The sequence below is a fragment of the Lygodium microphyllum genome, chromosome 30 (assembly GCF_053477565.2).
Source record: "Lygodium microphyllum isolate KBCC chromosome 30, Lygodium_microphyllum_v1.1.10, whole genome shotgun sequence".
Classification (NCBI taxonomy): Eukaryota; Viridiplantae; Streptophyta; class Polypodiopsida; order Schizaeales; family Lygodiaceae; genus Lygodium; species Lygodium microphyllum.
In genome coordinates, this window is record NC_141164.1 from 78,299,418 (window position 1) to 78,364,557 (window position 65,140).

General features: G+C 42.6%; 1 protein-coding gene across 2 annotated transcripts; it reads right to left on the reverse strand.

The window, feature by feature from the left end:
* Positions 1 to 31,577: 31,577 nt before the first annotated feature.
* Positions 31,578 to 50,475, reverse strand: LOC148010016 (pentatricopeptide repeat-containing protein At1g06140, mitochondrial-like). Of its 2 annotated transcripts, none has more exons than XM_087672436.1 (2): positions 49,809 to 50,475; positions 31,578 to 33,610 (listed from the first exon to the last, which is right to left on the reverse strand). In XM_087672436.1, the coding sequence occupies exons 1-2, from the start codon at positions 49,935 to 49,937 to the stop codon at positions 31,670 to 31,672; spliced, it is 2,070 nt and encodes a 689-aa protein (XP_087528562.1). In that variant the 5' UTR covers positions 49,938 to 50,475; the 3' UTR covers positions 31,578 to 31,669. The 2 variants fall into 2 exon arrangements, with proteins under 2 accessions (XP_087528562.1, XP_087528563.1); XM_087672437.1 differs by having other exon boundaries at positions 31,578 to 33,508; positions 49,809 to 50,474.
* Positions 50,476 to 65,140: the final 14,665 nt, after the last annotated feature.

Consider the following 65,140-nt stretch of genomic DNA (forward strand, 5'->3'; position numbering starts at 1 on the left):
TCTCTCCCACAATCTTGACATGGTATCAAAGCCTTGTTCGTGGTAAGGAGCTCAAGAAAGCAAGCCAAGCTCGCGGTGTTCTGGTAAGAGGAGCAGTGTTGCTTTCATTTTCTGTTTTGGGAGCAAATCTCTGCAGGTAGCACAGCCAAAAATTGCAAGAGTGCATTGTCTCAGGTTGAGACGCCCTTCGCGGTGAAGAAAGAGGGCAGTATATCCTGCGGGAGTAGGCTTTAGCCCTTGGAGACCCTGTTTTTTTGATTTGAGGCCATTTCGGGGCTGTTTTGGAGGCGGAAGTTTTCTGCACGCGCTCAGGAAAAGGCCCAGTTTTATGCTGTGCAGCCACTGTTCTACAGGTCGGTGAAAAGTTATTGTAGAAATTGCATCGTATACCTGTGCGCAGAGACATTGGGAGTTATAGAATCATCCCCGTTGCCTGTTGATGCAAAATCGTCACTAGGAAATGACTGTGTGGTCAAATACCACTTTCGTCAGTTTTGCAGATTAGCCCTTGTGAGGCTGAAGTTGTGTTCTTTGCAGTGATAGAATTTTTTGCAGTGTTCTGTAATGGCGTCTGATTCTCTTTCACAAATTGTCACTGAAAAGCTTGACAAGAACAACTTCCAAGCATGGAAGTTTAGAATGACGAATTTCCTTATGGGAAAAGGATATTGGGAATTTGTTGGAAATGAAGAAGAAAATGCAGGCATTCAAAGCATGGCATGAGAGAGCCAGGAAAGTTATGTACTAGCTATCTATCAGTATTTCACACTCTATGATTGTACATATTCAGGATGCAAGTACGCCAAAGGAGGCATGGGATACTTTGTCAAAAATGTATAGCACAAATACGCAAGCCAGGAAAATGCAGCTCAAGCAAGAGTTGCATAATGTGCAAAGAGAAAATATGAGCATCAATGACTACCACATGAAGGTGAAGAAGATTGCAGATGCACTTGCTTCCATTGGGTCGCCAGTGGAAGATGATGATTTAGTTTCTGTGACCTTGAATGGTCTAGGAAAGGGTTATGCACAGTTCCGAACATCCATTTCCGTCCGTGAAAGATTTCTTGATTTTGAGGAGTTGATTGCTCTTCTAATTTCTGAGGAACAGAGAAATAGTGGTGCATCTTCTTCAGGAGGAACTTCAAAAGAAGCTGTCTTCTACTCAAATGCTAGAAGAGGTAGAGGCAGAGGTAGAGGAGGCCGATTTGGAGGCCGTGGTAGAAATCAGAATATGCAGCAAACTCAAGAAAACCAGTCCTATGGAGGAGGACATGGTAACTCTAGAGGCAGGGGGAGCCAAAGAGGTCGTGGTGGATGGCAAAGAGGCCAAAATGCAAACAGCAATGTTGAATGCTACTACTCTGGTAAAATGGGTCATATGGCTAAAGACTGCTATAAAAAGCAGAATGACATCATGAATGGAAAATTGCAACAAGGGAAGTATGCATCTTCTAGGAGACAGGGTGATGACAGAAATGAGCATTTGTTTATGGTGCAGCACATGAAATATTCTGTGACAAGTGCAGAAGAAAGCAATGATGTATGGTATGTTGACTCAGGTGCATCAAACCACATGACAGGTCATGCAGAATGGATGGAGGATGCAAGGAAAATGGAAAAACCAGGATTTGTGGAGACTGGTGATGATACTGCACATCCTATTGTGCAGATTGGAAAAATTCATTTGTCTATACAGGATGGGAAAAAGAAATACCTGTCCGATATATTTCATGTCCCGAATATCACCAAGAATCTGGTTTCTGTTGGTCAAATGGTTGAGCAGGGCTTGCAGGTCAGATTTAATCCTCATGGATGCTTTGTTGAGGATATGAAAAATAAAGGTCGCTTGATAGCAAAAGGAAAGAAGAAGGGCAGAATGTTTACATTGGATGCAGACATGCCTGAATTGAATACAGCAATGTTTGCACATGGGACCAGTGTAGTTGCAGATATTGATATCTGGCATAAACACATTGGTCATGTTAATGTATAGCGACTTAAATCAATACAGGCCCAAAATATTGTTGCAGGATTTCCTAAATTCAAGGTTGCAGAAATGCATAAGGTATGTGAAGCCTGCCAATTTGGAAAACAGGCAAGGAAATCATTTCCTAGACATGTTCAAGAGAGTAAGAAGCCATTGGAATTAATCCACTCTGATGTGTGGACTACTAAAGCTGCATCTCTTGGAGGCTGTCATTATTTTGTTACTTTTATTGATGACTATAGCAGAAAAGTTTGGGTGTATTTTATGAAAAAGAAAAGTGAAGTTTTTGGGCATTTCAAAACTCTTAAAGCTATGGTTGAAAAAGAAACAGGCCTGCAAATAAAATGCCTAAGGTCAGATGGAAGGGGAGAGTACCTCTCAAATGAGTTTGCAAGGTTCTTGCAGGAGCATGGCATAAAGCAGCAATATTCATGCAGTCATAACCCACAGCAAAATGGAATTGCAGAAAGAAAAAACAGGCATATTGGAGAGGTATCTCGTGCCATGCTCAATGAAAAAGACCTTCCAGATTTTTATTGGGCTGAAGCAGTTGCTACAGCAGTCTACATAATGAACAAGACTCCCACTGCAGCAATACATGGCATGACTCTAGAGGAGAGGTATACTGGTAGGAAACCAGATATTTCTCATTTGAAAATTTTTGGTTGCATTGCCTATGTACATGTGCCAGATGAGTTGAGATCCAAGTTGGATCCAAAAGCTGAGAAGTGCATCTTTATTGGTTACTCTTTGTAGCAGGAAAGGGTATAGATGCTATAACCCTTCTACTCGTAAGTTTACAGTGAGTAGAGATGTTGTTTTTGATGAGATGAGTAGCTGGTATAAACCAGTACATGTGATTGATAATGTAGATGCACAAAATGGTAATGCTGCACAGAATTCACAGCAGCAGTCACAAGATATTAGTGGACTTGGAGCGTCCTCTAGCAGTGGTATTCTTCACCATGGACAGGCAGATTGAGATCAGGAGAATCTTCTCAAAGCAATGCAAATAGTGGTATGCAGGTATCACGAAAAGGAAAAGAGAAGGTTGATCAGCCCATGTTTGATGTGAATGCAGGTCATTCTTATGTGGATGGTGAATCCAATGGCTCAGAACAGATCATTGATGATGAGTTGGGTATTCCTTCTATTGTTACACCTGGAGTAAGGAAGACCAGGGATGTTTTGAGAGCACCTGGGAGTGAGCCTATTTTGCGCAAGTCTACGAGAGCTAGGTATCCTGTGGATAGGCTGAAATATGATGGATTTACAGCCATTCACTATGCATATATGGTCAAAGTGATACAGGAACCAGAACCCACTTCTTTTGAGCAAGCCATGGGAAAAGAAAAATGGGAGAAAGCCATGGATGAAGAAATGGATGCCTTGGAAGCAAATGCTACATGGGAATTGGTACCTTTGCCTAAAGGTAAGAATGCAATTGGCTGTAAGTGGGTTTATAAGGTGAAGCACAATGCAGATGGTTCTGTGAACAGATACAAGGCAAGATTAGTAGTCAAGGGGTATGCACAAACATATGGCATTGACTATGAAGAAACATTCAGTCCGGTTGCAAGGATGGAAACCGTAAGAGCAGTCATTTCTATGGCTGCATCAAAGGGATGGTCTTTACATCAGATGGATGTAAAGAATGCCTTCTTGCATGGTGATTTGCAAGAAGAGATCTATATGGAGCAGCCACCAGGTTATGTGCATGCTATTCATCCTGAGTTTGTTTGCAGGTTGAAGAAAGCCTTGTATGGCTTGAAGCAAGCACCTAGAGCATGGTCTGACAAGATAGGACAGTATCTTGTCACTATTGGCTTTCAGATTTCCAAGGCAGATTTCTCACTTTATGTGAGAAAAACAGAGAAAGATATTATGCTACTTGTCATTTATGTTGATGATTTGATTATGACAGGTGACAGTGATGAAGATATCCTTCATGTGAAAATGCTATTGAAGCAGAAGTTTGAGATGAAGGATTTGGGAGAGCTGCATTATTTCTTGGGCATTGAGGTGATTAGATCACCAAGTGGGATACAGCTCTTGCAGAGGCAGTATGGATTGGACATGCTGTTCAAATATGGGATGACAGGCTGTAAGCCTATTTCAGTTCCTTTGGAGCAAAATGTGAAGCTGAGCGCAGATGCAGGTGAGCTTTTGGAAGACCCTACTATGTACAGACGCATAGTAGAAAGTTTGATTTATATGACTATTACCAGGTCAGATTTGAGCTATGTTGTTGGATTGGTAAGTCAGTTTATGCAGGCTCCAAGGAAACCGCATTTAGATGCGGCTAGACGCATACTCAGGTATGTGAAGTCCACATTGCAGTATGGACTATTTTATGAGACTGGGGTTCAGATACAGTTGCATGGATACACTGATGCTGATTGGGCTGGTAGTATTTCTGATAGACCATCTACCAGTGGATATGTGTTCTCTTTTTGGAGTGTTGCAGTCACTTGGAGCAGCAAGAAATAGCCTACAGTTGCCTTATCGAGCACATAGGCTGAGTACAGGGGTGCAGCAATGGCTGCATGTGAGGTAGCTTGGTTGCATAAGCTACTTTATGATATGCATCAGCCTACAGATGGGCCAGTTGTCATTTATTGTGACAACATGAGCAGTATACACTTGGCAAATAACCCAGTCTATCATGCTAGAACAAAGCACATTGAGGTGCATTATCACTATGTGCGGGAGAGGGTTTTACTAGGTCTTATTGATCTAGTTTATGTCAGCACAGAGGATCAGGTAGCTGACATATTTACGAAGGCATTGGGCGCAGAGAAGCTGCGCAAGTTCAGAGACCTGCTTGGTGTGCAGGAATTGGGATTGAGCTCGAGGGGGAGTGTTAAGATATCGAGCTCCACTCGTGATATGCGAGGGTGACCGTTGTGCATTTATGTCACCGACTTGTCAGTTGTAGATGCGGTTGGTACACTGCCCATGAATAATAGCTACATGACAGCTATCCTTATCTACTCTAGTTCGTGGCTCAGTTAGTATTCCACCTTAGTTAGTTGAGTTTGGTTTGAGACCCATATATAGGGTTCTTCTATTTCTTTGTATGTGAGTTCTTTTGGCTTACACAACTAAGAAGAGAAAAATAGTTTTCAGCCTCCACCTTTGTGTGTATTCCCCCATTGTGCAAGCAAGAAAGCTACAAGTGAGACTCCTTCCTTCTCTCCCACAATCTTGACACCAAATACACACTTTCTAGGGTTAAGAGCAATGCAAATTTGTCTGCAATGCTCAAATCATTTCCTAAGAATAATCAATCGTTGCTCCCTTGTGGTGGCTACCCCCAGATCATCAATAAAGATGTTTAACTCCTCTGGGGAGATATCACCAAAGGTCTTATCAATTTTTCGTTGCCAAGATCGAGGTGCATTGCATAGACCAAAGGCCATCACATGATATGAAAAGGTACCAAAGATAGTAATAAATGTTGTTTTCAATTTGTCTTCCTCCGCAATGGCCATCTGGTTATATCCAGCAAAGCAATCCATAAATGAATAGATTTTCCCACCTGCTAACTGGTCTAAAATCTGATCAATAAAAGGCAATGTGTAGTAGTCCTTAACTTTTTGTTTATTAAGCTTTCTAAAGTCTACGTAAAGTTGAATCTAATTATTTTTCTTCTTTCTAATAACAATAGGCAAACACCATTCAGTGTGTTGAATAGGGAAGATTAAACCAGCTTTTTGCAATTTTTGTAACTCTTCAAATAGCCCGTCCCTCAATTTGAAAGGCATACACCTGACTTTCTGACACACAAGATGGCTATCTTCCTTTAGAGAGATGGTATGAACAGCCAAAGACTAGGAGGAATGCCTCTTACCTCGTCATAACTCCAAGCAAAAAATATCGTGGAATTCTTGAATTAAGGATACATAGTCCCTTCTTTCTTCCAAACTAAGCATGGACCCTAATTTAATTGGCCATGAATCATTCAACGTACCAAGGTCGAGCTCGATTACATCTACATCCCTTATCCTCTCCTGAGCCTCTATTGACTCATTCAAGGTCACTTGGTGTTGTATGCTGAAATAACTAGATTTTTTTGTTGATTTTTATTGTTTTTGAGGCCTGAATGGTTGATTTTTTATGGATTTTGAGTGATGATTGGTTGTTTTGGAAGTGTTTGAGAGTGTTTTGGATGATATTGATTATGTTTTGGAAGCTTATGATGATTTTCAGTAGAAATATGAGGCTCTGTGATGTTTTGTTAGGTTCTGTTGAGGTTTTGATTGGTTCTGATACCTTCTGTTTAGCGTTTGTTTTGTTCTAATTTTCTTCTGTATGAAGCATGGATTGATGATTGATGAAGGTTGAGGCCTTTTGAAAGCTTATTGAAAAGCTTTTTATAGTTTGGAATGGTCTTAGTATGAGTTATGAGGTTCTGATGTTTTCTGTTAACCTTCTGTAGAGTCTCTATTCCTGCTCTGTTTCTGTTTTGTAAATCCTCCGTAGATCTTCTGTAAATAAGTGTTCTGTGATATGAGGGTATACTTTGGAAAAATTTTCTAACTTTTGGAAAGAATGAATCTAAGTTCAAAATAGATTTTTAAAAAATGGAAGAAGGAGTTGTTGAAGTCTGAAGAGAAGATTAAAGTGAAGTGACAATGATGAGCTATGAAGAGTCACTATAGTGGCTCTGGTGACCTTTCATACCTCCCATACCTCTTGGGAGGTGCATCCACGACCAAGAGAGGATTATTGAGAGTCATTATTGATTATTTTAGTGAGGAGATGATGTACTATTGATGGAGAGAGAAAGAGAGAGTCAGAGATAGCCAATTCTATTAAAAGCAATGTATCCTTCTATGAGAGATTGAGAGAGAGAACTATGAAGACAATGAAGATGAATCATATGTGATTATTTCCATTCAAAAGTGGTGTCTTTCTGTTGTTTTTCTTATTCTATTGATGGATTCTATGAAGATATTGAAGATTACGGTTGATTCTATCAAATCTATGGGAGATATCTACTATGATGTTGCGTGAAGAGTTGTTCTTTTCCTTATGGTGGTTCTCTAAAGAATGAAATAAAAGCTTGTTGATATTATAAGATAGATTTTCTTGTAGTAGAAACCCCTTTTCCTTGGTTTTTCTCTTGGGGCTCTATGTTTTTGGTGCATATCTGGGGAAACTTGTCATCAACAAGCATCAAAAGAGGCTGAAAATGAAGGAAATGGCATTGCCAAGAAGAGGAGAATTCAATGGATGCTTGCAAAGTTCTTTCTTCCACTGAAGAGTTGGAGATTCTTATTGCCAAAGACACTTTCTACAAGAATTTCATCCCACAATGGCGGAAGCATATTACCATCATGATGCAAGCTCTATGTGGTGGACTATTTCCTCTTCCTATTGAAGCAACAGAGACGTGCATCTTGATGGCAAATTGTTTGGGAACAAACTGAGGAGCAGAAACAGAGGGAATGGCCATCTATGGAAGATTTGGCATTAATTGAGAAGATTCTAGACATCATTAAGTGGAAGATTTTGAAGAAGCTTCAAGAGTTTTGGTCAGTGGAGGTTCACGAAAACAAGAAAGAAAAGAGTTGGAATTTGTTTGTAGATTCTCAACAGTAAGATATGTGGGATGCTTGGTGTTCTAACAATCTTCTGTTTGTCCAACTGGAAACCCACTGGAAGTTGGTAGACAGAGTGTTATTTATAACATATACAATTGAAATCATCATAAGCTGGTATTATTATGATGATGGCACAACAACGATCCTCAGAAGAATGAGTTTTGATACTTTCAGAATGGAATATCTCCCCCTCTATAGTGGTTTGAAAGTTGAATTCAGAGACGTTGAAAAGAAAAAAGTATAAGAAATGTTGGCAAGAGAGTCCTCCAAAGACTAAAGCCTTCTGTTATCCTTCTGTGGAGCACTAACAACTTAGTGGAGCCAACTCCCTCATGAATTATGCCATAAGGAGACAAGCGTTAGAATGAGTCCAGCGGTACATGAGAAGAGAGAAGGCAAAAATCAAGGCTGAGAATGAGCTTGTAGCAAAAGCCTCCTTTGAAGCCTTAAAAGAACTCTTCATAGAAGTCCCCATGGCGACTCAAGGTCCCCTTCCTAGTCAGATTCATCTTGGAAATATTGATGATGACAGGCTAGCAAATGTAGTCCCATTGCCAATTTTTAAGGGAGAGTACAATGAAGACCTTGATTTTCATGTAGCAGAGTTTATGGTAGCATGTGTGGCTAATAATGCCAGAACCCCCAAGCATTGGTTAGCAATCTTCCTCGCCACTTTCAAGGGTGTGGCGTTTCAGTGGTATGACAGACAAGCATCATGAACTTTTGGCACATGGGATGACCTAAAGTTGGCCTTCCTCACTAAATTTAGGCAAGAAGGTTTTGAAGAGTGGACGTAAGAAAATTTTATGAACCTAAGTCAATCCTCTGGAGAAAGAGTAGAAGCTTATTTCTCGCAAATGGAATCCATCCTGAAGAGATGGACCAATCATCATTTGGATGAAGGCATCCAAAAAGGAGTGTTCCTCAAAGGCCTACAACCAAAAGTTTGCAAGTTCGTGGAATTGAGATGACCACTCAATTTGCAAGCTGCAGTGGCAGGTGCAAGACTATATGACGAAGTTGAAGCAAGATTGTCAATGACCTCAGGAAGAGGAGTCTTACCTTCTCCCATACCAGGAATGGTATACCCATCAAATGCAATCCCAGGGACAATTTCCTACCCCTATCCCGAGATGCAAACAATGCTGCAGTACAATGCACCTAATCCATAGTGGCCGCAAATGATAATGCCTCAAATGATGGTTCAACCACAATAGTAGTGGTCTCAAAAAGTTCCTCCAATGGCAACTCAACAACAGTGGAATCCTACCCACTAGAATCAACAACCCTAAGTCTCAACATGACCTCTGAATCAGAATTAGAATAGAGGACCTCCTAGATCAACCCAACCAGTGTATACAACAATAACAAAAGCTTCCCAAAACCTTACTAAAAGTACTTCAGGAGGTGAAAATCTGAAGGACTACCTATCCAACTCAGTCGCAAGTATTACAAAAGAGCTTATGGATGTGATTATAGAATAGCTACAAACACTGAAGGTAAATACCGCCAATATATCCACTCTTGTGGGAGGTGGGAGAGATGTGATGCACTCAAATACATGGTGTGGAAAATGCCATCAAGTGGGACATTTAGCCACTGAATGTACCCAAAAACCAACCATTTCTAGAGCCTTTTGTTGATAGTGTTTGAGGAAGAACCATACAGAGGATATCTGCTCTCTGAAAGAGATGCACGAACGAAGAAAGAAAGATGAAGACACAAGATTCAACTTGTTGAAATCCAAAATGACAACGCAGCACATTGGACCAAAGCCTAGGGAGTTTGGTCCTAGTTTCAGTCCAAGGAGGTTTCCCTCTCAAAGTTGCAGAGGATGATAGTCTGGTGGTGGTCAGAGATCAAAGGTGAAATGTTAGAAATATGGGGAAAAGGGTCATATCTCACCGAATTGTCCAAACCCTGGAAGATCTATGGATTACAAGCCCTTATGCAGTCGATGCAAAGGAGAAGGCCACACTGCAAAAGATTGTCTAAGTCCAGCCCCTGTGAAATCTACTTTTGATACCCAACAGAAGACCCAAGAACCCGCTTCCAATTTGGTGGAATTGAAAGTGGCCGCAATAATGTGAGTAAAGAAAGGAGAACCCGTAGTTCCAAAAGAGAACGTTCCTTCTGCCAAGACTGTGAAGTTCAACCTTCCTCGGGATAAGAAGAACAATGCAATCCAGAATAAGGAAGTGCAGGGCCATAGAGAGCTATAGAGACAGTTGCAAAGATAGGACTAGAGGTCTAGGAACTACAGGATACAAAAGTACCTCCTCATGAGGAAGAAGCGCAGATGTTGGTGCTCCTGGAAGAAAAGGGGAAGATAAAAGTGGGTGTGGCCCCATTTCCCAGTTGATTGGAAAAGCATGTGGATCCTATCAAAGAGTATGATCTGGTCAAAGACCTAGACACCTTTAAATCAAACCTAGCATTCCAACAGTTGCTAATGATGTCTCCCAGTTGATGCAAAAGATTCAAAAGCATCTTGACAAGAAGACGCAACCTAAGGATTGCTCCCCCAATAACAACAAAGTCCAACAGAGCCTCAAAACCCATGAAGGAAGTAGATCTGGCTAATGCCTTCATGGATTCTAGAATCCCAGGATTGACATATGGATAGAAGGATGCTTTATTGTAGATGCATTGATTGATGGAGGCTCATCAGTAAACATAATGTCAGATGTGACAATGAAGGATCTAGGCTTGCAAGGAATGCAACCTACACAATGGTTTATCAAATCGGCAGACCAAAGTAGAATCAAACCGTTGGGCATCATTCCATATGTAGAAACAACCCTTGCAGGAAGAGACTATTAGCTGACATATTTGGTGGTCAAACCAGATTCCTATGGGACCTCATACCCTCTGTTTTTGGGAAGACCTTGACTTTTTGAAGCAAGAGCAAGGACGGACCGGTTCAAAGGAACCCTAACCCTAGGCAAAGGACCCAATAAAGTGGTGTTGAAATTGTATGGATCGCAAAAAGGTAATGGATCCATATCCATCGAAGTCATAACACACTCCACCAATGAAGTAACATATGGTACATCAGAAGACGAAGAGGTTCTCCAGCAAATATTTCCCAAGAAAACAAAGGCACAATCCCTAACAATGGGCATCGTAAGCCAACTACCAAGGGAAGCAAAGTCTTTGTCCATGGGAGAATACCTCCTGCCTAAACATGAATTGACTTCTGAAATTACCTCTGACAATGAAATAGAAGCATGGATGTACTGTTCTCCCTGTTACATGGCAGCACAAAGACAGAGACAGAAGCAGAAGTAGAAGTAGAAGCAGAGGACATAACATAGAGCTTCTTCTCTTAAAAAACACCCACAAATGTAGAAATAGAACCTGAAGAGGAAGAAAGTGATAATGCAGACAAAGATTATGAAAGCGAGCTAGAAGGATCTATCCTACTTATAGAAGGCAGAGATGAGAAAGATGTTCCTGAAGCCTCAGAAGCAGAAGATCCCTTTTTGTTTGATGGAATGATTGTGGTACCCTTTGGACTGATCCATGAATCATGTCATACGCAAAGCCTTTATAAGAAATGTATTAAGAAAAATAAGCCTTCCTTTGGCATTGGCTCTTGTCATCCAAAGCTACCCTTTCTTAAAGAAGATGATGACAATGCACCTTGCAAACAACCCCCAGTCCTACAGTTTAAACAGAACACAAGAAGTTTATGTTATGTGACATTCTTATATGCATCTTCAGAAGACGAATTCTTGAGTCAAGAAGTAACTCATCCCCAACCCAAACTCAAAACCTCAATGATACCCTTTCAGCCTCCCAGCAGCTAAGCCTCCATTAAAAGACAACAATAGTTCCAATGCATCATCGAAAGATGAGACCACTCCCTTGAAGGAGTCGAATCTCTACCCAAAAGCAATCCATGGGAGATTTATCCATGAAGTGGAAGGTGAAAGGCACTAAACTCAAAGACAAAGAAAGATCATTTCCCTATCCCATTCACAGACCAACTGCTCGACACAGTGGCAGGCCATGAGTTGTATTCCCTCTTGGATGGATTCAATGGATACAACCAAGTCCAAATCACAGAAGAGGACCAATCCAAAGTAACCTTCACAACAAAATGGGAAACCTATGCTTACAAAATGATGTTGTTTGGGCTCTATAATGCTCCTGCTGCCTTCCAACAAGTGATGACGACTGCTTTCCAAAACCATCTACATGATTTCATTGAGGTTTATCTCTATGACTTCTAATGACTTCTATGTCTATAGCCTGATCGGTGAGCATTTGGGGACACCTCGAGCAATGTTTTGACAGATGCCAAGAGTATGGGATTTCTCTCAACCCCGACAAATGTGTCTTTGGCATCTCATCAAGAGTTCTTCTTGGCTACATTGTCTCTGCACAAGGGATAGCAACAGATTGTGCTAAGATTGAGAAGATTGCCGCCTTGACAGCCCCAATGAACCTTAAGCAATTAAGGGAATTTATTGGCCATGTGGACTACTACAAAAGATTTATTGCACATTTTGCAACCAAGGCAGCCCCTCTACACAAGCTCCTAAGGAAAGATGTGGATTTTCTTTAGATTGATGGCTGCGAAGAAGTCTTTAATACCCTAAAACAGTGCCTCATCAGAGCACCCATCCTACAGCCTTGTGATTGGACAAAGGATTTCCATGTGAACATAGATGCATCGGTCAAAGGGCTAGGCACTGTCTTATGCCAGAAGGGTTCTTCCAAGTTGGATCAACCAATACATTATGCAAGCCGAAACATCACTGATAGAGAACGGAACTATACAATGACAGAGCTTGAGTGCTTGGCAATGGGGTTTGCATTGGAGAAGTTCCGACATTATCTAATGTCGACGCATTTCAAATTCTACATGGACCATGAAGCCATGTCCTTCCTGATTAACAAAGAAGATGTCAAAGGACGAATAATGACATGGTTTCTCGTGTTCTAGGAGTTCGATTTTGAAGTGGTCACTAATCCTAGCCATTCCCATATCCTAGCCGATCATCTATCTCACACATGGATCCTTTAAACTACAGAAGAGGAACAGGATGATTCGGAACTCCCTGATGCTTCCTTATTTTTGGTTGAGACTGTAAACCCTGGTATGTAGACATAGCCAACCTCCTAGCAACTCAACAATACCCCCCTGGCCTCTCTAGCAGAGAGAAAAATAAGCTTCTATTGGAATCAGTCCCCTACACCTTGCTAGGCGGTGCACTATACAAGAAGGACAAAGATGAAGAGTTATGAAGATGTGTTGCAGGAGACGAGATCAGGATTATTCTTAAGGCTTGTCATGATGAGCCATGTGGAGGACACTTTACAGGAGCAGTGACAGCTAGAAAGGCCTTACTTGTAGGATATTGGTGGCCAACCCTCTATAAGGATGCTTATGATTACTGCAAATGGTGTGATGCTTGTTAGTGAATGGGAAAGCCTACCAAATCCAGTGCCATGCCCTTGCAACCCATTCTTCCCCTAAAGCCATTCGAGAAGTGGGGGATTGATTTCATGGGTCCATTGATCCACCCACCAAACGGAAGCAGAATAGATACACCCTGGTATGTATGAATTATGTCAATGAGTGTTGCGAAGCTAAATCTCTGAAGCGGGACAATGGGAATTGCGTAGCATTGTTCCTCTACAAGAATATCATCACCCGCTTTGGCAATCCCCTAGAGCTCATAAGTGATCGAGGTACGCACTTCCTTAACAAGATTATGGAAGAGTTGACAAAACTGTATAAGATTCGCCATCGTAAGTCCACCCCCTATTACCCCAGAGCCAAAGGCCAAGTTGAAGTCACCAATCGCATCCTCTACTCGATCCTGACAAGGACGATTGCCGCACATCGCCGTGATTGGGATGATCGACTTACAGAGGCCCTCTGGGCATATAAAACCTCCCATAAGGCAGCAGGTACAGGACAAACTCCTTTCCAGTTGTGGTGTATGGAACAGAAGTAGTCTTTCCTGTTGAACTCGAGCTACCCTCTCTATGCGTGGCCATCAACGAATGCTTGGGAGATGACGAGTCCCTACAACACCGTCTTTTGCACTTGGAGTGTCTTGATGAGATCCACAAGATGGCCCTACAGTGCATGGAAACCACTCAAGCGCGACGCAAGGCCTATCATGACAGTTTCATCAAGCACAAGGAGTTCAAGGTGGGTGATCTTTTCCTAGCCTATGATTTGCGATTTGGGAAGTTTCCTGGCAAGCTTCAACAACCCTGGATGGGTCCTTATAAGGTACTTTCTGTCAATCCTAATGGCTCTATCCAAGTGCAAGTTGTCGATGCCTCTGATGATCCCTTTTTCTATCAATGGCTATCGCCTAAAGAAGTACTTCCCTCCTTGGGATCTTGACAATCATAGTTGACAGTCCCTCCCCCTCTAGGATGTCACTTTTGTTCCTGATATTATTTCTGATAGCCATTCTATTCTTGCTAATGATGTGTCCTGATCCCTCTGTCCCCTCAACTCCACCTCCCACCCCTATTCTCCTCTCTTCCATTTTCAACTAACAATTTGGGTGAGGATAGTTCTAAAACTTGGCAGTTCAACCATTTCATTTATTTTGAAAAAAAAAAACAAATATAGGTATGGGAGAAAAGGACTTAGTCCCTATCATGCCGACTTATTCTTCGAGAAAATGTGAAAACACCCTCGAGAGTAGGAAAAAAAAACAAACAAAATAAACAAGAAAATGAAAAAAAATAAACAAACAAAGCAAAAAAACCCACACAAACAAATTGCTATGGGAGAAAAGGAAGCAATTCCCTGTCATAGCAATCCTCGTTCCAAGAAAAGGTGGTAAACACCCTTGGGCGGGAAGTTGGATGTGGAAAAGGTGGTAACACCCCGTAGTTCAGGATAGCTGACTCACTAGCAAAACTTCTTGAAATATAATTTCAAGATACCTCCCTTGGTGCACTGTCCCTGTAACTTCATCAATCCGTCTGACCCTCTCTAGCAGACGCTCTTTCATACAAATCATCGAAGTACCAGACGTGTTGGCTGCCTCCCTGGGTATGCCTTATCTTCAACACCTTGATGACAATAAGAGACGAAGAGATCTTCATTGACAAACAATTTAGTGATGTGAGCTTTCATCCTAACCAAATGGGGATGTGCATATGGTCTGCCCTCTGTATCTATCAATGAGTGTGAGATAGAGGGTGGGGTGAGTGACCAATCCTTTCCTTTCAATTCAAATGCGTGGTGAGTGATGTGTGAATGGAGTGTTGCACACATGGGATGGGCCTCTCAATACACAAAGCATGATATGTTCCTGTGCATTGCACTATAAGGCTCCATGGCCTTCCTTCTTGCACCATATGCCAACACAGGGTGGGATGCACAGTTGCACCATCAAATGCACACAAGGCATACACCCTCTGCACAATTGACTGTGAGGCTAACATCAATGGGTGTAAGGAATGGGGGGTTGCCCTCCTGTATTCATCATCAACAGAGCGTGAGATAGAGGGGGAGCAGAGTGTGACTGGTATGTCCTCAAAACAATCATTGAGAGGTGAGGATTGAGGGATGTTACGACAATTGGAGTCAAATACGTTTTCATTTTCCTATGCACCCATGGGATGGGTCTCTGCCGTGACCACAGGACATGTCATCCTCTTTTGTACACTGTACAACAAGGCCCCCTTGCCTTCCTGCTTGCACCTATGCTAGACAGGATTGGATGCACTAATGTGCCATCAATTGTGCACCCTGGCATACTCCCTCTGCACCATCCTCCTTGTCAATTCCTAAACCGGGTGTGAGATCTGGGTTTCTATAAATATTACCTCGAGTTGTGTAAGTTATGGGGCAAGTGATTGTTCCTCCCTTTCCATTTGAGTGACTATGCGATGAGTGCAACCTTCTTCATCATCATCGGATTTCTTGCACCTTCATCAACAAATCTACCTCCCTGGGTGTTGTTGTGTGGTCCCTACCGCGCTGGCCATATGCTGTGAAGAAATCTAGGTACCTCTTGCAGCCGACTGCAACACAGGACGCCACGTCAATCGTCAACTGCAACTCTCGACAAAACGGGCCAAGTTTTTCTAACCCTACACATTCTGTTTGCACGTGATGGTCAATATTTTAAGTGTGGAAACGTTAAAGTACAATGCGGTGGCAAGTCTCATATTCATGCGGCGTCATTTACCCCTACCCAATAAGGTTTTAAGTGTGGGGATGTGTCCCTACGCGTCTGCCGAGTATACATCTTGTATTTGTGATTCATAGAATGTGCATCTATCACATATCTTCCTTTTACCTTCATGGGTCCCTTGCCCACCCACCAACCCTCATCTCTTTTCTTAGAGGCATTTCGCATGGTTCTTTCTTTTTAAGCGGTGTTTTGGTCGTTTTCCATGTGAACAACCCCTACATTCACCAAAACTCAAATTCAACCTTATAGTCATGTTTATCCCTTTAAACTGTACCTTTTTTCTTTTTACCGTCCCCTGTTCCATGTAATGGATTGAAAGTTATTAATTTTTTAAGAAATTCTCGCCAATTGGATGTTTTTCCATGTGAACGCTCCTTTATTTTTTGGAATGCTAATCTGACATGACAGTCATGTTCTACACCTACACATGACATATTTTCTTTTTACACCTTGTCATTCCGCCATCCGGTTTGTCCATTATTAATTTTTGCAGGTTTTTGTGTCTTTTTCGTGCATATTTTCGCCCGCCCTATTCTCCTCGGAATTCAATTCTGACTAGATAGCCTTGTCCAGCCATCCTTTTTGCACATTTTTCCTTTTTCTTCCGCCCTGTTTTGACCTCTGGATTTTTTGTTATTAATTTTTATTGGTGTTTTTTAGCTCGATTTTCTTGTTTTTTCCATGTGCACGCCCCCTAATCCCCCCCAGAACCACATTAAAATGTGACAATCCTGTGAAACGCTCTTGTCCAGACATTCTTCCTTTATACTGCCCTTCGTTCCGATGCCCGGATCTTCTTATATTAATTTTCGCGTCTCATTTCGGTGGTGCTTTTTCGGTTTTTTCCCTATGAACGGGTCTTATCTTCATCAGAACTATGTCTTAACATGATAGACCTATCCGGCATGACTTTTCACACATTTTTCCTTTTTCCTACGTTTCATTTCAACGAATGGATTTTTCAATATTAATTTTCATATGCGTTTTCGGGTCCAATTTTTGTGTTTTTTCTAAGTGAATGCCCTGACTTGGTCTTGAATACCCCATTGCACTTTTCCATTGTCTTCCCCTCAACTTCCGACACAGTTTTCCTTTTTACATCATTTCGTTCCAGCACACGACTTGGCTTTTATGACTTTTTCTGTCTATTTGTGCATGTTGTGCCTCTCGCGTCACACATGCTGGTCCGTTTTTTTTATTTTAATCCTGACGTCGCGTCCGTCGCATCATCCTGCACTCGTGCAGACATCTCGCCCCCATTGCTTCCCGCCACTGCAAATTTTTTTACCTCACCCTGCGCTTATGCGCGGACCGAGGGGGGGCTTCCTCATTTTTCCTTTTTTTTAATTCTTATTATTATTCTTCATCTTCTAAATTATTTATCTTACTTTTTTTTAACCCAATCCCCCCCCCTCTCATTATTCCCTCTCTCTCTCTCTCTTTCTTTTTCTCTCTCTCTCTCCCTCTCTTTCTCTCTCCCCAACTCCATCTCCCCCCATCTCCTCCTCCCCTCCTCCTCCTCCTCCACCACTCCTTCCTCCCACCTTCTCTTTCCCACTCCCCATCTGATCCTCCCCTCCTCCTCCTTCTTCTCCCTTCCTCTGACCCTTCTCCTTCATCCTCCCTCCATCCTCCTCCCCCACTCCCTCTCCCGTTCGCCTCCCTCTGCACGGCCCTCCACCCCTCCACCACGTCCACTGGCCCCACCGTCATTCTCCTCGCTCGCCCCCCGGCCTCCACACGCCATCATCGTTGTCGTCCCCTCGTTGCCGCGTCGAGTTGCCACCTGCTCCGCCGTTGCCCAAGGTGCCTCCGCGCTGCCTGCAAAAGTTCCTTCCCACTCCCATTATCCCCTTTCCTGTCGCCCATTGCCCTCCCTTGTGCCCTTTCCACCCCCTTGCCCACCCACCCTATCCCCCACCACCCCCCTTCCCTACCCCCCCTCCCACCATCCCCCGCCCGCCCATTCCCCCTACCCCTCTACCCTCCACCCTACCCGCCCATTCCCCCTACCCCACCCCCACCCCCCATTCCTACTACCCCCCCCAAATTTTCCCTAACCCCACCTCCAATAACTTCACCCTACACCCCCCCACTAAACCTAATTCCCCCCCCCCCAACCCACTTACCCTACCCTAACCCCATTCCCTCACTAACCACCCCCCATTACCCTCACCCACCCCATTTACATTAACCCCCCAACTAACTCCCAATTAACCTAAATCCCCCTCAACCCTATTCCCACTAAACCCCCCGTCCCTCAACCCTTAAACCCCCCCAACTCACTCAACCACATCACCCCCCAGTTGGATTAACCCCAACCCCCCACTAAGCATGTTCGTGTGTTTGCGTGCGCGTGGTCCATGCAGGTGACCGTTTTGGCATTCACGTGTGTGGTTTCATTCGTGGGTGTCCGTGTGGGTTTTCGAGTGGGTGTTCACATGCGAGGACACACGTCGGCCTCGTTCGTGGGTATGCGCAGCTACTGTTCACACGTAGTTAGATACCCAATTTTTCATTAAAAATTCGTCAAAAATCCTTTAAAACACATAAAATCGAAAAAATTTAATAAAAATTTCTAAAAATACATTAAAATTTACAAAAAATAGCTACTTTTTCCTTTGACTAACTAGACACTTTTTGAATTATTTTTTAAAGCTAAAATTCCATAAATAAATTACAAAAAATTCAAACACTTTAAAATTCATTTAAAATCCATTAAAAATTGGTAAAATTTTGTTTTAAAATAAATAAAATTCAAAAAAATCAAAAAATTCCATCCATTTTTTTTTTTTGAATTTTTTTTTCAAAGCTGAACATGCTTTACAAAATGTTCAAACTCTTATTTTTGGGTAAAATTCTTTTAAAAAAACACATATGAAATACCAAACATAAATGGTAAAATGTTGGAAAAATCTAGTATTGTCTTACCAAAAATCTAACCAAACACCACATGTTTCTTGATTACTTTTTTAATGAGGTGTTGGTTTGGGTTTTTCTGAGCTTACCATATTCAAATCTTTTTCAGTTGTTGGCTTTTCTCTTTTGAGACTCATTTGCATTGTGGGATTGATACGTGCGCATTCAGTATCCTTGCATACACACACATACTCATGCATCTCTTTTGTTTGTGAGTTGTGTTGTGTGTTCTCTATCTGAATGGCACCCTATATGCCTCCTCATGTTCAGTACGTCCCATTGATCAGGGGATTATTCTTCTCTACTAACTTTTCAGCCTATTGCGAAAGCTGGCCTTGCATCTTTTGTGGCTGCTCCTCTCCCTCTGATTCTTCCAGATGATCCGATCCTTTGTCATGAGTTTCTCGCGTCATACAGTAAGAAATCGGGCTTGGTTCGTGGTACTTCCATGGTCCTGACACCTAGAGGGTTAGGGAAGGCTTTGTCCCTTCCCTACAAACGGGAACCCTTTGTCACAGTCAGATAGTTATTCGCAAATGAAGAGATCCTCAAGATGTTACAGAAGCAAACTAAAGAGATCCTTGATGTCAAGAAGGTGATTAACACTTCAGGAGTGTCTTTCTCAATGATCACTGATCCTCTCTAGAAGCTAGTCTGTCAATTTCTCCAGGACAAGTTCATGCATGCCAAGACACCATCTCACTACTTGTCCAAGGAGCTCTTCATAGCTTCCATGATGGTTTTAAGAGGGGTTTCCATTGACTGGAGCACTTACCTTCTTACAAAGGTGGACCAGCATTTTGTCAAGGTGACTAGAGGGAATGTTACCAATGTAACCTTTGGTTCTTATTTATATGCTTTTCTGACACATTCAGGCCTTAAGAAGGGTGTTTTACCTCCTCCTCTATCTAATATAGTCCCTCCCCCTCCACCTTCAAAAGATTCAGAACCCATTGACATAGAGGATACTGACTCCCCTTCTCCACTGGTCATTCAGCGAAAGCGCTTGAAGTGTGTAGCAAAGACAATTCCACCAGTCATTCCTTCAGTGTCAGTTCCTGCTACCTCTGGAAGTGATCTCCATGCCTACCTCACATGCAACAACTTATTCAGGGCACATCGAGAGGGTTCTTTGGATATATCTGCTCCTTTGGTGAACTGCTTAGTGACAGGGGATGCCATTCATTTCCTTTTGCAAAGACATCCAGGGTTCTATTGAACTCTCAGTGACAGCTTGTGCTCAACAGTTATATTCTTCACTCTGAAAAAGGATGTCTCTTCTAAGAAAAGTCTTTATCAAAGGCAATAAAGCATACCATTCACATCCAAAAGTTCCAAAATGTGAGACAGATGGTTTCTTACTAGAATAGGCCTCATGAGGAGTTTTTCCCTTTAAGAGCCTTTTTGTAACTCCAATTAAGAATATAGCCTGCAGTAGTAACAGCTTTTCCCCAAAACTGGTTAGGCAAAATCCCTTGCCCTTAAGCATGCATCTTGTCATTCTCACAATGATGTGATTTTAGCATTCAACAATGCCATTCTACTAAGGTGTATGAGATGTCATTAATTGACACTTAATCCCTTTGCTCTTGCAAAAGACTTCAAACTCCTTTGAGTTAAACTCACCACCACCATCTATTCTAAACTTCTTCACACTTTGCTATGTTTTATTCTCAACAAGTTTTAGCCATTCTTTAAACTTACCAAAGGCTTGAGCCTTATCACGAAGGAAGTACATCCACATCTTCCTACTATAGTCGTCGATGATCAACACAAAATAAGAAAATCCTCCCAAGGCTTGTATAGGCATTTTACCACATAAGTCAACATGCACCAACTCTAAAGGAGTCTTCACTCTATTCTTACTTTCTTATGGAAATACATTTCTTTGTTGCTTGCCCATCATACAAGCTTCACATGGTTTCTTTATTTCAGTTTACTGCAAATAGGTGAGCAACCATACCTTGCTCATACATCTCCTTTAACATTGCAAAACCAATGTGACCAAATCTTTCATGCCAAAGTTTACTTGTACCCACACCAGCAATGGCTATAAGAGCAATTATCTCATATAGGTTGTTTCTTCTTTCTTCTTTTTCAAAAACTTTGCCAACACTGTCGATGATTTCTACACCTAAGATCAGTTATTATAGAAGCAATTAATAGCAGATTTTTCTTAATCTTTAGAATATACAACACATTTGAAAGATTTTTTAGTTCATTTACAACAACAAAGAAAATAGTACATATGCCCTCACTAGGGCATTTTGCATCATTCCCAACCGTCATAGTGATGGATTCTTACAAAGGCTTCATAGACTATATAAGGTAGAGAATACATTGCTACTACCTTCTTAAGCTTTAAGTCACAACTCGTCCTCCATCAATAGTGCACAAAATTCCTCAAATATCAAAGCATGGAATCTCACCTAAATATTTAGGCGACTACTAGTCCATCAAACTTTGGTGAACAAATTCAAAGACACCTTCGAGCTAGCTCATCACTAGTCTTTTGTATCCCAGTATGCCAGCCATTTGGTCACACAGGTTCTTAATCCAAGTGATAAATGCTTTAGCTATCTCTCCTTTATATTAGTTGATTCTCCAAGTTCTAAATCCTTGTTTGATTTTGAGTTTCATACTGATTCCTCAATACATTCCAAGCCTTTGATACCTTGGTTGTATGCTAAATCAAGGTCAAAACATTGTGAGAACAACTTGTAACTAAGGCACACAATGCATTTGCATTCCTTCGTTTCCAAGCTCATAATGAAAGGTGAGAAGGATCGAAGCTTGCACGCGAACTATGGTGGGAGAGCAAGAGCAAGAAATAGAGAGACAAGAAATGGGAACTCCAACAGTCACAATATGTGACCAGGCCTTCCTTTATTTACTAGTCACTAAAATGAATGTAAAGAATAAAGTGACGTGACGGGCGCCCGCCACCTGCAGTGTGCAGTGGCGGGTACTGTCAGTGTAGTAATACACGGGGTGGCATGGCGGAGGCGCCTTTACCCCAACAACCTCCCACTTAAAGGCGAATCTGCCCCAGTGAGAGAGAAAAGAAAAGAAAAAGACAGTATAATTGTACATAGGTACAAGGGATGAGGAAAGGCAACATCTCATCCAACGCCCATCAATCTCCTGAGGAAGGCAAAGCACTCAGTAGTGAGGCTTTTTGTGAGCAGATCTGCAGGATTCTCGTCAGTGGAGATCTTGACAAAGTCAACAGACTTGTCCTCCACGACACCACTTATGAAGTGATACCTCACCTCAATGTGTTTCGTCTTCGCATGGAAGACCGAATTCTTAGCCAACTGAATGGCACTCATAGAATCCGAATGCAGTGTAGGTATAGCATCAATCCCAAGGTCAGCAACTAGACGGCCTAGCCATATGGCCTCCTTGCAAGCCTCAGTGGCTGCAACATACTCGGCCTCAGTGGTAGACAAATCCGTACACTTCTGAACCCTGGACATCCAAGAGACAGCACCTCCAGCATAGGTGAATACATAGCCAGAAGTGGACTTCCTACTATCTGCATGTCCTGCATAATCGGAGTCAGTGTACCCCACGACCCCTGTATCCTGGCTGCCATAGCAAATACACATATCTGTTGTGCCCTTCAGGTACCTCATGATACCCTTCACGGCATCCCAATGTTTCCTGCCAGGTGTATCCATATAGCGTGCCGCAACACCAACTGCAAAGGCAATATCTGGACGAGTGGCTATCATGGCATACATCAAACTGCCCACGGCTGAAGCATAAGGGATCTGGGCCATCTCGGCCCTCTGCTCATCTGTCTGTGGACAATCGGCCTATGATACCTTCACATAAGAAGGCAATGGACAGCCAATAGGCTTTATGTCCTGCATGCGGAAGCGCTCAAGGACTTTATGAATATACTCCCTCTGTGACAAGTAGAGGAGTCCCTGATGCCTGTCGCATCTAATGCGCATACCAAGTATGTGAGAGGCATGTCCCAAATCCTTCATCTCAAAGCTCTTCTTCAGCTGAGATTTAAGAGCATCTAGCTCATCGTGAGCTTTCCCTGCTATCAGCATATCATCCACATAGAGTACCAAAATAAGCAATGAACCATCACAGGCTTTCTTCGTGTAAAGACATGGATCCATAGCACTCCTGTTGTAGCCCCGTGTGACTGCATAAAGGCATCAAACTTATGATACCATTCCCTAGGTGCCTGCTTCAAGCCATAAAGACTTTTCTTCAACTTGCACACTAGGTGCTCCCTGCCAGGTTCTGCAAAGCCCTTAGGCTGCTCCATATAGATCTCATCATGCAAGTCCCCATGTAAGAAAGCCGTCTTGACATCCATCTGATATAGATCTAAGTCAAGCTGAGCAACCAAAGCCAAGACCAAGCGCAGGGTGGTCATCTTAACCACAGGAGAAAAGATCTCATCAAAGTCTACACCATGCTCCTACTTAAAACCCTTTGCTACCAGTCTAGCCTTGTATGCCGGCTTGGGGTGTCCAGGGGTACTTTTCAGCTTGTACACCCACTTGCATGGCAAAGCCTTCTTGCCCTTAGGCAAGGCAACCAAATCCCAAGTCTCGTTTTTATGCAAGGAGTCAATCTCAGACTGCATAGCCCTCTCCCAGGAGTGACTGTCACCCCTGCGCATAGCCTCATCATAAGTGAAAGGCTCTCCTGCATCTGTAACCAAAACATAATGCATAGAGGGCTGAAATCTATCAGGTGGATGTCTGTCTCTAGCAGATCGTCTCACTGCAAGCTCTGTTGCCTGCCCAGTTGCCTATCCAACACCCTGACCATGAGCATCTACTGCAGCTGTAAGCTGCCCAACTGGCTGTGCAGGAGCTCTAGGCTCCTCCTGAAAGATCACTCTGCAGATCTCAACCACCTTCTCAAACTGCATGTGCATCTTGTCTTCATGGAAGACTACATCATGGCTGCGTACTATTTTCCGCGCCTGCAGATCCCATAGGCGATAGCCCATCTCTCCTGAATCACCATAACCAAGAAAGATGCATTTAATGCTCTTTGGATCCAACTTACTCCTCTTGTCCATGGGCACATGGCAGAATGCCTCACATCCAAAGACATGGAGATGCGCATAAGAGGGTGGCTTACCAGCCCAAACTTCCTCTGCAACCTGGAAATCCAATCCACTAGAAGGCGATCGGTTTATGACATGCACTGCCGTACTAACTGCCTCAGCCCAAAAGCTCTGTGGTAGGCTTGCATGGCTAAGCATAAAGCGGACACGCTCCTGAATAGTCATGTTCATGCGCTCAGCCAAACCATTCCGGGCGGGGGTATAAGGGGCGGTCAACTGACGCTTAATACCCCTGTCATCACAAAACTACTCAAAAGCACGTGAGACATATTCTCCCCCATTGTCAGTCCTAAGGCATTTCAGCCTATACCCAGTCTGGTTCTCAACAAGAGCAAGCCAACGTTGAAAGACTGCCAAGACATCGGACTTTTGCTTTATGGGATAAGCCCACACTTTCCTAGAAAAATCATCAATGAAGGTAACAAAGTACTTCGCGCCACCCATAGACATACATGGCATGGGCCTACAAACATCTGAATGCACCAAAGCCAAGGGCTCATTCATGCATGGCCTACCCGATTTCTTATGCGTAGACCTATTCTGCTTACCATAAAGACAATGATCACACAAATCAAAACGTGCATATTCCAAAGGCGGAAGATACTGCAAACCAGACAACATTTTCATTCCCTTCAAAGACATATGCCCCAAACGGGCATACCAATGTGATACATGTGGGATAGAACCCACTGCCAAAACATGGTCTATAGAAGACCCAGATACAACAAGAGGATAGAGGCTGCCAGCCTTGGCGCCTCTAGCAAGCACAAGTCTGCCTCTGGTAATCTTCCAGGCAAAATCCCCAAAACAGACATGAAACCCTGCATCATCCAACTGTCCTGCAGACATAAGACTGCGCGTAAGCACAGGTACATGACGTACATCCTTGAGCAAAAAGGACTGCCAGTGGAAAACTACAACTGAATATCTCCAAAGCCCACAATATCAAGAGACCTATCATCTCCAAGTCTGACTGATCCAGATATAGTACGGTAAGAGTGAAACCACTCACGGTAAGGCGTCACATGAATCCAATAACCAGCACTGTGCATACATACTAGGTATCTCAGTCAAGTGTGAGGCATCAGAAGAACTAGCTGCAAGTATGAACTCATCACCACCATCGAAATCCGCGGTCTGCGTGACATTAATTTCCTCAATCTTGACGCTGGACTTCGCAGGTACTATGCTGCGATCAGAGGACTTCTCCTGCACTTTATCTTTCCCCTTATCCTTGCGCTTCTCATTGCGCAACTCATGACACTGTGGTCTGATATGGCCCTTTTTCCCACAATGATGACAAGTGACATTAGCGTTGCACCCACACGACTTACTACGCGACTTTCCACGAGATTTAGACCGACCCTTTTGCGAGTCACGGCCACAGCCATGACCACGATCATTCCTGTCATTCCTGCCTCTAACTGTCAAAGCATGTGAAACACGAGAGGCATCCAAGTTTTTGCGATTAACCTCTTCCTACAAAAGAGCACTCTCAACATCATTCAGTTTCAGAGTAGCACTAGAGGCACATAGGGCAGTGCGGAATACATCCCATGACTCATTTAGAGTCCCAAGCAAGAAAAGAGGAGTTGCTTCCTCTCCAAAGGTGATATCCTGCGAAGTCAGGTTCTTCAGTATAGCATGGAACTGGCTCAAGTGAGCAGACATAGTCGCATTATCCTTCATGCGCAGATCCATAAGCTGCTTCAACCAGTACATCTGACTCGCCGGACTTTTCTTATCATAAAGATTCTTGATCTTATTCCATAGATCCCATGCACTCTGTGCTTCCTCAAATACATTATAATGTACTTGTTCAGTGAGAGACAATACAATCGTGGACTTGCATAGCTCATCAAGTTCAAGCCAGTCGTCATTGTCCATAGTTTCAAGCTGCTCCCCGCTCAACCAAAGTGGCTTAATCTGAGATTTCTGCACCAAGACCTGCCAAATTTGACTCTTTCAATAAGAGTAATTGGTACCATCCAACTTTGTGATGTTAAATATAGCATTATCAGTCGAAGAGAACGCCATAATGCAGGCTGGAAATGCACAAACAATCTAAAATTGTTTGTTGTTTTACTGCAGAAAATGCCCAAAATCCACTGAAATGAGCTCCAAATGGCGAGAAAAGTGTGCCAAAAGATGCTGCCCACTTAGTACTAGGTGCGGTACACCAAATCAGGATATTTTAGCATAAAAAATACTGCTCAGTCCACCAATAAATGCTTGCTGTAATAAATTTCAGAACTGCAATAATGAGAGCAAACTGTCCCAAAACGGGATCTAATGTCAACTAAACAATGCTAGGTCCAAAGCCGGCATAAAGAGAACAAAGCAAAGCCAAATGACAGTGAAAATACATGAGCATAACACCGAGAGATGTCAAATAGCATCTGCCAGTAAGAGGCACACCCCCAGACAATCTAGGCAAAATGTACTTGCAACTGTCAAAACCTGACACAAATAGGTGTCTGCTCAAAAGAAAGCGGATCCAAAACTGAGACTCAGCTCATAAGCATCCTGTGAACCAAGACATATACTCAATGCAACATCCAATTGTCGGAATATAATCCCAAAGTCTCAATACATCTGTAACTGCTCAATGACATAGACTGCTCCAATAGCATGTAATCCCTGCTCAAGGTCAAGTAAGCATGCAAGATGCTCCCACTGGCACAAAAGGCGTACAAACGAGCTCAAGGGCTCAAGCAACCCAAGACAAAGTACCAGTGACAAGTGACCAAGTCAATATGTCATACGCATCCCAAGAGCATGACATACATGAAGCAACTGATGGAAGCAACCAACAAGCAATACATAATTCCAAAATAAGATCTTTGTCAACTCAATGACATCCGATAGCAACCAAGTAAATGATCAAACTGAGTCAGAAATGCTCAAATACATCCACGGCAAAGCTCCCAATGTCGGTAAAGTATAGACGAACCAAGCGACATCTATCACGAACCAAAGCATGTAATGTATGAAGCCTAACTGTCAAGCATAGACATGAGGCATAAGCGGTCCAAGAGCATGCCAAGTCGGTCCAAATGCCAGTGAATACCAACCAAGACGGAGCTTATGCGTAGCTCAAATACATTCCATAGATTCAAACATGAGCTCAAAGTCGTCCCCAAATGTCAGATACATGATGGCAAATCCCAAAGCATACATCCAGTACCAATAGGTAAGTGACAAAGCATCCAAAGTATCTTCAGCCCACTGTTATTACAGCCAAGTTTGATTGTCAAAACTGAGAAATTTCAGCCAATATTTCAGGCCAAAATCATGGCATAATCATGTGCATACATTCCCAAGGCACTAGGCATCATGTAGGCCGCATACGGGCATCAAACAAGGTAACCGGAGTAGAGTATAAGCATCAAATGCCAATGCCAAGTGTGGCTGCCCTGTTTCCAGCACTGTATAACAGTAAAAATCTGAGCAAACAAGGGCTCAATCCAGCTCCAAAAGCCTATCCAAACAATGGCACATCATCCCCAACCATATAGGCATTTACCGAGCACAAAAGGGGCATCATCGGACCATCACCACTGATCTCAGGCATGAGAAGCAGGGGGTTGCCCTGTATTACAGCATGTAGACATGTGATTTTTAGCCTATCTGAAAATGTGGAGCTCAAAGCTCAAAGGTTAAGTGCCATAGATCAATACCAAAGGACATAGAGCAAGGCCAAGGTGGTTATTGAGTGCCCAATGAGCTCCAGGAGGAAGTGGGAGCTGGAGGAAGAGGAATGCCACGTGTGTAAAGTGTTGCCACAGCAGGGCACAGCCTGCGTGATCTCTGAGCAGGCCTGGACTGCCACGTGTGCTGGGGAAGACAAATGGGGAGGGTAGGTAGGCACTAGTAGTGCTCCAAGAAGCCTTGAGTGGGCTCAAACCACATGGAGCACAAGGGGGAACTGCTGACGGGCTGCCCGGGGAAGCTTCAAATGATGGCTGACCCTCTTCTTCCACTTGTTTAAAACTGAGAACTGAAGTAAAACCCTTCAAACTCTGATACAATACCACAAGGGCAAGGCCCTGAAGAAGCCCAACAATGCCGGGAGGGAGCTCGGGAAGCCGGGGAGTGTCGGAAGCTCGGGAGATCGGCTATGGCTGCCGAGATGGAGACCCAATGCATGAAGGGAGTCAATGCGAAGGTAGAGAAGCACCGAGTCGAGCTCAAGCAAGAGGAAGCCAAGCTCTGATACCACTTGAAAGGTGAGAAGGATCGAAGCTTGCACGCGAGCTATGGCGGGAGAGCAAGAGCAAGAAAGAGAGAGACAAGAAATGGGAACTCCAACAGTCACAATGTGTGACCGGGCCTTCCTTTATTTACTAGTCACTAAAATGAATGTAAAGAATAAAGTGACGTGACGGGCGCCCGCCACCTACAGTGTGCAGTGGCGGGTACTGTCAGTGTAGTAATACACGGGGCGGCACGGCGGAGGCGCCTTTACCCCAACACATAAAATATCTACATTTGGAGGAATCATAACACTCGAATTCGATGAATTGGGAATGGATTATGGTTCTAAGTCAGTCCCCAACACCATTTCTAAAAGCTCATAAGAATCAAGGATGGTTGTAATTTTAAACTTCCACAAAGTATAGTTTATACCATCTAACTTGCCTTCACTAAAGATTGATAGACAAATCCTTAGTTTTTGATTTGTCCGTATAGCACCACCACCACCTGATGTGCCAGCACATCTACTTGATGCAGCAAACAACATTTCTCCTCTTCATTGTTAAAGCCATTGCTTCTCGTATACTCGTCACTCCTTAGAGCCCCCTAGGCTTTGATAATATGTACAAGTTACATGATACAACGAACATAATCTGAACAAGGAGTAGAGAATACACCTCAAATATAAGAAGAACAAAAAATGTTTTAATTTCAAATAAATTGATACAAAGATGGCTCTATCGACTTGTGTGCTTCCACTGTGAAGCTTAGATAGTGATCCAAACAAATGATAGGTGAAGAGCTTAAGGTTAGCTAGAAGAACTCTGACTGGTGAAAGATAGATTGATGATGGCTTTAGAGAGGCCTTCCTTTTATAGCCGAAGAAGGTAATTTAGTCAACCTATCTGACCATATTATGAACATGTCCTAGTCGGCCAGAAAATATTATAGAGAATATTCTATTTACCATCATGCCCTCGATGCATTGTGCCTCGAGTTGCTACCAACATAACTACTCTATCTAACCCAAAGGCTAGATCCACAAATGTGATCTTTTTGCCATCTAATCACATAGACCTCATCTAACATACAAGTTTGAACCCATCCAATGTCCATGCTTACACATGGCTTCTCCTCATAATGGGAGCTTTACAACTTAGAGAACCATGGATCATTGGTGGCACCTTACGAGGATGGGACATTGACCATATCTAATATTAATATCGTATCATAGGGGTATATTGCCAATAGGCACCTACACAAGGGATGATGGTCTTAAATGGTTTTCACTTGTGTGTATTGTTAAGGGGATAATGGGCTTAGATGGTTTTCCCTTCATGTCAAGATACATTCTCAAGGGGATTATGATCTTAATAGTTCTTTCTTGAGTGAAAAGTTAATGGAGACACTTATCTTTTCCATATAGCTACATTTTCTAGCATATATATGGGTGATTTCTACTTCTAAGTGATCCTATGACATTTGTGGTAACTAATTGTGGGATTCATGAAGAAGTTTTATGTACACTCCTTTAGTTAGTATACATGTGGAATATCCCTAGTTTCTTTACTATATATTGTTCTGATGGATCTTCTGAACGATGTGTAATATATGTATGTGTGGATTTCTAACGGAGCTTTGTTGACAATTTCATTATTCCTAAATGTACCTCAAAGCAAGATATGTCTACTAGTATATCATATACATAGTTCTTAGATTCAACAAGCATTTATGTACAATTCATGAATTTTTTGTTAAAGCTAATAAGTTTGCATACTTGTTAATTTGATACTCATCGAGTATTCTTTTTTTAATTACAGTATCTATATTTTCTAACATATAACTAATTTTCTATAAATAGAGATAAATTCATCTTTTTACATATAAGTCAAGTCAACCCTTTGAATTTAGGACAAAAAACCCAAAGCGAATGGTGTCATTTGCTTTTATATCCCTTAAGACATGTTGTGATGTCACAATTATTTAGATTACCTTAATAAAGAGATTTTATTAATTAGATGAGTTTAAAAACTATAAGTTTACATTTCAGTTTTAAAATTATGCTTATATTTTAAAGGCTAAGTATATTCTATTTGAGTATTTATTCTTAAATTACAAAAAATTGAAGAATTTTCAAGTAAAAATAATCTCTAAATGACTATATAGTAAGCCTATTGTTGTAAAAGTATGTATTTATAGAAATTATAATATATATGAATGATAGTATATTATTGAAAATATTAATTTATTTATAAATTGTAATTTTTAAAACTCTTAGTTGTAATTTTAATTAAATCATTAATTCTTTCGTACTATTAATTTGTATGATTTAATCCCTTTATATACATTATATTAGAGCACTAGATTTAAGATTTTTTTTAAAAAAAACTTAAATGTGACCTATTTTTTGGAAGCTTTTCTAGACTTCTTTTATCAAAGCAACAAGATTGTATTCAAAACTCAAAAACATGGCAAAAAGATAGCTTTATTGTTTGTTCCTCATCCAACATTAGACCTCAACTTCCAAGGTGGCTTTGAGGATCTTGATACATTCCAAACACATAAAATTCTCTACAACTATTGCAATGAGCCACAAAAAACCCTTTGTGCACAACTCTGTATTTTAATTGACATTTGTATCTAAATGCCAATAGCTATATTTCTCAATATTCCATAATGGAGGATAGCAAGCCATTACTTTTGTCATGGAGGTTGGATCATATCATATGTTCTCTTATTCTTCTTGAATTTGTTAACTTTATTTAAATTCTTTTACATTTAATAAAGCTCTCTATATATAAGATTTGAGATGTTAGATTTGCCACATGATCTATTTTGCAACAACCTACTACCACCTTGATCATCTGGAGGCTACCCACATCTATGTTTGGTTCCGCTGCATATGTCATCATCCATCCAATGCTACATTTGCTTCAAGTTGGAGCCACCCACCCTGCTTGTCTCTATTAGTAGAACAAGCTGTGTTTTACTAATTCAGCACTCCCTCATCATCGTCGCCTAGCTGTTGGTTTACTCTTGGGGGCTATAGATCACATCTCCCTGACTACAATGTCAACAGGTCATTTTTATGTTTTCCATGCATTTTTTTCATCAGCCTTTGCTTCAGCTGGTGGTTACAGCACTCCAGATCTATCCCCAGTGGATGACACACTCCAACACCACTCTCAGCCCACTTCGATCAGAGTCGTCGACTGTTGGACCACTTCGCCTTTGAGCATTATTTGCATGCATTCGTTCATTTATTCATTCATAATTCAGCACTTCTTGTCCATTCAGTTAATCTTCATTCTTTCGATTTTTCAGTTATGGTCATACACTATATTTTCATTTGCGAACCCTTGCGTATCTCCAGAAGTCTTGCGCCTATTCTTGTGATAGGTCTATCGCTCATGGCTCTATTATCCACCAACCAAAGCTTCAACTTTGAAGTTAGCCAAAGCAACCTCCTGTGCCTGGCACAGGTAATCTACTACCAACTTTATGGCTGGTATAGTTGAAGTGGGCATAAATACAAGCGCAAACATGAGCAAAGAGAAATAACAGCAGCAAAATAAAATAAATAATTCTGTTTATACAGGACAAGTACATTGGTAACAGCAAACAAGCTCAGAATGCTATGATGAAGATCACAATAATACATTCAGTGTGGCACGTGCCCAAGAACATTCATGCTTAATCTAAGAGAGGCCAACAGCTCTACTATTTCCTCGTTTCGCTTCATACCCACAACAAAGCCGTGCACAGTTTTATTCACTTCTATACTTGTGCTGGCCGGCTTTTTGTTGGCCCCTGCATATGCTCTCATCTCTTCTATATTGTCTGCATCTATCCAGTGGCCAACAGCTGTGTACAAATCAATCATAAGCAAGTAAGCAGCAGCATCCAATTCAGCTAACTCCACCAGTTGCTGAAAGCATCTTTGACCCAGTTCCACCTTCCCATGCATTTTACATGCACTCAGTAGAGCCATCAGAACTTCTTTTGATGGAGCACATTGTATAGCTGCTAGAAATTTATCTGCCTCATGAACATGTCCAGATCTTGCAAAAAGATCAACCATACAAGCTACATGATCAGCAGTAGGCTCAATGCCATACTCTTCTTTCATCATCTTGAAGTACGCCTGGCCCTTGAGAACCAAGCTGGCATTGCTGCATGCAGCAAGAAGACATGTGAATGTAATGGAATCTGGCCTCAACCTCTGATTTAGCATATCCTCAAAACACTGGAGAGCCATGCTACATTGCTGATTATCACCGTATGCCTTAATCATTGTGTTCCATAAGACTACATCTCTGGCAGTCAGCTTGTCAAACACTTCCTTTCCTTCTGAAATGGAGGCACATTTACCATACATATCTACCAGCCCACTACCGATGTACATGTCTCCTTCTAAACCTGCATGCCGAATCACAGCATGTATTTCTCTACCTATTTCTAGGGCTCCTGTGGCAGCACAAGCCTTTAAACACAATAAAAGTGTGACTGCATCTGCAGATATACCTTCCAGCTGCATTTTATTAAAACTATGCAACACTTCTTCATGAAGCCCATGTTCTGCATAGCCTGCAATGAGAGCATTCCATGCAACTGCATTTCGGAATGGTAACTTTTCAAGAACTCGGCTTGCTTCTGCAAGCATGCCACATTTCGTATATGTATCAATAAGTGCACTGCCCAAGTAGAGCTCTCCTTCCAATCCCCTTTTCACTGCTGCTGCATGTATTATCTTGCCTCTTTCTACAGCCCCAGATGTACCACAAGCCTTCAAAATGCAGAGATATGTAACAGAATCCGGTGGGATGCCATCTAGTAGCATCTGCTGGAAATGATACCATGATTCCTCCCAAAATCCATGTTCAGTATATCCTGCAATCAATGTAGCCCATGAAACTGCATCTCTGACTTGCATACAATCAAACACTTTTTGTGCTTCTTTGAGAGAAGCACACTTGATATACATAACAAGGAGAGCACTACAAACATATATGTTGCGTTCCCATCCCCTTCTACTGATCTCCGAGTGCATTTCTTGACCCCTCCACAGAGTTTCTTTTATGATGCAAGTCTTCAAACTGCAGGAGTAAGTGAAAGGGTCTGGTGAAATGCCCTGATGTTGCATTAACTCAAAACTCCGGTCTGCTTCCTTACAAAGCCCATGTTTAGCATATCCACTGATCAACGCGTTCCATGACACACAGTCTTGGACTGGTAGTTGCTGAAACACACTCTGCGCGTCTGCAATAAGGCCACACTTGGCATACATATCGATCAATTTGTTTCCAATCTGGGCACTGCCCATGGAAACATCTTCTTCTAGTCCTCTTTGGACAATTTCAGCATGCAACTCCTGGCCTGTTTTTGCATCCTTTATTCTAGTACAAGCATTAAGCAGGGCCAGATATCTAAACCTGTTAGGTTGTGCAGAATCTATTGACAGCATGCTGCTGACCTTATCCCAACTTGGCATTCCCAAAACCTGCAAGAAAATGATGTGGTGCTCAAGTGCAACTTTCAGAGAACATAAAAATCTGCTTGAGACAAGGTTTGCTTCTTTTGCTTCTGAAAGAGAGACTCCAGCCTTCTAGCTAAAAACTTGTAAGGAACTTGGACACGCCTCTCTCTCTCTCTCTCTCTCTCTCTCTCTTTTCGTGAAGATAATTGAATTAAGTAGTAAATATTTGCATCAGACCGTCAGGTCAGCATTGAAAATAACAGACATGAAGGAAAGTCTACAGTGACTAACACACAAAAATGTCACACTGAAAGTACAGCTGGTATGGAGCGAATAGTATCCAGCCAGGGAGCAGCAATATCAGGACACTAAACCCCAAATTTGGGCCACATGACCATGAATACCAGATACTGAATCAAAAATGAAGGCATTCCAAGTACGCCAAATATGCCACATGGCTGTCCATCTAAGGAAATGGAAAAGGTGGGAATAATCTGAACTCAAAGAGGTCATGGAGGTCATCTTCCCCAAGATCCACAAACGAACTGACATTCGTTGTGGAGTCAACGAGGACCAGACACAGAAAATAAAACTCCAAATCTGTCTTGCAACAAGGCAAGAGACAAAAAGATGAAACACTGTCTCATCACATGTAGTACAGAATATACATTGCCCAGCAGAGATCTTACGCAAGCACACAGCAAATTCCCAATAGGAAGAGCCCCAATAAGTAGCCTCCACATAAACACTTTTCCCTGATACGGAACCTTAGATTTCCAGAGTTGGATGAATCTGTCCTACCACTTCTTTTTGCTTTCCCGAGAATGCCATACTTTATTTGCCTTGTCCGTGATCCATCTCTTGACCTCTACCATCTGATGATATATCTGGTTGGCTGACCTTTTCTCGAAATCATCAAGAATCACAAACATCCAATCGCGCCAGGGAGACAAAAGCTGTAATGCAGGCAAAGGATAGTAGCTCATAATTCTGTCCTATATGGCCGTCCAAATAACATGATATCCTCTAGGCACCCAAAAGTGCTGACGAATACACTGAAAGGAGTAAAGACAGCCCTGTCCAAGAATGACACCATTCTAGACTGTCTGTAGCCCTAGACGAGCCATCTGATTAAACTTATCTCTTTGCAAATCTTTATCAGGCCAATCCAACAACCTGGAGGAGGGCAATATCTTGTGGAGTTTAGCACATGCCACCAAGAAGCATGAATAACCGTGCTACCATGAGAAATGCCAGTCTTTTCTATAAAAAATTTGCTATATCTATCCAAGGATGAGTCTGTACACAAAGTGCCTGCAGAAGAGCTAACCTCAAAGCAGCCATATGAAAATTAACGTCCAAGAGAGCAGCTCCCCCCATCCTTTTAGGAGTAGTCACATGCTACCATAAATCCACACCTGACCTAGACGATTTCCTTTCTTCTTTCATAACATGAATCGGATAGGTTGAACCAATTCCAATAGGAACTTCTTAGTCCAAGGAAGCAATGGCAAGAAAAACGAAATCATGCTAATCATAATGCCTTGAGCAACTTTAAGTATCACATGGAGAGGCCAGCCTTGAGACTTCCAGTACATAAACCGATCATGAATACAGGATGTCATCCAATCCAACAAGGCACGAGGAGCTACCTCCACACCGATAGGATAACATAAGTGTCTGGTTATATTTCCCTTAGGAATCACAATACCATTCCAACCCAAAGCCTGCGAATCATTTTTTGTACAAGAGAGCAGAGTGGATTTCTGAGCATATGAAGTCCCGAGTAAAAAGTTTACACGTGACCATTGCCAATTAACATTCGAGCGATCATTCTTAAGAAACATAAAGGAATCATCTGCCAAAGATTGACCCACAAGTTGGGCCCCACTAGGAAGAGAAACCAACAATCTCACCTTAATTGGCCAACTTATCCAACAAAGAAAGCATTGGGTAAGTAACCAAAGCAAACAACAAAGGACTGAGAGGGCAACCTTGCCGGAGAGAGCGAGATAAGGTAATTTCATCAATGATCCCTCTATTAAGTGCAATACAGGCCACTGGCCCCTGACCAATAGTATCTACAAGAGAAACCATTCGTGTAGTGACGGAAGAGGCACGAAGATCGAGACAGACAGTCATTTCACATTAAAAGGCACGAGGGCCTTTATTCCCAACAAGCTAAGGTACATGTCTCACATTATGCAAAACAAACATGGAGCCATGCTGAAATTCCAGTTTCACACTGCCAATACCTACAATTTTACATGCATAATTATCCCCCAAGTGGACGACACCACGTACAACACCATTGTAGTCAGAGAACCACTCATGATGTGGTGTGACATGAAAGGACGCACATGAATCAAGTATCCAAGAGTAAATGTCATCCTCAGAATCTGCAATCAATCCATGAGCATCTAAAGAAGCAGCTAGAAGTACATCGCCATCACTGTCATTATCATTCGTGACTACATTAACCTCTTCTATTTTCACATTGCTCTTTTTGGCATTCTGGCTGTCCTTGTTTTCAGCCTTGTTGGCTTCATTGTTTTTGTTTTTACCCTTCTCTTTATTCAACTGAAAGCAATCCCTTTTGTAGTGCCCCTTTTTGCCACAATGATGGCACTCCACATTCTTTCCACGAGATTTGTTGCATGCTTGGTTTTTTGTTGGCTTCCTATGTGCATTCCTAGGCCAATTACTACTTTCCACAGTCTGCCTATACCTGCCAGACATTGCCATTGCCATCTGGGATTTTTTCGGCGTGTCCCCTATATTTTCTGGTATTTCTTTCTCTGTGACCAGCATTTATTGCTGGTCGGCCAGCATCTATGGCCTCTTCTGAATCAGGTCAGCTAGTTTTTTTGGTACTCTTGCTATTTATAGCTGCACCCCCCACTTGATAGACATACACACTCTTCAGTCTTCAGTCCTCCCTTTGCAGGTGCACACTCTGACTCTCCATGCATGGTGCTGCCATCATCATCAGCCTAATCTGGTGCCCTCACCGGCACTTTGGGCTGCATGCAAGGACTCCATCGTCATTATATCAACATTCTTCTTCAATCACTGCAATATTCTTCATTTCAACCCCCAGACAGCCAAGCGACAATCTCCAAGGACCAAGCAGCAGCTTCTTGGCATCATGTAGCATCAACTTTTGCATTTTCCAAAAACATAAATTTGCATTTTTGCATGTCTGCTTGTTGGTGCAAGCGTCAGCATATTTCTACAGGCAATAGCTTCCTTAGCCTTGGCAGCAGCTTTCTACTGTTGGCAACAGTTTTTTGTGCAAGTGACAGCCTCCCTGTAATGTGCCCACCTATCGGCTTTCCAAGCACATTTTTAGTGGTCCATCGAGAGACGAATCTAAGCATCACTGCCCAGCACTCCCATGGAATGTTCTGGGGTTTGTCGCCTAGGGTTTCTCAAGTCCGCCTTGCAACGGAACGTTCGCGGTCAAACCCACTAGGATCGACTCGAAACTTGGGTCCCTCGTGGTCAAGGTCTCCTGACAGCATTCTAGCGTTGGGTCCTAGGCATCTTATTTTACACGGAGATACCTAAGCCGAAGCTAACTCATGCCGCACTTGGTTCAAGGAGAATGGAAAACAAGAAGGATACGTCGCTCAACCTCTCTGCCCGTAGAGCATAGTCCTATTCCGGTCCCCTAAAACGGCATGAATCGGGTTTCCACTTTCTAAGGGTCGAAACCTTGTGAGAAGCCTCCCAGTTCTTTGGAACCACCCTGCCATCGGACAGACTTGTCAGGGGTTCCGCACACCCGCTTCCCTCAATAGGCATTATTTAGTTATCTAATTAGTACCTATCACATTTATGTGTGACATTTAAAATCAGCTTCCTTAATTAAGCCTTTTTAGGAAACAGGATTCGTTTGCGTAATTTGCAACACATACACAAAAACAGAGCAAGCAGTCCTTTTGACAAACAAGTTTCTTAACTTATCTTCAAGTTAATATTTGTCTCCTGCCAATTTCAGGAGAAATTATATATCCCTTTTGCTCAACAGAAGTACCCGGTCCAAATTACATAGCACCATAATTTCCATCCATTATCTAGAATAGAATCTTCCAACGCCACAGATGTTGGCCTCAGGGCAGTCTTCAACTCCGTTCTGGACTAAGCAAGGGGTGTCCAGAGCTCCACCTGACCCACAAGCAACCTAAGAGTGAGACACAATTTCCGTGGTTGGCCTTTTACCACTCGACCTTCGGCCCGTGAATCGAGCAATGCCCTCTCGAGTTGAAGCGCGGTGTGACCTTGGAGATAATCCACCCGCACAAAATATCCTTTCTTAATTAATTCAGTCAAGAATCAATCACAATCAAGGCAATAAGCCTAATATCATCTTTCAAGAAAACATTCCTTTATCCCCATGGCAACTTGTCATCACAGACCCCTACCATGAATTTATCATCAATCACAAGCACTAGGAATAATCATCCAAACCACAATCCAACAATCAGTTGAACGCAAAAGCATTTAGGACATTGCTTGATCAATCCAACAAAAACAATGGTATTCTTTTACAACATTGCAAGAATAGTCGCGATAACCTTTCCATCGCATATTTGCTCTCCCCCTTGGGATCAAAGTGCGATACTATACAAAAAAATTTAACTTGACTTTATCTTCCTTTCTCCTAAGGCAAAGAATACGAGACAAATTTATAATGATGTAAGACTATCTTCCAATGTAAAACAATCCCTCAATTATTGCACCAGTTGTAATCAACTCATAGTTTAGCAGCACAAGGTAAACTCCTTGACCATTATTTTATGCGAACCCTTTATAGGATGGATGCAAGACTTTAATGCAAGATCAATTCGTGTACCATCAACATATATTTCGTATAATCCTTTCCTTACATATTCCATCTATATGCATAACCCTCAAGGTAACCTTATATGTTCTTTATGCTATGTATGATTTTGTTGCGTAGCACTAGGATGCAAAGTATTTGGGTACAAGGGTTTGTGCGAACCTCAATGCCCCATATGCATAAATCTATGCGAGGTCATCTATGGTTGCGGAAAGCATTACCCTAGAATCCCCTATGAGTTCATTAACTATTGAAAATAAATTCATGCTACTTGTTAAAATGATCTCGTGTATGCCAAAGCGATATAGCCTAGGCCTTAATGAATAGAGGAGATGGCAATTAATACCTGGATATTCGGATATGAATTATCCATACCCGACGTTGTATTCGTATTAGCAATAACACCCTGGCCGGCGGCTCCATTGTTGGATGCGGGATTACCGTGGGTGCGTGTCTCCCTCCGTTTGGGGGCTATATTTTCGACTTATAAATCTCTCTCTCTCTCTCTCTCTCTCTCTCTCTCTCTCTCTCTCTCTCTCTCTCTCTCGTCGGAGAGAGAATGCCAAGGTGACTCCTCTATCGTGAAGGGGGAGAGAGGGTAAACTCGCAGGAAAAAGGAAATAAGTCTGCGGGGAAGGGAAGGAGTGTGTGATCACCCTCAAAGGAGGGGAAGAGAAGGAGATCCTTCAAGGACTCTCTCTCTCTCTCTCTCTCTCTCTCTCTCTCTCTCTCTTCCCTTTTTGTCTCTCTCCCTTCTCACCTCTCTTCTTCTTCTTCTTCTTTTCTCTTCTCACCTCTCTTTCTTCTTCCTCCTCCTCCTCCTCCTCTTCTTCTTCTTCTCTCTTTCTCTCTCTCTCTCTGCCCATGCGAGGGTGTTAAGGTACCCCCATTGATTCCATTTGGGGGGGGAGAGGAAAGAGACGTGGAGAGAAGGTGGAGTGGTGGTGGCGGCGGTCACCAACACCTGTTCTGCGTGGCGGCAGGGGCTCGCAAACTCCCAGTTGGCCGCGATTGGTTGAGGGAGCCAAGGGCTCGTCATCATCGATTTTCTTGTCGTCCTCTTTCTCCCTGTCGATGTCATCGCGCCACTCCCTCTTCCTGTCGGCGATGACATGGGGGAGAATAATAATAAAAATTTGAACCAATTTTATTTATTGGGGGGAGGGATTCCTATGCAGAGCGCCGCGGGGGGGGGGGGGAGGATATTACACTCCCAGTGGCAGGTGACATTTGTTTCTCTATCAAATGCAATTTTTTGGGTGATTGCAAGTTCGAAGCTATCTTACCAGTTCATGAGCTTTGATGACTCAAAGAAGGAGCTTCTTTCTAGACACTCTTCTGAGCAAAGACACGATAATCGCGATTATATTCGGCATGAGGAGTCCACTGTTAGCACCCATCCCCCTTCTATTCATCTTTCACAAAAGGCTCCATCCTCAATGAAGATACCCTCCTTGATACCTTCGGTACAAGTGTCTATCTTACCTTCATTGCCCAAAGAAGACAAACTCCATGGTTTGAACTATTCGTTGTGGTCGTGTAAGGTGGAGTGCATACTCGACATCTTCGATCTTTGGGCTCTTGTTTCAGACTCCATCCCCCATTCTAAGGAAGATCCCGCAAATGGAACTTCTATGGACCGTGCAACCTTGTGGGATCGGCTCAACTCTCGAGCCCAATCCTTCCTCTTTATGAGTCTACACAATTCTATCCATGTGCATGTTCGCAGGTTGAAGACCGCGGCGAAAGTGTGGAAGAAGCTTGCGTCTTTGTATCAACATAAGATGTTTGCCCAATTTCCCTGGAGAAGCTGCGAATGCTCACTCTTGATGATTCCTCCTCTATGACAGGGCACATCACAAAGATGGAGGACATGAGAGGTGAGCTTGCCTCTCTTGGTCGGATGATATCCTCTAAAGACATGGCTATGATCCTTTTGACTCAGCTGCCATCTCCTCAATTTAATGTCTTCTACACCAGCCTTATCACATTGAGGACCTGCAAGACACTCTTATGGGAGGAGCTTTCATGGCTTGTCTTGGAGAATGATAACCGACTCAAAGAGGTTCGGGCCCGTAGTTCTAGCTCCACCAAGGCATTTACTGCAGCTACAAGTGGAGGGAAGAAGAAGAAGCCACAGACCAAGGACAAGAAGTAGGACAAAAAAGATGAGAAGAAGAGGAGAAGCCCAAGTGCCCACACTGTGGGAAGGGCACTTATCTCGAGGAGAAGGTTGGCAAAAGTACCCCCATTTAAAGCCAAAGAAGAAGGATTCAAAGGATTCAAAGGCTGCCCCAGCGATGACAAATTCTGTCTTTGTGAATGTATTTACCAAGGAGGATATAGCTCTTGCTTTTTCCACTCAAGAGAAGCCTTGGTTGGTTGACAATGGGAATTCTTCTCATATGACCTATAGATAGGATTGGCTTCAAGACCTAAGTGCCAAAGGGGGCACAATCATCATTGGTGACAACTCTACAGTTCCCGTTCGAGGAGTGGGGACTACTCCTTTATTGCCTAACAGACGGCCTTCTTTGGCCAAAGTTCTCTATGTACTGAATTTAGGTTTTAACCTATTGCTTGTTCATGGTCTTACACAGCTTGGTACTCCTGTGGTCTTTACATAGGATATAGTGACAATGGAGGATGCTTCTACAAGTATTGCTCTCTGAACAAGCTCCCAAAAGGGTGGGCTTTACACACTCACAACCTTAGCTGCACGGTCTTCCCACAAGCTTGGGTTGCTATGTGTAAAAAATTACACAGCGTAGCAAACAGAATCTGAGAAAGAGATAGAGATAGAGAGTACACAACAGATAAAAGGAGAATTAGAAAATTTCTTTAGCTCTAAACAACTAATACAGAGATGGCTCTGTCCACCCGTGCGCTTCCACAGTGAAGCTTAGATAGCGATCTAGATAGAAGATAGGTGAAGAGCTTAAGGCTAGCTGGAACAACTCTAACTCCGTGAAAGATAGATAATCGATGGCTGTGAAGGGTTTTAGCTTTTATAGCCCGCGAAGGCGGTTAGGTCAGCATGACCGACCTACCATATGAGCCTCCACTAGTCGGTCAGGGAATATTCCCTTGACCGTCGGGATGGGGACACTGCCCCTAGACCCCAAAATAGGGGCTCCTTTTAACTCCCTTACCCCGCAACTCGATGCAATGTGCCTCGAGTTGCTACCAGCTTAACTACTCAGTCCAACCCAAAGATTAGACCCACAATGGTCACATTTTTGCCATCCAGTCACATAGACCTCATCTGATATACAAGTCAGGACTCAACCAATGTCTGGGCTCACATTTGGCTTCTCCTCATAATGGGGGCCTTACAACTTTGAGCACCATGGATCATTGGTGGCACTTTATGAGGGTGGGGCATTGAGCATATCTAACACTATGGCATACTCGTTATGGTCATCTACACTTTGATGCAATCTGACAAGCTTCTTGGAAGATGGTAGAGGGACTTTCTCATTTCCCTCCTATTCACACTTTGTGTCCTAGCTGTTTGAGGGGCAAGCAACATAGACCAACCACATCCCCAGGTTGCCACTAGTAGGGCTTCCACCCTGCTTGACTTGGTTCACACCGATCTTTGCGGACCTATGGGCATAGCCTTCCTCGGGAAGGCCAAGTATTTGATGCTCATTATAGGCGACTTCAATCGTTGTGTGGCCTTATTTTCTAGAGTACAAGAGCAAGGCATACTCCCATTACTATGAGTGGAAGGTGTCTGTGGAGACACAGACTACTTCCAAAGTTCGTGGCGTACGAGCAGATCATGGTGCTGAATTTACTTCTAACCTCTTTTCTCAGTTTTGCTAGGATCAGGCATTCGAGTGGAGTATACCCATCAGAGTACACCTTCAGAGAATGATGTGGTGGAGCATGCAAATCAAACGATGCTAGAGATGGCCCGATTGATGTTGGAGCATCGGGGTCTTTCTCGTATCCTTTGGGTTGAGGTCATGGCAAATGCGGTTCACATCTGCAACCACTCCCCAACTTCTGTGTTACAGGACATGACTCCTTATGAGGCTTTCTTTGGTCAAAAGCCTTCCGTGTCTCATTTCTGTATCTTTGGTTGTGATGCTTTTGTCCATGTGCACAAGAAGAAGAGTAAGATGAAGCTTGACTCGAGATCAAGAAAGCTTATCTTTGTGGGCTATAACACTACCACAAAGGGCTATCGACTCTACGACCCGACGACACGAAAGCTTGAGGTGAGCATGGATGTGATCTTTGATGAGGCTTCGGCCTCCAAGGATCCGATTGATGGTTCTATTGCAAGTGATTCTTCATCATCACTTGACCCTCCCCCCCACCCTCAGTTGCTCTTCTCCCCTCCAAGTTGCCTCTTCGCACCCCTTCCTCATCCTTGGCTCCTCCTCCCCCTCCTCCTCCTTCCTCTACTCCGGCTTCCCTACCACCACTAGCAGATACGACTACTACTTTGTCGCATACTTCCACCCCTTTTGCCTCCCCTCCCAAGTCTTCTACAAGTGCTCGGCCGTCAAAGGCAGAGCCTTTCTTCACATGAGGCGGATTTTCCTTCCCTCGGTGAGGCGAAGTCCCTACCCAAACAGGTTCATTACAGGTATCAGAGACTAGAGAGTCTCGCTCGCAACAGGATAAGCCTCTTCGGATTCCCCGTTGGTATTGACAGCTCATGCAAGTTTCCAATGTTTCTCACTTTCCTGCTTCTCCTACAAGTCCACGCAAATCAACTTGCTTACAAGCCTAACGGAATAGTTCACTATGTTAACTATGCTCTTATGTCACAGATTCTTCCTGATAGTGAGTCTACTACCATTGAGGAGGCTCTTGCACAGGATATTTGGCGTTAGGCCATGCAGAAGGAGCTCGATTCCATCAAGTGTAATTAGACTTGGGAGTTCGTTCCACATCCTTTGAAGCGAAAGGTGATAGGTGTGAAGTGGGTCTATAAGACCAAGTACCTTGTAGACGGTTCCTTGGATAAGCACAAAAGGCTTGTTGCCAAGGGTTTTGCTCAAAGGGTAGGGTTGGACTATTTTGAGACTTTTGCACCTACAACTCAGATGTCTACTATTTGGGCTAATTTGGCTCTTTCAGCCCACCAACGCTAGCCTATTTATCAAATGGACGTAAAGTCTGCCTTCTTGAATGGTGTCCTTGAGCAGGAGATTTATGTTTTCCAACCTCCTGGTTTTCTTTTGTAGGGGAAGGAGGACCATGTCTACAAATTGCGATAGGCCCTTTGTGGCTTGAAGCAAACTCCCAAAGCTTGGTACCAAAGGATTAATCGATTCTTTCTTTAGACTAGCTTCCATCGATTAGCTCATAACACTAATCTTAATTTCCAAGTTGTGGGTGATGTGTGTTTTGCTCATCTTGTATATGGATAATCTCATCATTACTAGGAGCCATACTCAAGAGGTTGATCATACTCTGGAGATTTTGCAACAAGAGTTTGACATGACAAACCTAGGGATCCTTCCCTTCTTCCTTGGCTTGGAGATTTATCAGATGGCCTAGGGCATCTTTGTTTCACAACACAGGAATATTTTTGAGCTTCTCTCGGAGTCTGGTATGGCTGATTGTCAATCTATTTCATGTCCCATTGACCCAAAGTCCAAGCTTTTGGCAATTGGAGTTCCCCTTGTAGATGCCACCAATTTCAAGTGTCTTGTTGGCTCCCTCAGTACGGCCTTGTGCATTCTTCGTTATTTGCAAGGGACTCAATCCTACACGATCATGTATGGAGAGGGGGTTACTCTCTCTAGTTGGAGTGATTCTGACTAGGCAAGTGATGTGGATTCACAAAAGTTCACTACAGATTATGCATTCTCCCTTGGATCGAGCATTATCTTGTGGAGTATCAAGAAGCAGCCTACTGTGGCCCTTTCTTCTACAAAGGCAGAGTATCACGTCTTATATTCTACAACTATGGAGGGGTTTAGCTTCGCCGCATGTTGACAGAGATTGGCTTTTATCAGTTCACAACCTACGGAGCTATGTGTGGACAACCAGAGTGCTCTAGCTCTAGCCTGAAACCTTGTGTTTCATGCTTGCACGAAGCACATTGAGGTTTAGTACCACTACGTTCAAGAGTGAATTGTGGATTCCGTGTTGGTGGTGGCCTACTGTCCCACAGAGAACAATGCAACAAATCTCTTCACGAAGCCTTTGCCCAAGGCTTCTATGCTTCATCACATGAGGTTGTTGGGTCTTTAGACACTCCTAGGAATTGAGAGGGGGTGTTAGCCTGCCTATGTTAGTCATGTCAATCAATCATCTCCTAGTTATGACTTCTGTCAAAAGATGACATACCAGCGAGACAATAGGGTTTGCGAGGAGGAACATGGAGTGAACTCGGCAAACATGGAGAAGAGAAGAGAAGAGAAGAGAAGAAACTCTGATGAATGGAATGATGAAGTTCTGAATCATCGAGTGAATGTGATACAAGGGAACAAGGGTGCCGTAGCACAAGGAAGATGATGACAGCAACGAACCATGAACCACAATGTTCTCCTGAAGGGGTGTGAGGGCAGTGGAGAGGCTGGAGAGAAGAGGTGACGGACTGAATGAATTAGCCGTAAGGAATGAATGAGGGAGTGGCCTATAAATAGGCATAGTCGATCTAGGATGGCGCCCCTTTTTGGGGCTACAAACCCTAAGTGCAAAACATAGAAACGCAAAAACGCAAACTGTGGTGAAGGGTGAAGGGTTTCTTAACACCCCCTCTCACGCCCAAAAAGGGAAACAAGAGAAGAGTGAGGTGGAGATGCAATGCTACATGCTAAAGAATGCTCATGCAGCAGGTGCCACTTGGACAGTGTCCCTCGTAGGGAAATTGTTCACTTGCCCAAGAGTCCTAGTACAAAGATGATGAAAACATGCAATGCATATGAGGAATGTCGGACTTTGTGTGGTGCTGAGAACCATAAGGATATGCCCGTACTCGATCTCGGGAGGTGGCTCCATGCTGACCAAGTGACCAAGGCAAGAAGAGAAGAGAAGGAAGAAAATGTAGAGGATCCCTAAGATCCAAGTCCACCGGAAAAAGGAACCTGCAATAAAGAATAGTAGACAGAGTGAACCAGAGAACCCGAAACTCAACCTCGGGAGAGAAGCCACTAGCTCCATACATCCATGCTGGAAGGAATACGAAGGCCTCGTCACCAAGTCGCAACTGAACCTTCAAGGTCCCGATCTAGGTGGTACCTGAAGATCCTGGGTATCAGTAGAAAAGATGACTGGTCGAAGACAACCACCCCAAGAAAGTAGAGGATGGGTGAAGAACTTCATGTGGAGTAGGTTCTCCCTCTGAGGTGGGAGGTGGAGGGGCCCCCACTAAAGTCGAAGAAGTAGATGTCCTCTCTAAGGACAAAGAAATAACATCCCCCTCTGAATCCCCCTCTGAAGTAGATAGGGAATCCAAAAACTCATGGATCACAAACTCCCAAATGTCTGATGACGAAGGAAGTGCCGCCGGTCGTGCCGAAGAAGGTATCTGGGTGCTGAAGAGCTCCCACAGATAGCCTCTTGAACCTGAGTAGTCAAGGGTGGGAAAGGGTGGGGCTCAGAATGAGCAAGAGGTGGGCAACAGTCGTTGTCTCTCAATGGAGCGGACTAGGTAGTCGAAGAAGAGGAAGGAGTCGAGCAGCCATTGTCTCTCGAAGGAGCGGACTGACAAGGAGACGGTATCAAACAATCACTGTCTCTCCATGGAGCCGATTGCAGATCCGTAGGTCATGGAAGCCATTGTATCTAAAAATAAGTGGGAGAAGACTGTCGTTGGCATTGCGACGATCTCCAAGAGGTCGTAGCACCAATCAATCCTCCATGTGCTCGAAAGGACTTAGTGCACATCGAATGCGTCTTATTGCCTTGAGCATAGCACTCTGATAGCCTATGCAGAACGTTCTTTGTGGCCCCAAAAGGAGAGGTGACACAAGGAGTGCCTGGTGGAAGACGTATATACTCCGGGGGGGTGGGGAGCAAAGGTCGAAGATGGCAAGCATCGGTGGTGTGCTCGGTGATACCACAATAGGAGCACCCAGTAGTCCCATCATCTATTGGCAAAGAAGCCATGGATACCAATGTGCCTTGCTGAAGAAGGAAGAGGTTAGCCACCATGAACCACGAACCCCAATGTCCGTCTCAAGGGGTGTGAGGGCAGTGTGAAGCATGAACCGCAATGTCCGCCTTAAGGGGTGGGAGGGCAGTGGAAGGGTTGGAAGTGAGCTGCCAATGGGAGGATGCGACCAGCAATAAGAGGTTGCAACCAGTAGAAAAACGCAAGTGAGGAGAGAGAAAGAATAAAAACGCAAGTGAGGAGAGAGAAAAAGACTAAAAATGTAGGTTGCAGGAGAGAGAAAGGCTAAAAACGCAAGAAAAATAGCAACAGCAGTCAATATGCTGAAATCAGCTCCAAACAGTGTGTGATAAGCTGGAAACAAGTGCCAAACTACTGTAGACAACAATGCCAGTTTGGACCGCGATGTCCTTTGCATCTGGGGTGTGGGCAACAAGCTGAAATACCTAAAATATGCAAAAACGAGATTGTTTTTTGAATGGAGAGTGATCAGTAGCAGTCGCTTTGCTGTAAACAGCCGCAAACTGCAGGTGGAAGGCTAGAAACAGGCGCCAGACCGTAGATGACAGCAAGGGACATCTAAGACTATGATGTCCTCCGCGAAAGGGGTGTGGGCAGCAAGCTGAAAACACCTAAAACTTGCAAAAACAAGATATTGATGCAGTGAAAGAAGAAGAGAAGTGGATGCCGAACCCGCCACCGGTCTTTGCCTTCACTGGAGTGGAGGATCTTTGCCATGTTTGAGCAAATCCAACTCTGATACCATGTCAAAAGATGACGTACCAGCGAGACAGGTAGGGTTTGCGGGGAGGAACATGGATTGAACTCGGCAAACATGGAGAAGAGAAGAGAAGAGAGAAGAAACTCTGATGAATGAAATGATGAAGTTATGAATCATGGAGTAAATGTGATACAAGGGAACAACGGTGCCGTAGCACAAGAAAGATGATGATGACAACAACGAAGCACAAACCGCAATGTCCTCCTAAAGGGGTGTGAGGGCAGTGGAGAGGCTGGAGAGAAGAGGTGACGGACTGAATGAATCAGCCGTAAGGAATGAATGAGAGAGTGGCCTATAAATAGGCATAGTCGGTCTAGGATGGCGCCCCTTTTTGGGGTTCCAAACCCTAAACGAAAAACGCAAAAATGCAAACTACGGGCGAAGGGTGAAGGGTTTCTCGACAACCTCTTGTCAAAGTCTGATAGAGACGTAGGAACTCTGGCAGTTTAGGTGCATTTTCTTTCTTTGTCGCCTTCCTATATACATTCTTAGACCAATTACTACTTTCCACAGTCTGCCTACACCTGCCAAACATTGACATTGCCATCTAGGATTTTTTCGAGGTGTCCCTTGTTTTTTTTGGCATCTCTTTCTCTGTGACCAACATTTATTGTCAGTCAGCATTTATGGCCTTTTTGGATCAGGTCAGGCAGTTTTTTTGGTGCTCTTGCTATTTATAGCTGCACCCCCCACTTGGCGAATCAACCTGATCTGGTGCCCTCACTAACGCTTTGGGCTACATGCAAGGACTAATCAATCCATCATCATTGTATTGGCATTCTTCTTCAATCACTACAGTATTCTTCCCTCGTCTTTTGCTTCCTCTCTCTCTCTCTCTCTCTCTCTCTCTCTCTCTCTCTCTCTCTCTCTATTTCTCTTTCATTGCACATTCTCACAAAAGAAACACTGCAAAAGAAAAAAACACTACACAAAGACCTCAAAAGCAAAGAGACGCTCAAAAAATGGAATCCATATACCAAGATATGAGACTGTACAAAACCAATGTGAGTCGCTAGCTATGAAGGCACTAGCACCTGTTCCTCTCCCTCCACCAGAACCTATCAAGTGATGAAAGTGATGACTGTGGAGGAAGTGCCTAAAATAAATAGGCAAAAATAATGCCATAAATGGCAACAAGTCGGCCAGCATAAAATGCCCAAAATAGATATCATAAAATGCCAGATAAAATGCCTACATAATCTAGGAAATATATTGGTGTCCTAGCCCACTGAATCACATGCACAGACTCGACCATGAACTAACATATATGCTAACAACTACTGCATACCAGGGGTTGGCGTTCCATACTACCAACCCACACCATTTCAATGTATGAATGCGTCAGCCTATGGGCCAAGAGTCCAAGAGTGGTGATCACACAATAATGTGCACAATAGGGCCTTGAGTCCTATAAATAGGACTCAACTGCCCTAACCCCGAAGTGTACTTAGTGCATTCACACTATGTCAATTCATAACCACTATGACCAATGTCGAGATTCACTAGAGTACAACACACTCCTACATCCCTCAGCCACTCCCCAAGAGTCAAAGGTTTGAGTGGACAATTCTCCACTCCTCGAACATTCATTATATCCATACCTCTCATACTCAACTTGTTCATTCCTAACAAATGAACTCATTGATAGAATGAGAATGAAAGAATGAACTCCATGTGTTTCTTCATACACTATGTTTTCTCTACAAACCCTAGTACATTCTCACATTATGTGTGATGTAGCCTATAAATCCTAAATCCACAAATAGACTCAATGATGGAATGAGAATGAAAGAATGAACTCCATGTGTTTCTTCATACACTCTGTGTTTTCTCTGCAAACCCTAGTGTATTCTCACAGTTTGTGTAGCATAGCCTATAAATCCTGAATCCACATCCACTTCCAATTCTAGCAAATACAACAAAACAGCATATCCTTATTGCAAGATCAATGTTGCTGGTGCGTGTGTGTTTTGACGTGTCTAATGAAAATGACGATAATTTTAGATCAATAAAATGTATGTTATGATGCGTCTATTAAAAAGTTGACTCAGAATCATTACACGATCATTGCAGTTGAGATTGGTGCACAACTCACACAGTCTTGTTACACATGGTTGGAAACATTCATAGCACAAGTGAGGAGTGACGTCATTCATGAAGGATGACTAGATGATCAATTGGGAGCTTTTAACATATAAGAGGGAAAATCTGATTTGATGCAACCAGCAGCCTGTGGAGAATGTGAACTGACCAGCCTGGCATTAACAAGGTCTAGCCCTCATCAGGACATCAAACAGAAGAATCTTTGACAAAAGGCAATGCTCCATAGCTTGGCATCAAGATACTCATCAAATAATAGCAGATCAAAAGACAAACTGCCACATCTCTGACGAATGCTTGGTAGCTTGGCAATCAAACGAGAGCAGAGCCGAAAACAAATTGCCGCATCTCGTCATCAACTGGTCGCATGCAAGTGCACAATACTTGTAATATAAACACAAAACGTACATTAATCTAACCATGATATTTCATACATGATCAACAGTTACACATTAGGGCCAAGGTACATCAAAAGAAAATCCTGATGCTCTTTTATGAGAAGGCAAACTACCTGTCTGGGATTTCTTTCATGGAAGGCCACGATGCGATAGATTTGTTCGGAAGATGATAAGCTAGAAGAGGATGATGCTGATGATCCTGTTTGGGTATCCAAGGGCCTTCCGGCTCGGGCCTCCACCATGTTGTCAGACTGGAAGAACAAGGAGAAGAAGAAGAAAAATGGATGCAGCGGCAGCCCGGCAGCTTCTTAGGTACTTTACTGAAACCACCATGACCTCTGCCTTTAATGGGAAGAAGAATTGCCTGGTTGCTTGACATCGGCATCGTGATCATTCAGATCCGTCTTCTAATTTCTGCGGAGAGCAAGTCTGTAAGGGGGACAGCAAAGAGTCTAGTTCAAATCGGCCATCCAGTTCGATGACTGACAGAGAGAACCAATGCGGCTTCTCCAAGGCTCGCAGACGGGTGTAGCCAGCCATCCTGCATGCGTGCAGGAAGAATGATACCCTGCAAATCTCTCCCTGTTCATTATTGGCAGTTCAATCCACTCGGACGCTGCAAATGTTCGCCATTGTCCTGCCACTCGAACCCTGCAAATTTGGCCCCCTCGTAAGTGATACTACTAATAAGAAAGAAAAACCAAAGAAAGATAGAAATGCTCTTATGGAACTGTAGCTTCGAGTCGTTGAGGTGCCTCGGCATGTGTCTTTCTTTGGCGCTTAATGATAGCTCTAATTTGTATGATAAGGGTGTCTAGGTCTCCTTCTAGGTGGGTATGGGCATCTTGCTCCATTGAGTCCCAATGCTCCAAGGAAATACCGCCTTTACGTGAAGCTCCTCTACCTATCAATGATGGTGACAAATCCTGTGCTCAACTATGTAGTTGTGAAATGGTCAATGACAACCCTATGTCCAATTGTGCCTAGCTATAGGGGGCTTCTTTTATGTAGAATAGCAACTCTATAGCTTTGAAGCTCCAAAAGTAAAAATCTCAAACATCTCTAATCCTCAAACTTCATCACTTTTCTCACAAAGAGCCCAAACCCTCTTGTTAGTGACAACCCTCTATCTAATCATGCCTAGCTATGGGGGGCTTCTATTCTGTAGAATAGCAACTCTCTAGCTCTGAGACTCCAAAAGTAAAAATATCAAACATTTATGATCCTCACACTGCATCACTTGTCTCACAAAGAGCCCAAACCCTCTCGAAACAGACAATGGTATCCACCTTGAATATCATAATATGTTATGCATCGATAGATGTAATGCTCCATAGTAGTCTTTGGCTCTCTATCGCAAAGTTGGCACATGCAATCCTCAACATCCATACCCTCCCATCTATTGTCTCAATCCTTAAGTGATACATTGAGGTGTGAATTTGCCCAAAAGTTGTATATAAACCATGTAGCAATTGAGTATCCGTATAGCTCATGAGGTCAAGCGACAAAAACATATTCAAAGATTTGAAGGAAATAGCTTTGATAGTGTGCCATCCTCCTACCACGTTGTCGCAGTGCGTAGGGTTGAAGGTCACCACAAGGGTTTGGCAAGAGAATAATGTATGGGGGTTCAAGAGCTTAGAATTCAAAGATGGTAGAGATAAGAGAAGGGTTGAAGGTTTCAAGCCAAGTTCTTGAAGATAAGAGACAGCAGGGTGTATGTAGATTCAAGGACAGGAGTAGATGGAAGACAAGGGGTTCGAAGAGATTGAAGATGTAGATGAATACTCTTAAAAAGAATTAGAAAATATAGAATAATACTAACAGAGATTAACCATGTCAATTTCTTTCAGCATTATGAGAAAATATAACTCTAATAGACAAAAGCATGTACAAAATAATACATTTTTCTATGCTGCTCAGATCGCCAATATGATGCTTCCAATGGCTCCGAAAGGGAGGTTAAATACCAGGACGCCGAGCCAGAATCCTGCCAGATCACTCCTTCATCTCCCACTTTCGGAGTGTTGTTTACTGCCTGAAAACAGCGATCGCGTGTCACGTGATTTCGCTAATCTCTTTTTTTACATAAAATCCTCTCAAATTGGCTGAAAGCTACATGCTTTCTTTTACATGTCCTCCTAATCTAGAAGTTATCTATATTTTTATGGATTTTTACAAGAGATAATATCTAGAATATCAAAAATTGACTAAAAACTTGTCCAAAAAAATCTAATATTTTGAACCATGGATGCTAATACTAATGTCTAAAGTGGCATCGGCTCTCTAAATCTAAAAGGAAGCTACACTCTAGATTTTTTTACACGGTGTGCACGTGGTGGCACGACATTCACCCCCTCCTAACCTGCACATCCTCTGGCATGTGCCAAAGTCTTACGAATTTGCAATGTCAAAAGAAGTATCTTCTACCATGTCAATGTCTTCATCTGCTGCCTCTTCTTCTTCCTCTATGTCTTCATGCTCTTGAATTATATTCAAGTCTTCTAGCTCATATGTTGAACTTTCTCTTCATTTGAAGAGCTTGATTCTTTTTCCAGCTATGGGTATCTTCATGCTTGTTCCATCCAATTCAGCCAATGAATATGTGGCATTGTCATGAACGACCTTTACCACATATGGGCCAAACCAATGCTTTACCATCTTCCTAAAAGCACTGTATTGATTGTCTAGGCTGCTGTCATAGACAAGCACCCAGTCATTTTCTTGAATTGCTCTTGGCCGAAGTCGATGTCGCTTATCAAATCTTCTTTTGTTCTTTAATCTTGCTATCTTTAGCTTCTCAATAGCTGCTTGAACATCTTCAAGCCTTCTTTCTAGTTGCCATATGCGCAAAGTCAATGACTCTTCTCTATTGATACCTTCCTCCCAAGGTAGAAGACTCCATGTGAGAATAGATTCTTCAATTGGCATAATTGATTGCTGTCCATGCATAAGTTCAGCTGGCATATAGCCAGTTGCAGAACTGTGTAGTCTAGTCAGCCCATAATGCAAAAGGTAGCATTTTAGGCCATTCTTTGATCTTTCCTCTACAAGACTTTGCTAGAGCTTTGAGAATAGGTTGATGACCTCTCTCACTCTTTTCATTGCCTTCAGGGTTGTAGGATGATGTTAAAGCCAACTTAATACCCAATTGAGCAAAGAAGTTGCGTGCCTCATCAGCATCCAACTCTCCTCTATCTGCAATTACTTTACCCACACAACCATATCTACAAAACACTTCTTCAAGCAAAAAACGACAAACAGCTTGAGTGGATTTGGTTGTTAAGGCTTTGCCTTCAACTTGATTGGTTAGATCCTCTCTTGCAAGCACTATATACCGCATATTCCATATTCCTGTAGGCATGGTTATAATATCAATAACCTATCTATAATGTATAGACAAAGGATAAGTTGGTTGTAATCCATCTCGATGCTTGACTATAGAATACATTTGACACACATAACAGGTTTCAACAAAATGTGCTATGTCCCAATACATGTTTTGCCACCAATATTTTTCTTTGACTTTACTAAAGGTTCCCCATATGCCTTTATGGCCAGCCCATAGGCTTTCATGAAATTCCTTCATTACCTGTTGTTAATCTTTTGTTACCTATAACTCAGACAGGCGCTCCTTCCTTCTTCTTTGCGTGCTTCCATAGATGTCCTTCTTTAAGAAAAAAGCCATAAGCTTTCCTCTTGATATGTTTGAACTCTTCATCAGTCCAAGTCTCCTTCTTCTTCATTGTGCTCAAATATTGGCTGATCTTTAGCCAACCTTCTTCATAATCTTCTTCAAGGAAATGGATTAAAACTTGAGCAATGCAATGAGCATACTGGCTTCTAGTTGATCATCCTGTTGTTTTCAGCTTTTGACTAGTATATGCAGTAACCGAAAAGGTATTTTCAGCAGCCATGAAATGAAATTTAGCAAAGTATAGATTCTTCAGCTTCATCTTCTTCCATTAGCTCTTCTTCATTGTCATATCTTGCATGTGATAGCGTGTCAGCAACTAGATTCACCTTCCCTGCAATATGCTTTAATTTGGGGTTGAGAGACTTAATATATGCAATCCATCTTAGCATAGCAATGTTGGGTGTAGAGCAGTTGGCAATCATGCCCAAGAGTGGAAGACAATCAGTTTCTACCACTACGGAAGCACCTATAAAGCATCCACGATCACACTTTAATGCTATTACAACTCCCCACAATTCCCTTTTTACTTGTGCATACCTTTTTTGACGTTCATTGAGAACTTTTGCTCCAAAATGAATTGCATACCTGTTACCTTCAAGATCCTCTTGGCCAACAGCCCATCCTATCCCAATGGGACTTGTATCCACAGTAAGGATGATGGGTTGACCATTTGAATAGTCAGCCCTTTTGAGAGTGGGGGCTGAAATTAATAGCTTCTTTAATTTACGCATAGTGAGAGTATGCTCTTTATTCCATGAGAATCTTTGGCCTTTTCTTAATAATTGATAAAGATTTTCGGCTACATGAGCAAAATGTGGTATCCATATGAGATAGAATACACATGCGCCAAGAAATCTTCTCACCTCTGAAACATTTGTGCATTTTTCTTGCATTCTGCTGATGGCATCTATCTTGATTGGAGAAGGTTTGCGTCCATAGGGGCCACATAGATGACCGACCACTAGGATTTCTTCTACTCCAAAAATAACTTAGCTCCAGAAAGGGTAAGATGTACCTCTTCTAGCCTTGCCAAAATCCTATCACAATCATGAATATGGTTAACTACAAATGTCCTACAACCATCTTTGTCAAGCTCCTCATTTTTTTCATTGCATGGCATTCATCATATGGGCTATGGAGTTTGTTGCACCTTGTGGTAGAGTGCACATGCAGACCAATCCAAGAGGTGTCTTCATTATGGTGATGTCTCGGCTTTCTAATGAAAGTTGAAATTTGTCATATCCTGAATATAGGTCGCCCATAGAATAAATTGCTCCACTTGCAAAAGCTTCAGCAAACTCATCAACAATTGGACCCGAACCAACATTTCGGATTGTGACACAATTGTAGATCTTGAATGAATCGTAAAGATCCATTTTTCTTAGGCACAGTAAACCATCGGTTTGAGTAAGGTGCTGAAGAAGATTCTAAAATCTTCATTCTGATCTTCTCATTTAGAAGTTCCAATAATTTGGGCAAATGCGCCCTTGGAACGGGAATGGGCTTGAGGTTCCAAGGCACATGTGGGATCGTAAAAATGACAATAGGAGCCACAATATTTGGATCCACGCAGCCTATTTCGCTTGGTTGAAAAGCAAAAGCTTTTCCATGTTTCATTAGCATTTGCATAAAAGAGTGTATTTCAGCCGCCGCCGGCGAAAGGAAAGAATTTTCACCTATTTTGAGCTCTTTTATACTTTTAGATGTGAACTTGTGACCAATGTTGGAAGGATCACGAAGACTTGGCTGATTTGTTGCCCTATCAGCAAGCCCTTCACTTTTAGGAGGCAGTGGGACTGCCACAGGTTTGACTTTCTTATCCACTGTCTTGTATTTTGTCTCCACTTGTGCTTCAACCTTGTTGAGTAAACCATTTGTGAAAGTACATGGTTCTAGAGCATGGCAGTTAGTTATGGTGGATGAAAGGAGAAGAGTAAACTCATGATGGAGGAGACAAAGACACTGTTTGTTACACAAGTGAATTAGGTTACAAGATTGAGACTTGGACTCATAAACACAATCTTGTGTATGTGGACAATGACACTGACACTTTACTGATAAGAAAAGAGTACTATCATTGCATTAAGAAAAGGAAGCAAGTACAATGCTTTATAGGAAAGTAGGAAACTGCAGTAGGCACCACTGTGCATATGGGATAGGTAAGCCTGCATGTCCTTGGCCCTGAAGCTCCATACAAAGAGGCTGTCAGTGAGTGTGATTGCTGAATCTCAACACCCCTCCTCAATCACAACTAAAAAGGCACAAAGTGTGTAGAGGCTATAATGAGAACCACCTGCAAAGTGTGGGCACACCACAAACATGGTAGACACCAGAGGCTGTCGCAGAAAAGGCTAAGTGTGGGCACCAAAACATGATGGACATCCAGAGGCTGTAACAGGGGCCTTACAAAGTGTATAGGGACTGTAGTGCCAAGCTACATGAGGAGTTTACAAAGCTTATGGCAATAAGCATTAGGGCTAGGAAATACAAGGCTTTTAAAATAGTCTATCAGAGTAATGAGAGTAGAAGGACTGACGAGGCTTGTCCTTCCGATCCTAGTGGTCTTCATCTTCATCTTTTGGTCCATGGTCTTCTTCTTCTTTCACAGCTGCAAGATAGGCCTTTTGGGACCTCTTCCTAGCATGAGAAAACTTCTCAGTGTGTCCGGTCCTTTTGCAGAAGTCATAGAAGAGCGGTTCCTTTTTACCTTTGTATCTATTGTTTACATATAACATTTGTTCATCCTTTGAAGTGCTAGGCTCTTCTTTGCTTTTAAGTTTCTTTTCTTCCTCTAGCAGAGAGGCTTTAATATCAACAAGTTGAGGATCAGGCATATTGGTTAGAGTGGTTGATACATTATCATAGGCAGGAGGCGGACTTTTTAACAAGACACCAATACAAACATCTTCATCCATTTTTAGCTTTATCCCTACAAGTTGAGGAAGCAGGCTTTCCATGTAGTTCAGATGGGATGCCAGGGATGTATGAGGCTTCATATCAAGTCGGAAAAATTCAATCAATAGACCATACTTAGACGACTTTGACTGTGCACCAAATAAGGTATCCAATTTGTCCCAAGTGTCACGGGACGTGTCACAGGCATCCACATGATGGATGTAGCTGTCATCCAATTCCAGCTTAATGATGGCTTGTGCCTTGTCATCATTCTTCAACCAAGTAACTGCAAGGTCCATATCCCGAGGTTTCTTCTCTTTGCCATTGGTAATGGCCTAAAGACCCTTCTTCATCAGAATGAGCTTGATGCGGGTTTGCCAGGTGTGAAACCCGACTCCCTTGAACCGAGCATTTGGAGAGTCTTTTCCCATGTTAGATGGCTGAAGCAGCAGCAAATCAGTGCCAATTTCTCAGATTTCAACAGCAGAAGAGTTGGTTGTGTCACAAGACATAAGTGTTAAGAGCACTAGATGAGTGTCAATGGACACTATGTTTGTATCTTCTTCCTTGAGTCTTCCAAATCTGTAAAATTCTTCAAGATCTTCAAAATCCAAATCTTCCCCTCCTTGATTTGATGCTGGGAACTTCAGATTTAGTAGGCTTTAGCTTGGTTTAGTGGCAAGAGTGAGAAACTGAGAGAAAAATGAGCTTGGGAGATTTTGGCTATGGTGGAATTAGGGTTTCTGAGATAGGGGCCTGGTTTTTCAGTATTGTGAACTCAATACTTGATCATTTTCAAAAGTTTTTTTATGAAAATGAAGCTTACTTCAAGGGCTATCAAAGCCCCATAGCAATCGACCAGATCACGGGCAGTACGGTGTGCGCAGAGAGCTTAATCAGAAACGACGCAGATCAGGACAGGCGTAGCCAATTTCTCCAATGCCAGGGCCAGAGAGCAACAATGTGATCGATTGATGTGCCAGGGTGGAGCACATTGAGCAGGAGAACAATCCCCTAGAAGGAAGCAGGAGCTGAAGTGGCCTGGTTGAGGAGTTATGGAAGCTCCAAGTGAGGTAGGTCCTGTCTGGCTATGGTAGACAAGGAAGGTCAAGTAGAGATGGAGGTGAGAAATGGAACCATAAACTTGACTTGAGCTGGCCTGAGATGAGATGAGCTGAGAGAGAGTAGAGGAGAGCTAAGCCATGCTCAGCTGAGCTCTGATACCATGTGAAAGTACATGGATCTAGAGCATGGCAGTTAGTTATGGTGGATGAAAGGAGAAAACTAAACTCATGATGGAGGAGACAAAGACACTGTTTGTTACACAAGTGAATTAGGTTCCAAGATTGAGACTTGGACTCATAAACACAATCTTGTGTATGTGGACAATGACACTGACACTTTACTGATAAAAAAAGAGTACTATCATTGCATTAAGAAAAGGAAGCAAGTACAATGCTTTATAGGAAAGTAGGAAATTGCAGTAGGCACCACTGTGCATATGGGATAGGTAAGCCTGCATGTCCTTGGCCCTGAAGCTCCATACAAAGAGGCTGTCAGTGAGTGTGATTGGTGAATCTCAACACCATTGTCTTCCTGTTCAACAAATTCTTGAATTGTTTGATAAAAATCCAATGTACATACTTCTATGGATTGATTTTCAGCTTGATTTTCTGCATGAGCAGCTACATATATTTCAACCAATGTGTCAGTAGTAATCAGTTAAAAAAAATGCCCGAAATATCTTCATTTTCAGCCATCATGTCATAAGTTTTTAGCTCCCTTTTTACATGACATAAATATTTTCTTTCAGCCTTAGTCATGGCTAGAAGAGACTTATAACAACCCATACTATTGGCTGTACATACATATAAATTTGCTAGAGACACAGTTTCTATTGCATGAGGAGGTTCAATCTTTTTACATGACGCACTACCATAGCCTCCCTTTATAGTAGTGCAACTCGAAAACCCTTGAATTCTCGCACATTAGGAGGCACATGATAATCACGGAGTCGATCTCTGTTTCGATGATAGTTAACACACATAGTAAGAAATTGGACAGCTCATTCATTATCCTTGCTTCATATTCGAGCATAGGAAGAACCATCATCAAGAGCTTTTGTTTCCAAGCGGGCTTCAGAAATGTAAGGTTGCCCAAGAATGATAGGGTAACTATAAGAGTCTTGAACAAAAAAGTGAAAATTGTCTTTTATGTCTCCAATAGTTACCTGCACATTAGGACATACAACATATAATTCTCCAAAAGAGTTGTTTGCAACTCTCATTCGCCAACCTGGATCAACATCTATGGGTCATCCACCACTTTCATAGAGACTCCTTGCCATGACGTTTATCTCCGAGCCATGGTCTAAGAGTGTAATACATGATGTTTCTTTTTCTCCAATTTTGATGAATGTCTCTGTTGTTGCTCTTGCCCAATGCGTACGGGAGTAGTGACTGCTTGGAATGAACCGAGCATCTTCTTCCTCATGCATGTGCTGTAGATGGCCTTCTTTTTGAGAGGTGGGCTGTTGCCCAACTGGTTTGGACCAGCCGACCATTACATTTTCAGCTTTCACTTCTTTAATTTTTGCATTCATGTTTTCTTTATCTTCAGCTTCAATTGCTGCAATTAATTCTTTAACTGCTTCAAGTTGAATTCCTTGTGAAGTCAACTTCTCTTCATCCTGCACAAAAACTCGAAGAACTTGCAAAAAAGCATGCACTGTTTCTTCATCACTAACAAATTGTCTTTTCCTTTTGATTACATTAATAATTATATCATGGAATTCACGTTTGGCAATTCCAAGAATTTTGCCTAAGGTGAATTCAATTTTGCTTCCTAGAATTCGTTCTTCTAGGACTCGTTTGAGATCGGGTGCAGATTCTATGTCAGACTAACAATTTGTAGCCTGGCTGCTTGTCTTTCTTCTTTTCTTCGGCCTTTTTTGTTTGTGGCGCATCTTCCATCTCTTGATCTGAGGTTATATTTTCAGCAAGCTTTGGTTGTTTAGGTTTTCTTCTAGTTACCTATTTTGGAGGGCCAAAAGAGGAAGGCCCTGGTTCATCTTCTCATCTTCTCTTTTCTTCAATCAAGACTTCTTTATGATTGACGTCAGCCAAATGTGCAAAGGCAGAAAAAGAATCTACCGGTTCTTTCCAACCAGTTATTCCTCGAATATACTGATTGGCGTTAGCCAAATCTTCTTTGGCTGCTTTACCACGTTCCATTTGATCTAGTGCATGCATCCATACTTTAGATTGCACATTAGCTTTACATGCATTCAAACTTGATTGAATTGGCTCAATTTGCAGCCCATAGATAGCTGCATCAATTGCTGCATAGGCATTCTTTACAGCTAAATCTTCTAATCTTTTCTTCATTCCACCATTGCCAAAATTTGGCCCTAGTGGAAGACCAGTTTCAGCCGCATGAATTTTTCTGTCTTTCCAAAAGATGAGCTTCTGTGCTTCAGCCTCACGGAAGGCAAAATCCTCCCTCTTGTCATGTTGTTGGCTGTCACACCAAATACATTGCCTCTTAAAGCCTTCTCTCATGGGTCTTTGAGTTGATGCTCGTCCTCGCTCTTTGACTTTGACATCCAGCTTCTCTACTTTGGAACTAATTTCTGTAAGATTCAGATGAAGGTCATGCATGCTTTTAATGAGTTCATCCATTACATCATTTTTAGAAGGAATAGAAGAAGAAAGAGCTGGTTGATTAGTCAAAGGAATAGGGGATCTTGAAGGTGGAATAAGCTCCATCAATGGAGTTGTTGAAGTTGAAGTAGAGCCCAATCTTAGTCGCATCCCCTCTCTTCGAGCAATCATGTTAACTGCATCAATAACATCAGTCCAACAGTCTTGACTCCTGATTCGGAGGTAGCATCTTCTAGGCAATTAGCAAGCTTCTCTTGCAGAATGGGATCTGCAGCCTTAAGGAATAATTCAATCTTCTAACCTTCCATACTTTGTTGGTCTTTAGTATCATGTTGTCCAAATTTACTTTCAAACTCATAGTATAGAGCTGTTGTAGCTAAACCTTTGTTGGGTTTTTCAACCCATTCAATGAAACTTTTCTTCGTCATTAGGCCAGAGTCTTCTAAGAAGAATTCTTCGCGTAGGGCTTTTTTGAATGCAACCCAATCCGCATCTTGTTGAAAAAGACCATGGATTCTTTCTTGAAGACCATGCTTGGCTAGTCTGGCAAAATAACGGCTCCATGCATGTTGTGGTACACCAAAGAAGAGCATTTTTTAAACATATAAGTGAATAAAATTGTTTTAATTTACGCCAACTTCCTCTAGGGCCTTGATAGCTGTGGAATCAATCTTCTCTTAGTCTTGCCTTTGTTGTTATTATTGTAACATTCGGATTTGTTGTTACTGAGTCTACTGCAGTATGCGCACCAATTGTTGTAGAGTATCTCCTAAAGAATCCCCCATCTTGGAATTCTCTTACACTTCACATTGGTTTCACCAATGTCGCAATGCGTAGGGTTGAAGGTCACCACAGGGGTTTGGCAAGAGAAGAATGTATGGGGGTTCAAGAGCTTAGACTTTGGAGATGGTAGACATAAGAGAAGGGTTGAAGGTTTCAAGCCAAGTTCTTGAAGATAAGAGACAGCAAGGTGTAGGTAGATTCAAGGAGAGGAGTAGACGGAAGAGAAGGGATTTGAAGAGATTGAAGATGTAGAAGAATACTCTAAAAAATAATTAGAAAATATAGAAGAATACTAACAGAGATGAAGCCTGTCAATTTCTTTTAGCATTATGAGAAAACATAGCTCTAATAGACAAAAACGTGTACAGAAGAATACATTCCTCTATGCTACTCAGATCGCCAATCTAATGCTTCCAATGGCTCCGAAAGGGGGGTTAAATACCAGGCCACCTGGCCAAAATCCTGCCAGATCACTCCTTCTTCATCTCCCACTTTTGAAGTGTTGTTCACTGCCTGAAAACAGTGATCGCGTGTCGCGTGATTTTGCTAATCTCTTTTTTTACATAAAATCCTCTCAAATTGGCTGAAAGCTACATGCTTTCTTTTACATGTCCTCCTAATCTAGAAGTTATCTATAGTTTTATGGATTTTTACAAGAGATAATATCTAGAATATAAAAAATTGACTAAAAACTCGTCCAAAAAAATCTAATATTTTGAACCATGGACGCTAATACTAATGTCTAAAGTGGCATTGGCTCTCTAAATCTAAAAGGAAGCCACACTCTAAATTTTTTTACACGGTGTGCGCGTAGCGGCACGACAATGTGAGAGAGAAAAAAAGGAGATGAGAGAGAGGGGGCAAGCAAGAGGAGATAGAAAAGAGAAAGATGGCAGGACAGAGAAGAGAGAAGAGAAGAAATAGAAAAATAAATGAGATAGAGAGAGAGAGAGACAAACGAAAGAGAGGGGAGAAAATAAATAGAGAGAATGAGAGGGGGGAGGAGACAAAGAGAATAGAGAGGGGGGGGATAAAAAAAGTGTTCCTTGCATGTTTTGCAACATCATGAGTGGAAGGGAAGCCGCTACATGGATTTTAGATCTTAAGATTTTTCCTCTCTCTCTCTCTCTCTCTCTCTCTCTCTCTATATATATATATATATATATAACGTTAAATTGCATGAGTTAACATTTCCACGTGATAGACGTCAAGTCGTGGTTTCTAGCACATCACGTCAACAAACAACGCCATCATCGATAGTGCTTGCACGTCATCTCTTGCATGACAACCTTGCCCATCAAATCCCCCCCTAAACTAGAGTGTATGTCCCATGCCTTGTTGCCCCTTGTATCTCTTGGCTCCCACCACCTCCCTCAATCAGGGTGCCTCCCCTGTCCCACACCTTGTTGTCCCATAGACCCCTCCATTCTGGTCCACCCACTACACAATCCCCATGCCACTACATGAAGCTTGCAGCCCTATGTGTACCACCAGTCTAAACCCGTTTGAGCACAACAATTGTCCACCCCTACCCAACCATGGCACTATGGTGACTACCTTGTGGGATTGATAGAAAACAAGTAGCAAAAGCAGATTTTTTACAGAAAATATGACGGGGTCCCCCGAGAAAAGCAAGGTATCCCCACCATCCAATAGCCAGATAGGAGGGGAGAAAAATGTGAAATACTCACTTATTTGGAATAGCATCAACAAAGTGACAAATTCCCATACAAAGAAGTGTATGGAGGTGCTCCACAATGTATGAAAAATGTAGGACTAGGATATGAAAAATGTCAATGAGATGATGCAACAATGTCTGATGAGGCCATACAACAAATCATGGAAGAGGTGGCTAAGAAGGTGCGAGAATGGAAGAACAAAATACACAAGAAGATTATAGCACACTTCACCTCTTGGAAGGCAAACATTGAATCCACTCTTTGAGAAAGAAATAGGGTGATTGAAGAACTTCAACATGAGATCACCAACTATCGAAATCAACTTGTTCTTCTTAAGAAGAAGGAAGGGGAAATCACTGAAGTGATGCCCAACAAAGTACAAATTGAAACAAATGAGTTGAAGATACACATGAGATCGATACATGGGCAACCATAGTGAAACAAGCACAACCTGCAGTAGTTGAAAACTCCAAATGGATTGAAGTGGCAAAGAAGATGCCAACAAAGAAGGAAGAGCTCGTGAATGCAACACTTGAAGAGGAGAAGAGAACAAAAATTAGAGCTCTACACATCCAGGTGGTTGGATGGAAAGAGGGAGATAGCCCTCTAGAAGATGGCAAGAGCATATGTGAAAAATTGGGAGTGGAGGACCTCTCCATTGTGGAAAATGCATGGCGCATTGGAAAGGATCTAGAAAAGGGCCGGCCACTTATCTTGAAATTTGCCAATTTGGAGTCATGATGACGAGCCTTCCTCTCCAAAAGGAAGGCTCTTAAAGGAGGAAAAGCCTATCTTGAGGATGGTCTCATACTTGCCCAAATAGGCCATTGCATGAGATGCACACCACAAATCATGGATGCTAGCAAAGCATGCAAATGGACAATATCCAACGATGGATGCATCATTATCATAGACAAGAGCCAATGATGGGGCATAACGTATGAGACACACTTGGAGTTTGCAATGTGGAAATATAATGGAGCCATGGACTACTCCAAGAGACCTTCACTAATAAGGACATCATCTTGTATACAGAGACACACTAGAGTCCAAGCATGCACTTGCTAGAGGTGAGAGGCTATAAATGAGAGAAGACATGTCATCCTAGAGCACTAGGGGGAACCAAAGGCTGGAGGAGTGGCCGTACTATACAAGGAGGAGCACCACATATAGTATAGGTCATGTGGAGGGATGAGGAGGCTTGCTTCATGCAGATCTAGATACATATAGATCACCCCTATGATATATACATGGGAGTGTGCTACTTTGCTACAGTGAACTCTCCATATGCACCCTAGGAGGAGAGTCACCAGATTTACTACTATATGAAGATATTATGCATTATTATAGTATTGGAGATGTCCTGTTGGTTGAGGACTTCAACATTCACACAATATAGAGACAAACTCCCTTCTTTGAGAGTGAGGGCCACATATACATAGAGAGAGTACCAAGATAGGGATCAGTTGGACATCACAGGACATAGCCACCAAGTGCACAAATTATGGTGACAATCTCCTTGCCTTTGGAGGCACACATGGATTAGCCATCCTTAATGATTTGGATAGATGGCTTGGATTTGATGCTCTCACATGCTTTTCACATAAGCATGCATCTAGACATAGAGGAGGAGGCCCCACTATCAAGACATGAATCTCATAGTGAACCTTGGGAAAACTAAGGTTATGGTGTTTAATACTTCCTCCATTGGATTTGTTGATCAGTACCCCATTTCACACGTGGAGAGGATACAATGGAGATGATCCAAATATATGTTTACTTAGGGATTACATTTTTAGGGACAAGATTCACTTTGAGGAGGTAGTAGAGGATAGATTAACATGAGGCTATGCAACTCTAGGGTCGATGGAGAGGCAATGCACTAGCATATAGTTTTAGGAACCTTGGATAAAACTTTCTCTCTTCAACACTTTGGTCACACCAGCACTTTTGTATGGGGTCCCCATATGGGGATGGAGCCTTTATCACATGAGAAGAGCCACACATGATTAGTCACTACTTAGGGGAGAGGAGATATATGAGGGATGGGAGTAGATAGAGAGATCCCTAGTATTGATTCCATGATTTCATAGATGAATTCGAGTAAGCCCTCTATACCACATGGGAGTGCCACCCATAGTGGCATATGCTCTTTTCTAGATAGTGACTTTCCTGCATAGGCTTTGGAAATTGCCAAGATAGGCTTGTAGTAGATAATCTAGATAGCTAGTATTATAGGGGAATATTGAGTGTTGGTGTGCTTGGAAAGAGGCATGGCTACAACTACATGGATTACACATAGACCACCTCCCACCATTATAGTACAACTTGGATTTCCCTCACTTGGAGCTCAACTGACAAGAATTGAACTACATCATCAAGATGATGGACATTATTCAAATATACATAGCTAGCACCTATATAGGATTTGGGGCCAAGATGGCTTTCTACTAAAATCATCTTCTACACATATCCCTTGATGGCTTTGTAATTTGCCCGATATACATGGATCTACACCTATCTCATGGTAAATGATGTGCCATTGGATAGCTTTGTACATCCTCACACCAGCTATGGATTGAGACAAAGGTAGACAATACACAAACTTCCTTTGATTAGATGGCACTTCCATTGCTCGTTTAGATCAGGGTGCAAAGACAAGGAGTTGCATACCATCGTATACTCATAGAGCTCCATAGAGCATTGACTACTCTCTCCACTATAGACCC

Coding starts and splice junctions, on each gene's coding strand:
- LOC148010016 (XM_087672436.1), bottom strand. CDS start 49,937: ATGGTGGAGGCCCGAGCCGGAAGGCCCTTGGATACCCAAACAGGATCA. Junction 33,611..49,808: donor ATGAAAGAAATCCCAGACAG/GTAGTTTGCCTT, acceptor TTTAGCTAGAAG/GCTGGAGTCTCTCTTTCAGA.